The sequence below is a fragment of the Malania oleifera genome, chromosome 1, assembly GCF_029873635.1.
Source record: "Malania oleifera isolate guangnan ecotype guangnan chromosome 1, ASM2987363v1, whole genome shotgun sequence".
Classification (NCBI taxonomy): domain Eukaryota; kingdom Viridiplantae; phylum Streptophyta; class Magnoliopsida; order Santalales; family Ximeniaceae; genus Malania; species Malania oleifera.
In genome coordinates, this window is record NC_080417.1 from 7,709,032 (window position 1) to 7,781,120 (window position 72,089).

General features: G+C 36.7%; 2 protein-coding genes across 11 annotated transcripts; both read left to right on the top strand.

Moving 5' to 3' along the window:
• The first annotated feature begins 956 nt into the window (after nucleotides 1-956).
• LOC131144677 (transcription factor bHLH74-like) lies at nucleotides 957-35,287 on the top strand. 10 transcript variants are annotated; one of them, XM_058093490.1, is made up of 8 exons: nucleotides 957-2,912; nucleotides 2,994-3,209; nucleotides 3,300-3,365; nucleotides 3,450-3,518; nucleotides 34,200-34,271; nucleotides 34,371-34,514; nucleotides 34,589-34,683; nucleotides 34,773-35,287. In XM_058093490.1, the coding sequence occupies exons 1-7, from the start codon at nucleotides 2,427-2,429 to the stop codon at nucleotides 34,649-34,651; spliced, it is 1,116 nt and encodes a 371-aa protein (XP_057949473.1). In that variant the 5' UTR covers nucleotides 957-2,426; the 3' UTR covers nucleotides 34,652-34,683; nucleotides 34,773-35,287. The 10 variants fall into 10 exon arrangements, 9 of the variants coding, with proteins under 9 accessions (XP_057949473.1, XP_057949445.1, XP_057949463.1 ...); XM_058093462.1 differs by having other exon boundaries at nucleotides 963-2,912; nucleotides 34,335-34,514; XM_058093480.1 differs by having other exon boundaries at nucleotides 963-2,912; nucleotides 34,335-34,514; nucleotides 34,857-35,287.
• A 21,428-nt stretch (nucleotides 35,288-56,715) lies between these two features.
• Nucleotides 56,716-59,419, top strand: LOC131144713 (receptor-like protein 44). Its single transcript, XM_058093548.1, has 2 exons — nucleotides 56,716-57,977; nucleotides 58,662-59,419. Exon 1 carries the CDS (start codon nucleotides 57,045-57,047, stop codon nucleotides 57,873-57,875), a length of 831 nt encoding a protein of 276 aa, XP_057949531.1. The 5' UTR covers nucleotides 56,716-57,044; the 3' UTR covers nucleotides 57,876-57,977; nucleotides 58,662-59,419.
• The last annotated feature ends 12,670 nt before the right edge of the window (nucleotides 59,420-72,089 follow it).

Below are 72,089 nucleotides of genomic sequence, written 5' to 3' on the forward strand. Positions count from 1 at the left end.
TATCAATTGCTAAATACAACTCTTTTCTGTTCTTTTCTTTTATGCCCTTCTTTTCTTCCCTTTCTATTTTTAGAGAAAAGAAAAATGTTTTGGAGCTGCACCAACACAATGTGCTATAAGGCAATTGAGGTCCTAGCAACAAAATAGAGATCACAAAACATGATAAAATAGTTGGCAGAAAATAAGAAAAAATATTATATTTTTCTCTACTCGTTTCAATTCGTTCCCATAAAACTTTTTATCTAAGGGATCATTTAGTATTCATGTCAAATATTTCAGAAACAAAAAATAGAAGCGAAAATCAAAATCAAAAATAAAAATTAGCAACTTATTTAGTTAATATTTATGAAACTAAAATAAATTAAGAACTTAATTAAGAATATTTATTTTCGTTTTAATTCAAATAATACTATAAAAATATGATTAAAATAATAAATTTGTAAAATAAAGCACATGAAAAAACAATATAGTAAAAATAAAAATTATTATAATTGTTTTACTTAAATGTTATACTTTCACATTTTACTTTACAATAAAAAATTTTATTAGACATGACAATTGAAAAATTATAAAAATTTCCTTTATTATTATTTTTTGAAATTTATGTATATTTATTTTAATTATATTTAAATTCATATAATTTTAAAAGTATATAAAATAAATAATTCAATCCAAAAAAACTATTTTTAGATATTAAAAATTTCTGACAATTCGAGACAATTAAAAAATATAAAATATGATTTTCAATTTTTCACAAATAATAGAAAATGAACAATAAATATAGAAAATTATCAATATAAATAAATGCATTTTATAAAAAAATAAAAAATAAAAAACAACAATAATAACAAGTATGTTCTAAATAAATGCATGAATGAAAAAAAAACAGTATATCTTGATATTAAATTATAAAATTTTTAATTCTTAAATGGCTAAATGCTTGCTCTTATTTTATTGTAATCATTCAAATCCTAGTATGGAGCTGAGCGATGACCATCGGACTTGGTCTCAGGTTCAAGGAATTTCACATTTAAATTTGAAAGTATGGGGAAAGAGATCATGAGCCATCTACCTGTCTTGGGATGGAGACTAGCTCTTAAATGTTGTGGTTTGATTTTTTTTCTGCTGCTTGAATATTTTGTTCATGGGGGACTTGGATTTGTGGGCCCGTGATTGTTATGCCCCTCCTCGAGTTCTGCTAAATTTTTTTTTTTTTTTTTTCAATTCTGTTTCTTTCGAGGAACCAAAAACCTTACCGAAGTGCTCGTGAATAAATAGATTCCTATTTCCTAGAACTGGTAACTATAATTTGATTTTTTCAGGGAAGAAATCGGACTAAGCTTGAAAGTAGAAATAGTTTTTCGACTATGAAAGAGCATTTTTCCGCGGCGAAGCCCTTTGTTTGCTATGAAATAATGCACTTCACCTGCTAGCTGGCCGGCAAGGTAGTGTGGCGCCATTGCGTGCGTCTGTGCGATCCGTTACCCAAAACTTTATTTGCAGACTTTGAATCTTTTAGATATTGGGATTTGATGCCTTCTTTTTGTCTTTGTGGAAGCACCCATTTGAGGAATTTGGTTTGCTGAAATCCTGCGTACTGTGAATATGATGTTTTGCTGGGGTTTGTGATTGACCATTGTAGCAACCCAGGAGAGTTTCTGCAACCGCCTTCATTTTTTCTTTGGGGACTTTGTTGGGTCTCACCTGTCATTTGTGGGTTTATTGGGTTTATTAGGGTTTCTGTTGGCACGACCTTTGCCCTGGTATGATTGCTTAGACCTTCATGTTGCTTCATATCGAAGAAACCGGCCATGGATAATGAGTAAGTTATTGCATTCATTGTTCATGGTGGCACGGTTCTGGTTTGTCTCTTCAGAAAGCAACACAATAAAGGGTATCTACTTCCTTCTTCCAGGAATTTATTGATGTGTTAAACTTATGCCACTGCCCTTTATGCTCTGAGCGAATTTACTTTCCAGTCTCTGAACGAGTCATCTTCTTTTTATGCATTATAAATTGCACTAATGCTAGCTTGAATAGATAGTCGAGCTCAAGTTAGCGGAAGCTAACCGGCCGTAGGTCTAGATTATCTTGTAACCTCATTGGATTCCTCCTCTGCCTATGTATGCTGGGGTTTCTGCAAGTGGGAAGTTTCTTCTTTCGCTTTAATCTCCTCTTGGCTCTATAAAGCTGCCAAAGGTACTTGTTCCTTGTTGAGCCTAGCAAGAAATCAGATCACCAGCCAGTTTAGTCAAACCCTCTTTGCATAGTTACGAAACTTTTTTTTTTCCCTTATTATAATTAAATTGAAGAGTGATAACTATCAGTTTGCCCTATATTTGCTGCTGCTGGTGAGTGTGAAATAGAGGATTCTGTTTATTGGATAGGCCAAGGACTTTCTCATCTGCTTCCGTAGTTCATTGAAAATGGGCACCAATGGTGGTGGTCATTCAGGCTTTGAACATGGATGTGGGAGCCTCTTGGGTTGCCCATCTTCAGAGATTTTCCCGACTTTGGTGTCTGATAAGGTTCCTGAAATGACCATAAATTCTGAGTCCTTGTCAAAAACTTGGAATGGGCTAGGTTCATTATTCAGTGGCAGCCAGAATCCACTTGTTTCAATGGCGCAGAATGTGGAATTTAAAGGCTCTCCATTAGGTTCTCGAGATCAGATTGATGGTTGTTCTTATGCCCTCAACCTTGTTCATTATCCATCGGATCCCAGTATCGCATTGCCTAGCCTTGCCTGCCATAGCATTGAAAAATCAAGAGCTTCAGAAAATAGCTCTGATAATTATCTGCATAGTCAGAAAGAGTTCCCCATTTCAGGTGATGGTGGCATGGAATGTCCCCATTATGTAAAGAAAAGGAAAAGAGTGCCCACTAACCACTCTCAATTAGTTCAGTTAAAGGTTAGGTTTGATTACTTTTAAATGATTCTAAACATGTGTGTATCTTTTGATATTGAACCATGCACTGTACTTATGTTGTAGAATATAGATGCACAGCAGCAAGGAGATGCGTGTCCAGAGGCGCAGGATGAGGGGAAACGGAAAACTGAACAGAGACCGGTTGTCAATGTGCAGGGTAGACTTACGGGTAAAGAAGTTGAAAAATGTTCCTGGAATGGGGAAGCTCCAAAAGAAGATTTCATTCATGTAAGAGCAAAACGAGGCCAGGCAACCAATAGTCACAGCATTGCAGAAAGAGTATGCTTCAAGTACAGTGCTCTTTTTAACTGTTATATCACATCACGTTCTTTCTATGAGATTTGATCTACAAATATTATTGGCATTTAGGTGAGAAGAGAAAAGATTAGTGAACGAATGAAATTTCTTCAAGAACTTGTTCCAGGTTGCAATAAGGTAAACTGGTGGTAGTTTGACCCCTTTTAACTTTTATTATGCTTTCGAGTCCTAAACATGATGGCTTTATTTACCCTTTTAAAGATTACTGGGAAGGCCGTGATGCTTGATGAGATTATCAACTATGTGCAATCCTTGCAACGGCAGATTGAGGTATGCTTTTCTGAGGTCTAAAAAGAGGATATTGATTTTTTATTGTACCAGAAACTTTAGGAAATGATACTCATAAATCTGTATGTACAACAATAAGTTTGTATCATTAAGTTAAATTTACACAGCTAATAATGTGAGGGACATCTCGTAAGTGAATCATAGCCCCACATAGATTCACTGGTCACTGGGTTGCCCTTTTATAGTGGGAGACTAATAAAATTGGGCTGCTAGGAATACTCATAACATGCATTCCATTCAAATTTATGACATAAAATACATAACTCTTTGTTAGGTTGGTGTACAACATCTAAATTTCCCTTACTCGCAACATGAGGGTTTTATCTACAAAGCAAATCACCCATAAATCTCACAGCGTAAACACTGCTTTTAAACAAAGACAGCTGACTTTTTTTGTTTATACAGGAGATTGTGTTCGAAAAAGATGCAGTGCAAAATTTTTTGCATCTATATCTATGTGTTTATGGTTAGAGTCCTTGACTCTCAACCTGTGTAGAGTTGTTTTGGGATTTAACTTAAATACATGAATATACACATGTGCATTATGAATTTACACGAAAGTAATACAAATGCTTCTAATTCCATGTGTGTACATTGAAACACTTGTTTTAGGATTTGAGAATCATAGTAAATTTAGAATTATGAGTTAACCCAACAATATGTTATTGTGATTGAGTTTCCAACACCCAACATACAAAATCTGACACTTGCAAACAATTAATCATGCACTCCCATGATTTAATGTCATTCAGTGCCTTTTATCTTTACTTGCTTGTGGACATGTTGTATAACTAACTACCGTAGCTACAAAGAAAAAGAAAACTAGGAGAATTGTAGTAGAAACCATTAAAGAAAACTAGGAGAATTGTAGTAGAAACCATTTGGGTCAGCACAGAACCTCCAATTAAACTGATAGTGTTCATAATGCCCAAGGTACGTTTAATCACGCTACTTTGAACTTTGTTGTTCCCAGGATATTGATTGTATAAAAACTCCAATTTCAGGTTGATGATCATGATTATGTAAATATTACAAACGTCATAACATCTTTCCAGCAATAAACATTAGACATACAAGTATTCTACCACTAAATGTGTTTTTAGATTGTTTTCTTTTGCCCTTATGTCACCTAAATAACATTTAATTCACTTTCTTAGGCATGTTCCATCCAATCATCAAACATGCTAAAGTAGTGACCATCAACCATGATTTGTGTTCATAATTTAAGGAATGTAGGACATTGATATGTACTGGACTCACATACCGAGTAAGAGGGATCCTATGCCTCTCTTAAATCTTAATTTGTTGACTTACATAATTATATAATTATTTATATATGTAATTAGTTTGGTGTGCTTTGGTTATCAAAACCAACTAATATGCATGTAAATAATAAAAAATTTAGACACCTATAGAATTATGTAGGTACGTAATTGTTGTATTGATTACACGTTTGAAATTAAACTACACAATTACGTAATTCCATAGTTAAGACTATAATTTGGATATCATTCTTATGATCACTCTTGGGTGATCTATCCATGACCAGGATGAAGCTTGGGTGAAACTAAGTGGAGGTCCGAATCGACTGATGTTGAAGAATCAGCGGATGAGTTGTGGTTAGGGGTGAAATGCCACTCGAACCCAGAGCTAGCTGATTCTCCCCGAAATGCGTTGAGGCGAAGCAGTTGATTGGACATCTAGGGGTAAAGCACTGTTTCGGTGCGGGCCGCGATCTTACTAGCAATAGGGAGCGGATTCGGAAACTAATACGCCCTACCCTTGGGCTCTCCTACCCTGCCTCTGAGACTTCTATTACTTACGCTTTCAGCTTCTGATAAAGAAAGTGTTGGGACTGAGGGCCAGCTTGGATTGGGCATGCTTTCAAGCCTTTGATTGCTAGCATGCTTGCTAGAGTTCTTGCTTCCCTTGGTGTGACCCTTCCTATGTTTTAGGTGGTGTTAAAGAATCCAATTGTAGAAGGCATGGTGATGTAGGACGGGAAAGGGTGGCCTAGTCCTACGGTTCAACCCTCGCAAGCACATACACTCAATATACTTTAAATTAAGAATTTAATTATCCGAACATAAACATCATAAATCATGCTATAGCTCACTTCTTGTTGAATTTTTAAACGGTGTATGATGCTGTCCAGAGAATAAGTCCCATGAGTTCTTTCACAAAGGAATCAAGTTAAATGCAGAAAGATGCTATTTCAATAATTCAAGAATAAAAGTCCTATGATTAGCACAACAATATTCCTAGAATTGATTTAAAGCTAGCAAGTATCAATATTGCAATCTATGGATTCAAAGGGCTTATCAAATATGGAATTTCAGATTTCCAGCAAATGCTTCAATATAAGCAAGGGTTTACAATATATAGCAAAGATTCAAACACAAGTACTAAAATTACCAAGAGAATTGTTTGGATGACTTGACGTTGTTCAACACAAGTCTTAGACCATGCCAGAAAATTCCTTGGAACAAGCTTTAAATCACTGAGACAAACACAGCAATGTAATGGAGGGGAAGTGGAACTGCTGTAAGTATGTAATGATCCAAATGAATGCTGAATTTACCAATCAAAATGACGGTTGACTTGATGATATTCCACACAAAATAGAACTCTTCTGAAGTCCTGCAAACTTTGAAATGTAATATGTATGCTGCAATGGAATGGTGGATTGTTGGCCTTGGCCGTAACTTGGTGATGGCCGTGTGGGTGATGGAGGGAAGTCGTGAAGGTGGGATAGGGATGGAATCTCTGGATAGAATAGTGGTCTCTCACCACCTAATCTCCGAGGAGAACGACATAGCCTCTCACTACACAATCACAAGGATCGGACAAAGCTTAACAAGCTTCACAAAGGAAATACCCTTTAATTCAATATCAATACTTTTTCTCTCTCTCGACATAGTTCTTACAATGAAGGGGTATATATATAGCTAGCATGGGGAGACAAAGCATTAATAAGCTTAGCTAGCATGGGGGGACAAAGACATTAAACAACTAACAATTCCCACACAAGCATGGGAGACACAAATAATAAAGACACCAACTTACTAGACACATTAATTACTCTTACAAGATACTGACAAAATAAATGCTCCAACTTTCTTGACATAATAAATACTAACACAACTTACAACACACACAACTTGCTAAGACATGCACATGCAAGCAAGCAAGTTGTCTTGCAAGATTACAAATTAAATATAAAATAAAAGTCAAAGGGAGGCCTAATTTCGTGTGGGGCCCAATGGAGCCGTGTGGGGCCCACATGGGTTTTGAACTCGGACTTGCTTCGACATCTCTACTGGGGTCTTTCTCACATTGAAAAGTCTTCAAAACAAGTCTTCAAATAATCCATTTAAAATCTACAAACAATTATGAACCGAAGTGAACATCGAGAGGTCGTCCACTTGTCATCATGTTGGCAAAGGAAATGTAAACATCAGGGGGTCGTTCACGTGTTAGCATATCAACAAAAGAAATGTGGACATCGGGAGGCCGTTCACGTGTCACAACATCTGAAATTGGCATAGGTAGGGCATGCTGATCCCCATCACATGGGCTGTGATTGTATAATAGTTAACAGGCTAAGGAGAGTTTTATTATGAGATGCTTTGAATAGCCTTAGTTCGTACACAAGGGATGTCCTTATTATAGAATCGTCCTTTTCATGTGCACACCTTGTAAAAATAAAAGGCAAAAGAGGAAAAAGAGAATGACATAAGCTGCCTACTCTTGCAAAGAGCCTAAGTAGCTCAAGCCTAGCTTGTACTTAATTTTGTACTTGACAATATAGTTCGAATATATACATAATTACATAGTTATGTATGTGTATAATTGGTTTGGTTCAGTTATCCAAACCAATTAATATGCATGCATGTAATTGCATACTTGGTTCAATTTAGATATCAACATATTTATGTAGGTATAGAATTATAATTTTGACTATACGATTTACACCTATCATTTGAGATTAAACTGCATATTTAGGTAATTAATGCTATAATTGGATATTTCAACCAAGCAACAAAATAACCCTCAAGGATGGCAAGAATATACTCTTTTTGTGTTGTTAAGATTTGATTAAAAATGAATACCTAACTTGAAGATAGGTCTCTCCCTCAATTTATAATACAAATTTAAATACATTCTAATGACAATAATACCCCTACTAACTCTCACTAATTAACATACTAATACACTCAATAATAATAATACTAAAAGACATATATAACCTCTAACACTCCCCCTCAAGCTGAAGCATAAATGTCATAAGCTCCTAGCTTGTTGCAAATGAATCTAACACGAGCACCTACTAATGCTTTGGTAAACAAATCAGCAAGTTGCATGACCAACTTCACATAAGCGGTTGTCATGAGCTTCTACACAAGTTTCTCTGGAACAAAGTGGTAATCAACTTCAATGTACTTCATCTGCTCATGAAAGACGGGGTTGGAGACAATATGAAAAGCAACTTGATTATCAAATATCAACTTCATAGGCTGAGAATGCGAATACCCAATTCTTCCAACATGTTCTTCAACCAGACAAGTTCACAGTTAGTGTGAGTCATAGCTCTATATTTTGATTTAGTACTTGACCTTGCCATTACAGTTTGTTTCTTACTTTTCCAAGAAACCAAATTATCACCAACCAAGATACAGTACCTGGTGGTGGATCTCCGATCAGAAGGCAATCCAACCCAATCTGCATCTAATCACAATATAAAAGACTTTAAGATATCTCAATATGCGAATTACTGTGTCTCAATGACTTATCCTCGAAAAATATAGAAATTGACTCACGACACTTGTTGCAAAAGATACATTCGGCCGAGTAATTGTGAAAAAAATACAACTTTCCAACAAGTCTCCGGTATTGTCCTAGATTAGGTAGCAAATCACCCATATCTGGCATTAACTTGTTGTTAGGATTCATGGGTGTACCACCCGGTTTAGATCCCAACAAGCTAGTTTCATCTAACAAATCAAGAACGTACTTCCTTTGTGACACAACAGTTCCAATACGAGATCTTGATACTTCTATATTTAAGAAGTATTTCAACGGTCCCAAATCTTTGGTCTGAAATTTAATCTATTGAAAAAGTTGGGACTCTGAATACCTTTATCATCATCACCTGTAATAATAATATCTTCCATATAAACAACAAGAAGGGTCCTACTTGATAAGTATGACAATAAAACACGAAATGATCCACAACACACTGTCCAAGATCAAACTCAAGTACTACAGCACTAAAACACCAAACCATGCTCTGGGAGACTATTTTAAACCATATTGTAAGCAGAAGCTATTGAATCTTTTCTTCTTACTTTGTTCATATGTACATCCCAATATATAATACGATTACCTATTCTAAACAAGGAAATAATTTCCTTACTGAATAATATCAAATCCCCCATATTTACCCACTTTCCTAATTTGTATATTATTTACAATGATACTTGGGATTGGGATTTTAACACTCCCCCTCAAGTTGGATCATAAATATTAATCATCTCCAACTTGCTAATAAGATCATCAAAGCTTTGTCGTCCCAACCCTTTAGTGAGAATATCTGCAGTTTGTTCCTTGGTGGGTACAGAAGTCATACATATGATTCTTTCTTCAATTTTCTCTTTGATGAAGTGTCTGTCTACTTCCACATGTTTAGTCCTGTCATGTTGAACTGGATTGAGAGAGATGCTGATAGCTGCCTTATTGTCACTGTAGAGTTTGATAGGAAAGTTCACCGGGACCTGTAACTCCTCCGAGAGTTTTCGTAACCACAATCCTTCACATAACCCTTGAGCAACTGCCCTGAATTTAGCTTCAACACTACTACACCACATTCCGTTTTTTGCTTCTCGAAGTTACGAGGTTTCCCCAAACGAATGTACAATAACCTGTGGTGGACCTTCTATCTTCCACTGATCCCACCCAATCTGCATCTGTAAAGATCTCTACTTCCTTGCTTTCACATTTCTTAAAGAAGAGTCCTCTTCCCGGGGATCCCTTGAGATATCTAAGGATCTTGTATACAGCATCTAAGTGAACTTCTTTTGGTGAATGCATGTGTTGACTTACTACACTGACTGCAAATGCAATATCTGGTCTAGTATGTGATAGGTAGATTAGCTTGCCAACCAATCTCTGATACCTCTCCTTTTCTACTGGTTTTCCACAGTCTTCAACCCTCTTTACTGTCTCCATCGGGGTTTCGTTGGGTTTGCATCCCAGCATGATAGTTTCAACTAGGAGGTCAGTAACATACTTTCGCTGAGAAACACTAATTCCCTTTTTCGTTCTCACCACTTCCATGCCCAAAAAATACCGCATCTGTCCCAAGTCTTTAACTTCAAATTCAGCAGCCAGAACTTTCTTCAATCTCTCTATTTCTACAGTATCATCACCAGTAAGGATTATATCATCAACATACACTATTAGAATTGTTCTCTTACCTCCTTCAGACTGTTGGAAGAACAGTGTATGGCCTAATTGCCCTTGTCGATAACCTTGATTCTTTAGTACTTTTGCGAATCTGTCGAACCACGCTCTAGGAGATTGTTTGAGGTCATATAAGGATTTCTTGAGTTTACACACTCTGTTTTCTTCACCTGTTTCACTGAATACTGGTGGTATAGTCATGTATACTTCCTCTTCTAATTCTCCATTTAAGAAAGCATTTTTAATATCAAGTTGTTGTAGTGGCCAATCTAAATTGGCTGCTAAGGACAAGAGAACCCAAACTGTATTTAAGTTTGTCACTGGTGCAAATGTTTCAGTATAGTCAATGCCGTAAGTTTGTGTTAAATTTTTTGCAATAATTCTAGTTTTATATCTTTCAACTGTTCCATCAGATTTATGTTTCACTGTGAAGACCCATTTATAACCCACTGGCTCCTTCCCTTTTGGTAAATTTGTCAACTTCCAAGTTCCATTTTTTTCTAGGGCTCGCATTTCTTCCATGACTGCCTCGCTCCATTTCGGTATTTCTAGAGCTTCCTGAATGTTCTTTGGCATTTTCATCCTGTCAAGGTTAGAGACAAACGCACGATATCCTGTAGACAAACTTTTATAAGACATGTATTTAGACCAAGGGTATTAAGTATATGACCTGGTTTGTTTTCTGATTGCAATAGGTAAATTGATATCATCAGGTGCAAGATTATCATAGGAAGAATCAATTACCAGATCGGGATTGGGCATGGGCTCATGGTTATTCAGAGCCATCACCGGTTCCAACGCTCTTGGTGCCTCAGGTATGAGATACTCTCTATCCTTTGTTTTCGGCTTTCTTGAGTAAACGAGTATGTCTGCGTTGTTTTGCTCTCCTGTATCTCCCCCTGAGGGTAAGTGTTCTGTTGTGTTTGGCAAGTCAGGAAGTAATGCAATGGAAGACTCGATATATGGGTCAGGGAATGGAGTAACCGGAGGGAATGACGCAGATTCAGTAGTAAATAGGTCAAAGAACCGATCTTTACTCCATTTCTTCCCCTGAAGAGAGGGCTTTGGGAAATAAGGAGTGGTTTCAAAGAAAGTGATTTCAAGACTAACAAGCAGACGTTTTGAGACTGGATCATAGCATTTGTAGCCTTTCTGGGTAGGCGAATAACCAAGGAAGACACATTTAATGGCACGAGAATCCAATTTATCGTGACGGTGTGCATGAACATGAACAAAAGCAGTACAGCCAAAGATTTTCAGCGGGAGATTGGAGGGGAGTCGAGAGGTAGGAAAGTGTTCTTGGAATTTCTGAAGAGGAGTGACAAATGAAAGTGCTCGACTCGGTATTCGATTAATGAGATGTATGGCTGTTAAGATGGTATCGCCCCAAAAATAATGTTTCATGTTGGTAGTATACATTAATGCCTAGGCTATTTCAAGTATATGTCTATTTTTTCGTTCAGCAACCCCATTTTGTTGAGGGGTATCCACACAAGAACTTTGATGAATAATCCCATTTTCTTGAAGATAAGTTCCCAGGATAGTATTAAAATATTCCGTACCATTATCAGTACATAAAATCTGAATATGAGTCTAGAACTATGTATGAATCATGGAATGGAAACTGATGAAAATGGAGTGGACTTCAGTTTTGTCTTCCAGTAAGTAGACCCAACAAAGACGAGTATGGTCATCAATAAAGGTAACAAACCATTTTGTATTGGTGCGATTGAGGGAACGCGAGGGACCCCATACATAACTGTGAAACATAGTAAATGGGCGAGATGGTTTGTATATGGATGATGGAAAAGAAGTACGACAATGTTTGGCAAGCTCACACACTTCACATTAAAACTCAGAAGCCATTTTATTTGAACAAATAGAAGGAAACAAACATTTTAAATATTGAAAATTGGGATGACCCATCCTTGTATGTCATAACAGAAGTTCACTATTTCTAGAAGTAGATGCAGAATCACAAATTGCAGTATTACATAGTTCACTCAAACTTCCCTCCTCAAAGTAGTAGAGTCCCTCATACGCTTTAGCAGTGCCAATCGTCTTCCCCGATGATAAGTCCTGAAAAACACAATGAGAGGAAACAAATTTAGCAGAACAATTTGAGTTTTTTGTTAACTGACTGATGGATATCAGGTTGCAAGATAACTTGGGGACATGTAGGACAAATTGTAAAGTTATAGAATCAGATATGCGAATACTTCCTTTTCCAGCAATTGGTGAGAGAGAGCCATTTGCAATTTTTACCCTCAAATTCCCGGCATATGGTGAGTAGGATGAAAAACATTGATAAGACCCAGTCATATGATCGGATGCACCCGAATCAATTATCCATGGAGATTTGTAACAGGATGTAGTATTTAAAGCTGACAGATAATTACCTTGGTGAACCAGGGAACCAGAGGAAGACTAACCCGATGTTTGAATTGACAAAATCAACTTATATAGCTGATCCAACTGTTCAGGACTGAATGCACTACTGGGAGAGGTATTGGTGTTTTCTCCTTGTAATCTTTCAGTTGATCCGTCAGTGCTGGCTTGGTACCCACGATTTTTTTGGTATTGTCTCGGTTTCCAATCTGTCGGTTTTCCATGAATCTCCTAGTAGGTATTTTTTAAATGACCTGTTTTTCGACAATGTCCGCACCATAATTTACCTTTTTGTGGTCGTTGACTAGGTCCCCCTGGGCCTTTTGATACAAGAGCCGAAGCATCCGGCCCAGCGTGCCCATCTAATTTTTGGGCTGACACGGGTACGGGGAGGTCCAGCCCAGCAAGTTCATTTTAAGGCCTCAACATCACACGCCTCTTGTTCTCCTCCCTCCTAACCTCTGCGAAGACCTCTCGGGTTGAAGGAAGAGGTCACCGGCCAAGGATACGTCCCCTCACATCGTCAAGTTCTCTGTTCAGGCCGGCAAGGAACTCGAAGACCCTCTCGTTTTCGAGCCTCCTTCGGTATCGTGTGCTGTCGCCGGAGCACTCCCACTCCTCGTCGATGCTCAGATTGAGCTCCTGCCAGAGATGAGTCATCTCCATGAAATACTCGGTAACGCCTCTCTCACCTTGCCTCATCTGCCACAATCGGGTCTTGATTTCGAAGATTTGCGAGTAGCTTTCGACGTCGGAGTATGTCTCACGTACGGCTTCCCAGACTTCCTTCGCCGTTGTTAAGAATAAGTAGACTTTTCCGATAGATGGCTGCATCGAGTTGACAAGCCAAGTTGTGACCATGGAGTTTTCGGACCTCCATCTTTGCAAGGCTACAACATCGGTAGGGTCTGGTTTCCTCCACTCACCGGTAAGATAACCTAGCTTCCCTTTTCCCTCAATCACCAATTTCATGGATTGAGCCCACTCACGGAAATTTTTTCTGTTTAATTTTTCCAATGAGAGTGGAAAGGCTGTGTTATCCAGCCCATTCGAACTCCCAACAGATGTGGCCTTTGAGTCACCGTTGATATTTGCAGAGGAGGTAAAGCCTCTGCTGTTGGCCATTGTTTAGCTAAGGTTGAGAGACCCTATCTCTGATACCATGTAAGCAGAAGCTATTGAATCTTTTCTTCTTACTTTGTTCATCTGTACATCCCAATATATGATACGATTACCTATTCTAAACAAAGAAACAATTCCCTTACTGAATAATATCAAATCCCCCATATTTACCCACTTTCCTAATTTGTATATTATTTACAATGATACTTGGGATTGGGATTTTAACACATATAAAGCCTTCTTGAGCTGACACACTAAGCCCGACTCTCCCTGAGCAACAAACCTTGGTGGTTGCTCTGTATAAACCTCCTCCTCAAGGTCACCATGCAAGAAGGAATTTTTTACATCTTATTGATGCAAATGCTAGTGACAACTAGTAGCCAAGGAGATGAAGAGATGCGCTGATGTAAGTTTGACAATTGAAAAAAAAAATATTAGAATAATCCAGACCATAAACCTGAGTGTATCCCTTAGCAACAAGACGAGCCATAGAGCCACTAGGGTTGACTTTCATAGTGTAAATCCAACAACAACCAACCACAGACTTGTCAGGAGGAAGATGTACCAAGTCTCAAGTACCATTGTCATCTAAAGCATTCAACTTTTCAACCATAGCATCCCTCCATCCTAAATGGACTAAGGCTTCTGAAATAGATTTAGGAAGGGTAGTAGATGACAAAACAGTGACAAAACAATAATAAGAGGGTGATAAGGAGTCATAAAAAACATAGTTGGAAATGGGGTGTTGAGTACATGTGCATTTACCTTTCCGAACAGCAATAGGAAGATCGACATCATAGGAAGTATGATCACCAGACAAGGAAACCGAAGGCGTGATAGTAGAAGCTAGAGGAGATTCTCTTCCTTGAAGCTGCCGTCACGAATACACCTACAAATTAGGATGATCAAGACGATGAGAAGGACTCGAACTACATGGAGACTTAGATGGTTAGTTGGGCAAGGATATAAATGTAGAATCTGAAAGATTAGGCAAAGGAAAAGGCTCATTGAGCTCAGAAGTGCTCAAGGACTGCGTATAGTGAGGTGTAGAGTCAAAGGAGGTAACATTGGCAGAATCAAAGAAGCGTTGCAGCATAGGACTATAAAAATGATATCCCTTTTGAGTATACAATTAGCCTAGAAAGACACATTTTATAGCATGAGGATCCAACTTATCCACCCTAGGAGTTAGTTGATGAACAAAGGAAAAACACCCAAATATATGAGAAGGAAGAGAAAATAAAGGTGAATTAGGAAAGGGAATGGAGTAGGGAATTTTACCACTAAGAACAGAGGATGGCATTTCTGTTGATAAGATAGCAAGCAATACATATAGCATCACTCCAAAACACTTTAGGTACATGCATTTGATAAAGTAAAGTGCGAGTGATTTCAAGGTGTTTATTTTTCCGCTCTGAAACCCCCTTTCGTTGAGGAGTTTGGGCACAAGATAATTGATGAACAATATTGAACTGAGCCATATAAGTAGTGAATTGTGCACTGAAAAACTCTTTAGTATTATCACTTCGAAGTATTCAAACTGGCAAACCAAATTGAGTCTTTATTTCAGAACAAAATGGCACAAAATACATGAAATAAATTACAACGATCTTTTATTAAATATAACCAAGTCATTCTTGAATAATCATCCACAAAGGTTACAAAGTACCGAAAACCCAACTTGGACACGACCCTTCTAGGACCCCGTACATCTGACTGAACTAACATAAAAGGACTTGTAGCTCGTTTATTGACTCAAGAAGCGAAAGAAACACAATGGTGCTTTCCCAATTGACATGACTCACAATTGAGACTAGCTACAGAGCTCAAACTAAGAACAAGACATTTTAACTTTTCCAATGAACGATTACCCAAGCGACAATGAATTTGGAAAGGTGTGGTAGCAGTAGTGTAGGTGGTAGAAGGAGATAGCAACTTAAAGTGATAGAGTCCACCAGCTTGATGCCTTCCGCCAATTGTCTTCCTCATCTTCAAATCCTGAATAGCCACTGAATCAGGGAAGAATGTCACTGAACAATTCATGGATTTAGTAATTTTGCTAACGGACATAAGATTGAAAGGAAATTTGGGAATATAAAAAACTGAAGGAAGAGAAATAGAAGTAGAATTTATAGTCCCAATTCCCTTGACTGTAGTATTGGATCCATCAGTAAGAGCAACACAAGTTAAATTTGCAGGATATTGAGGAGTGGAGAAAAGGCTAGGTATACCTGTGATATGATCAATGGCAGCGGAGTTTATGACCCAAGGAGTAGGACAAGAAGTATTGGATGACATGCATACTATGTGCTTACCTTATTGGGCAAAAGATGCAATAGGAAGAGAAGCTTGTTGTGACGCTTGATAATGCTGGAACTTATAATACTCTTTCTCTAACATAGAGATTATATGTTGCCCCCCACTCGACCCCAAAGGTGAGGAGTCGGTGGTGGCTACATTGGCTGCCCCCAAAGGTGTGAAGTCAGTGGTGGCTACATTGGCAGCACATGAAGGTTTGCCTTAAATGTGTCAAAACAGTCCCCATACATACAACATCTAGTCATCTAGATACTTTTCTACCCTAGAAGTCTTTCAATGGCCCTAAATCTTAAGTCTAAAATTTAGTTTGTAGAAAATGCTTCAGGTTCTAGATACTTTGATCATTATTGCCAATTATCATATAATCCACACACGCAACAAGCAGGATGCTACAGAAGCAACATGACACTAAAATGTTGAGTGATCTACTTATCACTATTGGAGAACAAACTTAAGTAATACTATACTAAAATTGATCAAATCATGCTATGGGAGATTGCTTTAGACCATACAAGGACTTCTTAAGCCAACACACTAATCCTTACCCCCTCCCCTCCCCCCCATGGCAACAAACCTAGCTAGTTACTCCATATAGACCTTCTCATGATCAAGCATTCTTCACATCTAACTAATGTAGAGGCCAACAATAGGTCCCTCTCGGGTTCGTTTCCACCCTTGGATTCCTAAAATTTACCTCTCTTTGGAGTTGTGGGGTCGGCTTCAAGGGGCGTGGGATTAGTCACGTGGAAACCCGGTGCTTAATCCAAAAAAAAAAAAACAATAGGTGGTATATAAGGGGATGAAACAAACAAACCAAGGCAGTTTTAGCAACCTAGGAGAATGTGCTAGAATAATCCAAACTATGCACCTGATGATATCCTTTAGCAACAAGTTGGACCTTCAAACGAGCCATGAAGCCATCATGATTGACTTTCATAGTATTCACCCAACAACCAATTACAGACTTACTAAGAGGAAGAGATGCGAGTTCCTAAGTGTCACTATTCTCTAAGGCATTCATCTTTTCAGCCATTGGACTCTATCTAGAATGGGAGAAGACTTTAGAAACAAATTTTGGAAAAGAAACAAAAGATGGATTAGTAACAAAACAATAATATGAGGGTGCCAAAAAATCATAGCAAACAAGATTAAAGATTGAATGTTATATTCAGGTGTGTTTAGCTTTCTAGATAGTTATAGGAAGATCAACATCTTAGGAAATGGAATCATCAAGCAAGGAAATTGGAGGAGGCTCTCCTCTCTTAAGTCGTTGTCATGTGTCTAATTAAGATGAATGAGGGGACAAAAAGGATTCAAACTAGATGAAGATGTAGGTGGATGATTGATAGAGATAATAAGCTAGAGCTTGGAAGGCTAGGTTGAGGAAGAGACTCATCGAATTTAGGAGGGCTTAATAAATTAAAATAGTATGGTATAGACTCAAAAAAAGGTAACATTGATGGAAACGAAAAACTGATGCAAGGTAGGAGCACAGCGATATCCCTTTTTAGTGCATGAGTAGCCTAAAAAAATACATTTTATAGCATAAGGATTAAACTTTTCCACCCCTAGGGTTAACTGATAAACAATAGACACACACCCAAATAGACAAAGAGGTAAAAAGAATAAAGGAGCATTTTGAAAGAGCAGAGCAAGGAATTTTACCCTCACAAATAAAGAATGACCGTCTGTTGATACGAGACAGACAGTGAGCACAATATCATTCCAAAACACTTTAGGTTCATATGATATAGTAGGGTACGAGAAATTTCAAGAATATGTCCATTTTTTCTCTCTGCATCTCCATTTTGTTGTGAAGTGTGGCACAAGATAACTAATAAATCATGCCAAACTTAGTCATATGGTTAGTAAATTGGGTATGGAGGTATTGCTTAGCATTATCATATTATAAAGTTTCTAAACAAGCAATTATGTTGAATTTTATTTTTTGAATAAAAAGCACAAAAGATATGAAATAATTCAATTAAGCCTTATTAAATAAAAAAGTTAGGTCATCTTTGAACAATCATCTACAAAAGTTACAAAATATTGGAAACTCAACTTTGACACAACTTGACTAGGACCCCAAACATCATAATGGATTAACATGAAAGGCCTTATTGCCTGTTTCTTCACCTAGAGTCTCTGAGGATATTAGAGTCCACATGGGACAAGCTTCCTGGTTCTTTCACAAGAATTGTTGATGGACTTGATAGGACTACTAGATCTCAACCAACAGCTTATGCTTAGGTTCAACCAAGGCATGAGTACAATAATGTCATTGCCAAGAAATTTAAAGTTGATGTACCGTTGTATGATGGTAGTTTTGACCACACCGTATTCTTAGATTGGCTACAAGAGTTAGAGGACTACTTTAAGTGGTATGATATGAGTGATGCGTCCCACCTCCAATTTTCTAAGATGAAACTTACTAGCTCTACTAAGTGATATTTGCAAACAATTCAACGTGACTTAGAGCAAACATGTTGGCCACCATAGTTCAATGGAAGGAGATGAGGAGTAGATTGTGTGAAAAATATGTCCCTACCTATTATAGAAGCCAGTTGCTAGAACAATGGTATAATATTAGTGTGGATATCATATGACTCATTTTGAGGGCTTGATGTTGGTTATGGCATTCCTTGTGACTCTATGAACATTGTATCTAAATTTGTTATTGTGTAAAGGAATGAGTTGAAGAGAAAGGTTTCCTTAAAACTTTCTTGAATCCTTAGAGTAGCCTATTATAAGGTTTTAGAGTTGGAGAGATATCATAAGAATTCTGCATAAAGGAGTCTGTTGTAATATGTGGCTCATATGTTGAGTGGAACACATGTACTAAAGAACACATGGTTAAAAACAGAGAAGTTAGTCTGCAGGACTAAACCGTCGACGGTTTTGTCAGGTTCTGAAGAAACAGCTGACTGTTATGCAGTGTTACATTGACTGTTTGGTCTTGGCTTCGAATCGTCGGCAGTATGACTAAAATCGTCAACGGTTTTGCTCGGTTACTAAGCGCTGGTTTTCAAATTTTGAATTGGGAAGTTGTATAGGTTGGGTTTCGGGGGGAAAACCTCCGGGAGGGATATATATACATGTTGTAATCCATATGTCTTTTGACAGAAGATAGTGAAAAATCACTGTCGTTTGCTTCCATGGATGTAGGCATTGCCGAACCACGTAATTCTTTGTCATTGTTTTATTTTTTTTATTTTTTGGATACGTCGGGTGTCCTGGACTTACGCACCAGACTAATCCCATGCCTATGCCAGTTGTGCCCACAGTCAACATGTAGGAGGTAAATCTGGATGTGCGTTGCAAGCGGTAAGGTTTGAACCCTAGATCCACCGTTGCAAGCGGCCTTCTGGGATAAGTCCTTACAACCTAAGCTTATGACCGGGGGCTTGTCATTGTTTTATTGCTTTCATATAATTTGTGTGATTGTGTTTTTTTGTATATTTCACTGTTGGTTGTTGCGTTTTAAGATCGTTTGTATCCGTTGCGCATTAATTTGCACAACAAATTGGTATCAGAGCATTAGGTTATAATGACTTTTGAAATTTCTTCTACAAAGTTCAATGTTGTTAAGTTCGATAGAACGGGAAACTTCAGACTATGACAGAGAAGGGTTAAAGATCTGTTAGTGCAGCAGGGCATGGTGAAGGCATTATACGGAGGTCAACCGGAAGGCATGGATGAAACAAGTTGGAAGGAATTGGAAGCGAAGGTTGTGGCAACTATCAGGCTTTGTCTGGCTAATGACATGTTGTATCACGTCATGGATGAGGAATCTCTTGCGGCTGTTTGGCAGAACTTGAAAGTCGGTATATGTCCAAATCTTTAATGGACAAGTTGTATCTTAAGCAAAAGTTGTGTTGACTTAACATGGCGGAGGGTTCAGATTTGAACCAACATGTCAATGTATTCAATCAGATTATAAGTGATTTGATGCAGGTTGATATGAAGTTTGAGGAGGAAGACAAGGCGTTGATGCTATTGAATTCCCTACCTGTGTCTCATATGTATGAAAATCTGGTTACGACTCTAACATGGGGCAAAGAAACCTTGAATTTGGAAGAGGTAACAAGCGCTCTGCTGGGTTTTCATCAAAGAAAGAAGGTCAGCGATGAGATTTCACAAGGTGAAGGGCTTGTGGTGAAGGGCAACTAGGAACGTGGGAAATGCAAGTTTTGGAACAGATCGAGTAATAATAAGTTTCGGTCATAGTCCAAGAAAAAGGACATAAGGTGCTTTAAGTACAAGAAAAAGGGGCGTATAAAACCGTAGTATCCGGAAAGGAAGAAAGGGAATGCAAAAAATCAAGAGGGTTCTTCAAAATCGGCGAATGTAGTTGAAGGAGACTCAGAGAGCAGTGATGGTGCTATGCTTTCTGTTTCATCGGGGTCAGATCATCTCACGGATTCTTGGATCCTATTCGGCGTGCTCTTATCATATGACACCAAATAAAGAATGGTTCAGCACCAACAAGTCAGTTAATTCTGGTTTTGTTCTGATGAGAAATGATGTTTTATGCAAAATTGTTGGAATAGGAAACATAAGAATTAAAATGTTTGATGTTGTTGTGAGAACATTATATGATGTAAGGCACATACCGGATATACGGAAGAATTTAATTTCATTGGGCACTTTGGATTGGTGATGAAGGTGTGTTAAGGCGTTCTAACAGTAATGAAGGGGCAGAAGTTAGCAGGAAATATCTATGTACTGCTGGGTACTATAGTTGTAGGTGGAGCTGCAGTTGCATATTTCGAGTTAGATAATACTGTTTTGTGGCATATGCGGTTAGGGCATATGGGTGAGCATGGGATAAAGGAACTTCATAAGAGGAATCTTTTAAAGAGTGTCAAAACATGCAGGCTGAATTTCTGCAAGTATTGTGTTCTTGGGAAGCAAAACAAGGTGCAGTTCAAAATAGCCACTCACAATACGGAGGGTATTCTTGACTACATTCATTCGGCTGTTTGGGGGCCGGTGAGGGTAGCATCACGTGGTGGACATATGTACTTCATGAGTTTCATCGATGATTACTCACGAAAGGCCTAGGTGTAGTTCATGTGGCATAAGTTCAAGACGTCTGACAAGTTTAAATTGTGGAAAGCTGAGGTGGAAAATCTGATCGGGAGGAAAATTAAATGCCTCAGGTCAGACAATGGAACCGAGTACGTTGATTCGAGGTTCATGGAGTTTTGCGAGTAGCATGGCATAAGGAGACATCTTACAGTACGCCGGACACCACAACAAAATGGTGTGGCAGAAAGGATGAACCGAACTCTAGCTGGAAGGGCTCGGTGTCTTAGGTTGAATATGCAAGGCTTGCGAAGAACTTCTTGGCCGAGGCAGTGAGTTGCATGTTTCTTGGTTAACCGATCACCAAGGGCATCACTAGAGGAAAAAGTTGCAGAGGAGGTGTGGACAGGTAATGCGGTAGACTACTCCAATATGAAAGTATTTGGTTGTCCAGCTTATGTGCACATTTCTAGTGAGGAGAGATCAAAATTTGTTGCAAAGTCTAGATGTTGCATTTTTATAGGGTATTAGAAAGGTGTGAAAGGGTTCAAGTTGTGGGATCCAATGACAAACAAGGTGGTGATAAGTAGAGACTTGGTTTTTAATGAGAAAGCCATGGTGAAGCGTACTTAGGAGGAAGATTAAGAGAAACAGGTGCCAGAAAACTGGAGCAAAAATGAGCATGTGGTGCAGGTGGAGTTAAAGACTCAAGGCAGTGATGACAGTGTTCAGAATGCATGGAGTTCTAGCTCGGGAAACCAGTAGGATCATAGTATTGATATACCCATACCTAGATGCACTATTAGGCTACCGCCCAGGTATGGATTTGATGATTTGGTGTCTTATGCTCTCATTACCAGTTGCAAGGATCTAACTACTTTTCAAGAGGCGATGCACAGTCAATAGAAAAGTAGATGGATGGGTACTATGATGGAGGAGATGGAGTCATTGCATAAGAACTAGATGTGGGAATTGGTAGAACTTCCAGAATGGAAGAGGGCGATAGGATGCAAGTGGGTGTATAGGAAGAAGGAAGCGGTATCAGAAAAGGAAGGAGAAAAGCTCAAGGCTCAGTTAGTAGCAAGGGGTTACTCACAGAAGAAAGGAGTTGATTATGATGAAATCTTCTCCGCTATGGTCAGACACACTTCCATCAGGGTAGTGTTGGGATTGGTGGCGCATTACGATATGCATTTGGAGCAAATGGACGTAAAGACAGCGTTTTCCATGGTGATTTGGAGAAGCTGATTTATATGGCACAACCAGAAGGGTTTAGCCAACCTAGACAGGAGCCTTTGGTTTGTAAACTGAGGAAGTCACTTTACAAGTTGAAGCAATCTCCAAGGCAGTGGTACGAACGTTTAGACTCCTACATGATCCGAATAGGCTATAAGAGGTCTGAGTATGATTGTTGCATGCATGTAAAGAGTCTTGATGATGGGTTTCTCATTTTTCTGTTGCTTTATGTTGATGACTTGCTGATTGCTGCGAAAGATGTGACTGAGGTAAATTAGCTGAAGACTCTGTTAAATAAAGAGATTGACATGAAAGATTTGGGTGCAGCCAAGAAAATTCTTAGGATGGAGATTCGCAGGGAAAGAGCTGTAGGAAGATTGTTGTTATCTCATGATAGCTATGTGAAGAAGGTGCTGAACAAGTTTAGCATGGTTAATGCAAAATAGGTAAGTACACCATTAGCGAATCATTTGAAATTGTCTACCGCTTAGTGTCCAAAGATGGATGATGATATCTGTGACATGTCAAAGGTCCACTATGCTAATCCAGTGGGTTGTTTAATGTATGTTACGGTATGTACAAGACCATACCTGGCACAAGTTGTTAGTGTGGTAAGTTTCTTTCAAATCCAAGTAGATAGCATTGGGATGCAATTAAGTGGATTTTCAGATACTTACAAGGTACTTCTCGTTATGGCATCGTGTTTGGCAGGCAACAGAGTGATCCGTCAGTTGTGGGATATGTGGATGCAGATTATGCAGGGGATCTGGATGATAGGAGGTCTACAACTGGGTATGTGTTCACCTTTGTGGGAGGGCCTATTTGTTGGAGGTCCATGGTACAATCGTTGGTTGCATTATCAATAACTGAGTCGAAGTATATGACAGTTCCCGAAGTTGCCAAGGAAGCATTGTGGCTTACAGGTTTAGTCAAGGAGTTGGGTATACAGTAAGGTGGAGTTCAACTGCGTTGTGACAATAAGAGTGTCATCTATTTGGCCAAGAACCAAGTGTATCATGCGAGAACCAAGCGTATAGATGTGATGTTTCCTAGGATCCGGGAGTTGGTTTCTTCAGGTGAACTTGTACTTGAGAAAGTTCACACTTTTGAGAATGCACCGGATGTATTAATGAAGCCTGTTACCATGGATAAGTTCAAGCATTGTTTGGACTTGTTTAAGGCTTCAGTTGCTAGACAGGAGGCGGTCCCAACCTATTGTCCCAGGTGGAGCAATGGGTTATGTTTTCGGTTTTCTCCTAAGGGGAGTATATTCGCCAAGGTGGAGATTGTTGTAATATGTGGCTCATATGTTGAGTGGAACATATGTGCGAAAGGAAACATGGTTGAAAACAGAGAAGCTGGTATTTAGGACTACGGTTTTGTTAGGTTCTGAAGAAACAGTCGACTGTGATGCAATGTTACATTGATTGTTTAGTCTCTGCTTCAAACCGTCGACGGTATGATTGAAACCGTCGACGGTTTTGCTCAATTACTCAACGCTGGTTTTCAAATTTTGAATTGGGAAGTTGTATACGTTGGGTTTTGGGGGGAAAACCTCTAGGAGGGTTATATATACATGTTGTATGTTCTAATCCATATGTCTTTTGACATAGGATAGTGAAAAATCACTGTTATTTTCTTCCGTGGATGTAGGCATTTCCGAACCATGTAATTCTTCGTGTCATTGTTTTATTGCTTTTATATAATCTGCGTGATTGTGTTTTTTTGTATATTTCATTGTTGATTGTTGCGTTGTAAAATCATTTGTTTCCGATGCGCATTAATTTGCACAACAGAGGCACTCCCTAGGTAGGAATTACTATTCAACCTAGATTAGTCACTTTTAATAGGGTTGTGGGCCCATAGACACCGCTTGCTTCTGTAGGCCCAAAGAACTCATACTATCCTAATCCCTCATCTCCACTAGCTAGTCAAAGTTTCAACTGACAACCCTCCACTTCTAGGGGTAGCCAACTCTAGTCACACACAAATACTTAATGTGTCCATTAAGTGTCATCGTTGCCATGCCAAGGGATACGTGGCAACCCAATGTCCCAAGCATACCCTGACCATAAAACTAGAGGATGAGGAACCCCAAGAAAATAGCTACATCTATGGACTTGTAGACCCACCTAAACTTGGGCAAGAGGATGAGGACAAGGACCCTAGTGCTTGTCTTAATGTTACGAGGTGTATAGGGCGGCCATATGAGGTGTATAGTGTGGCTGCCCTAGACTTGAGTATGGAAGCACATTGTATGTTCTATTTTTATCTTAAGCATGGAGTTTTCCAAGCTTGTCATCGATGGGGGTAGTGCTATGAATGTAGTGTCAAGCTAATCCTTTTAAGAAATTGAATCTCAAGCCCCACCTCACCCTCGTCTGAATTTGCTTGGGTAGATAAGACTTCCTTCCCAATTTTTGAGTGTTTTAGGTACCTCTTTGGATAGGTGCATACTTTGCTAAAATATTATGCGATGTTTTAACCATGATGGGAGCAAGTATATTACTTGGCCATCCCCAGTTCTACAATGTTAATGCCTATAACTTTGGATGAGAGAACTTATGTTTAAACATGGCAATGGGACAATAACCTTGCGACCTACTAAACCCATTGACAAAATTGTTGACTCTAGGAATACCTCCACATTGTCTAGCACAAAAGGGTGCCACATCTACCCACAAGGAACTTGGATAGGAGGGATAATAATCAAAATTGGTGTTGGCATTAGCACCAAAAAGCGGGGTTAATTTTGACTCTAGCAAGCCACAACCACGTGAAATTACCAAACTGCTGAGTGGATTTCAATATGTCACATCGGAGGAAGCGCAAAGTTGCCTCCTCTATGAGACAATTAACATGCGATTGACTCTATTATCAATCCGACTTACCAAATCTCCCAAATTATAAGTTGAACTATAGGGAGTGTGTCAAAACAAATCAAAGGATTGTTTAAAGAAGGACCACATTATGCCTAATGTCATGGTCGAGTTTTGCGACTGTGACTCATGATTTTGGCGTATGAGTTTAACTTGGAGGGAACTTTGGTTAACATGGATTTGACTATGGAGCTATCATAAGAATGGATTCAATATGTCTCTATGACATTGTGGTTGATCCAGATAGTACTTATGGTGGCATTCTCGATCTTAAGATGTATGATCATTAGACCCCTAGTGGTTACTCCTATGTGAATGAGAATGTTTCGAAGATATTACTTTTGAGGGAACAAGTGAGCAGCCTACACCCCTTAGTATGCTATTGAGTACTAAGTACGCACCCTATGGAGAGCTCAGGGGGTAGGCTCTTAAGATCCTCAAGGGGTGTCTTGGGCTTCCATATGGGATTGAGAGCTTCATGAACAATTCATTTGAGAATTAGGTTGCATGCCACTCTTAGCTTGGGGGCTTTGATGTTCGCCCTTCTTGATCATCAACTATATTGTTGCTCATTGTCATCTTAGAACCAATTGAACTATTAAGGGGTGTTAATCCTTCATCTATCTTGCTCAAGTAGTGTATGGTGTCACTTCCCTTAGCTCCAACTAGTGGATGGTAAGTGATACGTACTCTAACAAGAGGATTGTGCTGTGGGGATGAGAGTTATGGAGGAATGTGAGTTTAACTCCCTTACCGTTTGAGTCATGGGTCCTCAACTACAACCTTGGTTGGGTCAAGGGCTTTGAACCATGGGTCTTGACTACTGAGTTAGACATTTAAGTGTTTTCGTGGTTGAGGATGAGTATGGCTGGGCAAGACTTGGTGTAGTCTTGTCACTGCACACGTGTGACTCCATCACTTTGGGTAGATCAAGGTGAGGGTGATTCCTTTTGGTCTTGGAGATCTACATGTCTGTGACAGTTGGTATCAAAGTGGGTCTCTCATTTGAGAAATAAAATAATATGGATCCTATGGGCATGGTCTTAAATCTCAATAAAATTGTCGAAATTTCCGTCGAAAATTTCGATTTCCATCACCCTTGAAATCGAAATGGCAATCAATTTTCATCAAAATCTCAACGAAGCATCCAAAATTTATCAAAATCTCAAAATTTTAGCGAAACTTGTCGAAATTTTAACTATACGATGAAATTTCGTCAAAATTCAAATGAGAAATTTAGGAGTGACGTGAAATTTCTATCTTAATTTATTTTATTTATTTTATCGAAACAAAATATTATTACAAGTGCTTTTGAAATTATATGAAAAACTAAACTTACAGTAACATTTTATTTAACCATTCATGTCTAAATTATCATTATTTGTATAATAAATAATATTTAAATGATTTATGAATTCCATTTATAGTAACTGAATTTTTTTTAATGTACATTATCTTGCAAATATGTTTGATATTCATGCTATTTTACAACTTTTCCACCTCATACAAAGCATAGATGTATTTAATTTGTAATATATTAGTCCTAAGACTTATATTATTATGTTTGTTAACCATTTTTAAAGTTTCACAAAGAATTCCATGCTTTACTACTAATTTCCATTATTTTTTCAAATCAAAATCAAAATTGACATCGAAATGGAAATTTCCATCGAAATTTTCGTACTTTTGGAGCTTCAAAATTTGAGTCGAAATCAAAATTTAAGACCTTGACTGTGGGCATCTTCCCAATTGTCAAGTTTGTGACATTGAGTGGGGGAAGGATCAAGTTACCTTTGAGTAGGTGTTGGTCTCGTGCGCCCATCTTGTCATGTGAATTGTTGTGGTTGACCTTTAGTTAACTATCTTGTGAATATCAGGATGCTTGATTGTGCCTTGTAGCCTTGATAAGGGATTAGATTTGATTGTGGAAACTAAGATGTGAATACCTTGTGCCCTTGAGGCAAGTATTGAGACCACACTTTGGGAATTGTCCTATTGTAGTTGGCATTGGAGCTCGGATGTTTCTTCATTGAGACTTTGTGGTGTCTTCGTTCTATAGGCAAAGGTGATAATACTCTTGGATTTGATGGAAGAGGATGATTATAGGAGTTTGGCCAAGGATGTCTTTCACTAAACTTGGGTTGTTCTAACTCATAAAGAGAGGTCACATCCTTGTATCTATGGGAAAGAATGAGTTGTGAGAGCCCTGGACAAAGAGTCCTCAAGCCATACAGGTGTAGCTCTATGTTGGTCACAATGGTGACATATACCAATGGGTTATGGACTCGAATGGAACCAGGAGTGTTGCTCAGTTGATTTTTTTGATGTGATTTGTTAGAGGGCATGTGAGCCGTATTGCCAGCAAGCACATAAGCCATGATGACTAGAGGGTCTTTGTCGTTGTTGTTGTGCAAGTTCGCTCCAACCAATTGAGCTAGAGGTTAAGTCTGTCAAATGAAAGCTTTAGTTTGAGTGTGAGAATGCTTGTGGGTAGTGATATAAAAAACTTAGCCACGATGAACCATGGTTAAGACTAGTTTGTCAAAGGACAAGGAAATGTGGGTCTTGAGATTCGGGCTGGGATGAGCTTTGGATTTCTAAGGACATGGAAGATTTGTAACAATACTGAAGATTGTCACTTGAAGTATGATATGAGCTTGAGCCTTGAGGATTCGAGGAAGTTCTTGAGTGTTTATCTTGTGGTTAGATGTTAGATAGGATAGTTAACTTCAAAATTATGGGATTCATGAGCATATTGGGCATGCCATGAGGAACTTGGGTTTTGAACCTTGGATGTTGATATTGTTCGAGTTTTGTGATTCTAGGGTGTGGATCATCCTTGGAGTTGCGTCTCATAAGAGTCGTGGTTTGGTATTCACCTTTGGAATGGAATGCCAGAAACAAGCTTGGATGTCTTGTTAGATAGGGTAACTCTTGATTTTGAGATTGATTATATTTGAAGAGACTGTAGAGTGTGGACTCATCTTTGGAGGTGTCTTGAAAGACTCCTAGGCGGGGGCTCACTTTGGAAATGGAATGTTGGTATTGTACTTTGATAATTACTTGGTTGGTTAACTAGGAAGTCGTGGGATAATCAAACTTGGAGAGCCTTCAAGATGGAGACTATCCTTGAAATGTAACCTTGGGGTTGTATTTGGGTGTCGGAACCTCCTTTACAATTATTGAGAAACAGAGAAGTCATTGGTATGATCTATGGGATAGATAGTGTTTTAGAATGTCACCCTCTTGCTGCGTGAAGAAAGTTGTATCAACCTTCAGAAGATGGTACCAGATTCGTGTGTTGGAACTGGGTTATTAGGGAATCATGATCAGAATGAGTTTTTGTGTTGGTTGCTCCTTGGGCTCGAATTGTGATGAGTTTTAGTTGGTTCCTAAAGTGAGATCGACTCTTGGAAGGATTTTGCCTTGGTGTTTCAGCTCATAAAAGAAGTTCAGTTTAGTAAAAGTTTGAGTTTGATAGAGAAGAATGAAATATGGATCTGTATATAGGATTAGTGAGTTTGATTTCTGGGAAGTGTTTGCAATTCTTCAAAACTGGTGGTATGTTGGATGGCTATTGGCTTATGGTTGAGTTGTGGTCTTACATGTGAGAAATCCTGAATGAAATCAAAGATCAAAATGTGGTCATCGAAGGAAAGATGAATTCGATTTTGATCTGTGTTGGGATGAAGCCCTTTTTTTGAGAGATGTATTTCACAATCATTTTCATATCAGATTTTGTTCAACCCTACTGTGGGATCAAAAAATGAGTCAAAGTGTTTTTGAAGAGATGGGTCTTCAAAGTGGGTTTGTTCTAAAGCCTCTTACTTTGTTTCTAGAAATCATATCATACATGTTAGCCAATAAGGACATTGATAATATGGAGTGGGGGAAAGATGTTTCGGTCTTGTGATCTTGACTTATGGTTTTGGTGGATGATTTTGACTTGGAGCGAACTTTGGTTAACATGGATTTGACCATGGAGGTTTCATTGGGATGGATTCGGTATGTCTCTATGACGTTGTGGTTGATCCGAATAGTACTAATGGTGCATTCTAAAATATATAATCATTAGATTCTTGGTGGTCAACGTGAATGAGAATGCTTCGGCGACATTACTTTTGGGGAACACTAAGTGTGCAGCCTAACTCCCCCCTTATCTTATTTGGGTACTAAGTGAGCTCCCTGAGGAGAGCTCAAGGGCAGACTCGTGACATCCTCAAGGGGTGTCAAGGGGTGTCTTGGGCTTTTGTGTGGAACTAGGAGTCCCATGGATGATCCATTTGAGAATGAGGTCACACAATACTCTCAGCTCAGAGTCTTTGATGTTCACCTTTCTTGATTGTCGACTATACTCTTTGTCGGTGTCATCTCATAATCAATTGGACTATCGAGGGGTGTTAATTCTTTTTTTGTCTTGCTCAAGTTGTGTATAGTGTCACTTCCTTTAGCTTCAACTAGTGGGTAGTAAGTGAGAGGTACTCAGCACGAGGATTCTGCTATGGGAATGAGAGTGAATGTGAGTTTTAACTCCCTGACTGCTTGAGTCATGCTTCCTTAGCCGACAACCTTAGTTGGGGTTAAGTGCTTTCATGCCTTAGATTTGACTACTGGGTTAGACATTTGAGTTTTTCCATGGATGAGGATGAGTACAGATGGGCATGACTTGGTGTAGTCTTGTCGCCGCACGGGCATGACTCCATTACTTTAGGCAGATCAAGTCAAGGGTGATTCCTTTTGGCCTTGGATATCTGCACGTCCATGACAACCTAGTCTTAGTCCTTGTGTCGTCTGAACTCTTTTGGCTCCAAAAAAAAAAAAAAAAGGATTGCACATGGAGAATGTGCGTCGATAATCAAGCCGTCAACAAAATCACATGCTAGGCTGGATGATATATTAAATCAGTTAGTGGATTATAGGGTCTACTTGAAATTGTATCTATGTAGCAGCTATCACCTAATTAGAATACAAGCTCGGATGAGTGAAGTGGCTTGTCATTCCTTTTGAGTTGTCTAATGCAACTAGTACGTTTATGTGAGAATTGTGACACAATTACTTTGTCCCTTTGTCGGTAAGTTCTTGCCTATTTTGATGACATCTTGATCCAGAGTCAAATCTAGATCAGAACACTTGGACCATCCTTGTGCAGTTCTCATTACTCTCTGGTCTTGCCAAGGTGTATGTTGACCTTAAAGAAATATTCCTTCATTCAAACTCGGGTTGTTGTCGTATGTAATGTTGTGTCAGCACTAGGTATTGGCGCTGATCCTTAGAAGGTGAAAACTATCTTGGATGAGCTAGAGCCCAAATCAATTTCTTATGTGCATAGCTTTTATGGGCTAGCCACCTTGCGCAGGCAGTTCATTTGGAACTTGAGCACCATCATGGCTCCCATCGCTAATTATTTGAAAGAAAGGGGAGTTTATTGGTCTACGACCGCTCCTCAAACTTTCAAGGAGATGAATCTTAGATGTCTAAGGTGCCTATTTTATCGCATCAAAACTTCTGTAAGTCTTCTAGGTTTCTTGAAAATTGTGATGCATTTGGAATAGGTTTTGGCAGATTGTCAAGTCAAGAAGGTAACCCTTTTCTTATCCCAAAAAAGAAAAGGAAAGAAAGAAAGAAAGAAAGAAAGAAAGAAAGGGGGTCAGGCCTACTTTAGTGAGAAATTAAATGATGCAAAATTGAAATATGCTACATATGAGAAAGAGTTCTTTGCTTTGATACAAGCATTTAGGTAGTAGAGGTATTATTTGCTACCCCAAGAGTTTGTCATACATTATAATAACCTAGCCCTCAAGTATCTACACTCACAAAAGAATCATAGTGCCTGACACAGTAAATGGGTTGAATTTTCTCCAAGAATACTATTTTGTTCTTAGGCATGATGCTAGTAGGGATAATAAGCCCACTAACGCTCTTACTTGAGTTGTAGCTCTTTTGCACCCAATAATGTTCACACATTGGGCTTCAAGCATATACAGAATGAGTACACTTCTTGTCTTGATTTTGTTGTAAAGTGATAATTTCCATGCTTATATTGATCTTGTCATTAGGGATGGTTGTTTCCTTGCACTTCCCTATGTGACTTTGGTTTGGGAGTTGCATGCATGCTGTCTTGTTGGCTATTTTGGTAGGTATAAAACCACTGTTCTGCTTGAAGATAAGTTCTATCGTCCCATGAAGAAAGATGTTGCTAGGGTCTTATCCCAGTGTCACACTTTCCACTTAGCCAAGGCTAGAAAGTATTACACTGGCCTATATACTCCTCTTCCACTTCCTTACACACCTTGGAAGGATCTTAGTATGGACTCTAGGGTTGCCTAAAAATGTTGGGGTCATGATTCCATTCTTGTGGTGGTCAATTGGTATCAAAAGTGGCCCATCTCATTCCATGTAGTAAAACAGTGAGGTGTCACACATAGGCAAGCTCTTTCGTCATGAAATTATTTGGCTCCATGGTCAATAGTTTATCTCACAAATGTGAAATTTGTTAGATATTTATGGAAGAACTTGTGGAAATCGTTTGGCACCCAGCTAAAGTTTTCAACTACTTTTCATCCTCAAATTGATGGCCAAACTTTAGGTGGTTAATCATAGTTTGGATGACTTTGGTGCATATTAGGGGATAAGACTGGAACCCACGTTTTGTTGTTACCTACTGCAGAATTTGTGTACGATAATTCTGTGAATTTATCTACTGGAATGAGTCCTTTTGAAATTGTCCACGGTTATTTCTCTTGCCACCCGATTGACCTTCTCTTACTGTTCCCTGATGCCTGCCCATCTGTGTTAGCCAAGTCTTTTCCCAACATGTATGTGACTTTGAGGCTCATATTAACAAAATATTGCTATAAAAACTGCACAATATAAGCTAGCTGGTGATGCTCGGTGTAGGCTTGTCGAATTAAGTGAGAGTGACTGATGCTGCATATTTGTCCTAAACATTATCTGAAGCAGTCTTTTAAGTAGTTATATGTTCATTCTGCTCCTTTTCACATTTTTTATCATTAGGGCCCTAATGTTTTGGTACTTGAACTGCCATCCAATTTGAGCATTAGTCCTATTTTCAATGCTGAGGACTTAACCCCATACCAAGGCAGCTTTGAGCCTTGTTGTGGATGCAGATCTTCTGGAGTGGTTTCTCCATCAGTTTCAAATCTAGTGTTTCAATCTCTTTTGTTCTCTTCTGATTGTGTTGAGAGCATCCTATAAAAATGAACATGTTGCATCTATTCAAGTAGAGTAGAGACAATACCTTGTGAGGTGGACAAATTACCCTGCTTCCGACTCTCCATGGGTTACCAAGGGTGAGCTGCATCGTCTACATCTTTATCTATTGAAGCAATACATTCGCCTTTCCTTGGCAGTGGGAAGTTTTCTTGACATGACGGAATTAATGGGATCACACATAGCAATAATTTCATGTCTACTGTAGGCATTGACATAATATAGGATCTTCATGAATATCTAGGGTTTTATGATTCAATATTTGACAATTATGTGATGGTGTATTTGTTAGTGGTTTGATTTTGCTTCATGAAGTAATATTTGGTAGTAAATTCCTTCAATCTTTACTCATTTAGTATTAGGAGGAAGTCTATATAAAGGCTTGATGTGTAACCATGAAGGGCTGATTGGAATATTGAGCATTTCTGCTTTAGTTGGGTTTTTTGTTCTCTTTTACTTTCCTGTTTATTTTCATATATTTCTCTTATTTTCTGCAGTTCCTCTCTTGCATTAATCGGTCTTGCATCATTTTGTCTTGAACTTAACACAACGTAGCTTGCACTACAACCTTTCTTTACCTAAGCATCATAATTTGCCTTATCTGTACTCTTGTTAGTGTCGCCATCTTCAGCTGTGATCATTGAGTTGGTCAAACTCAATAGTCTCTTTACTCATTTAGAACATTATGTATTTGTGATGTCCATTCAACTTTTCACCAGTGCACAACTCAGCAATCATAGTTTTTACAGACATTACTTTATTTAAATTTATTTATTTGCGACATTAAGATACACATGAAATATGCCCAAAATAAGCACATGCAATTGAGACTAGGGCTCAGTCATCATCATTCTGCTACATTGTCTATTCATTGCACAAACATTGCCATATGATAAAAAGGAACTCAGCATGTTAAATGAAGAGAACTCAAGCAAATGCTTCACCAAAATATGAATTTTATAGATTGTGTTCTAGCTCTCACCCTTGTTGGGCTTTGTGGAGCCTAGTTGTGTTCGATCTGGATGATGACCCGACTTTTCTTTAATGAGAGATTTCTATCCTAAGGCGTAGTCCATGGAACAAAGGATTGGGCCATAAGGTCCTTTTTGTAGCCCCTTCAAAACCCTGTGCACAGCATATAAAACGATTATTTTTGGGTGATTAGGTTAAGCCGTCACACTTCGTGAGAGAGCGAGAGAGAGTATTGTACCGCCGCACTCTCTGTATTTTCTTCCTGATAATAGTGAAATCTCTGCAACTCCGAAGACGTAGGCAAAAATTGCCGAACCACGTAAATACTGTATTGATGTGTGGTCACAAAGTGAATCACCCAATTCCCAAAGCAAATACTCCCTTCAAAGAAAGAGAGGCATCTGTCATGTGTTCCAAAGAGATGTAAAAGAAAATGTTTTGCGTCAATATTTATTGGTTCATGCTAAGAGACTGATTCTTCCAACATAACATATATGTACATTATGAATATATACTTGTTTTGGGATTAACCCAAACACATGAACGTATATATGCCTGTATATTATGAGTGTACGCATAAGTTAATCCAAAAATGTATGCTACTTGTGTGCATACATTGTACACTTGTTTTGGGGTTTAGAAATCCATTATAAATTTGGAACTCTTAATCCAAATATATGACTGTAGGTACAGGGGCAATGTCTAATATGGACGTCAAATAATTTTATGAGGACTTGTAAAAGCTGATCAATTACAATGTAACCTTGAATTGAGGTCTTCTTTCCACCCCCCCCCCCCCCCCCCTCCCTCCTCCTCGTGGAAAGACAAGAAATAATTAAGTAATAAAGATTTTTAAATTAAAAAGAGGAAGCCCTCCAAGTCCTGTTGCTTTTGTTTTCCCCCTTAACACTATTAACCTTGGATAGAGAAGTTTAAGTTGATTTGTTAGTTTGATACATTAATTTCCCCTAATGTTGTTGTACATTAGGAATATAATGTGAAAGATGCACTTGCTTTGTTCTTGCAGTTTCTGTCTATGAAACTCGCCATGGTCTACCCTGAAATGTGCATTGATATAGAACGAGTTCTATCAAAAGATGTAAGCTAACCAGTTTAATGATAGAAAAGAATTTACATTTGACCCTGCTTCCATTTATATTAGTCCTTTTGGACTATATGTTACATCCTTCATATGCAGATTCATCATTCACGAGGCTGCAGTGCAGCTATCCCAGGGCTTGATTCAGGAATGACCTCCACTTGTTCCATCCCACAAGTAACTTTTCAGGGAGCTCTGCCAGTTAACCAGAGTTCAGATCCTCAGTCAACTGCCATGCCTATGGTAAGCTTAAAGCCTCCTTATTTTCCTACTTCCAACCTTTCATCAGAGCTTTGATGTGATAAATTTACTTTCAGATGCCGAGCATATGGGAAGATGAGGTCCATGGTATCTGCCAAATGAGCTTTATCCCTAACTGACCATGACGTGCATTCAAAAGCTCAAATGTGGAGTTGAGAACCCTTCTCTAAATTTTTTGTTTTTTTTCCCTTTCTTAGACTTGTTTTTCTAATAACATTGATACTTCGGAACATTTCACAGGTTGCATGAAGCAAGAGCTGTAATCTTGGATAGATCAAGGGAATATCCTATCTAACGGATGAAGCTTTTCTTAATTGACTGCAGATTAAACAAAAATATTCATTAATCACCGAAAAGAGAGAAAGATGAGGAAAAGGATTCTTACAGTCGCAATGCTGCAGAGCTCTCGTGAGCCTTTGTACTTCAAAGTTTGGGAGGTTAATTGTTGAATGCGAATATGTTAGTCCAGCAGAGCATGGGCAGCGACTGACTGGGAAAGATTACCATGATGTTTTAGAGCAGCTAGCTTTTTTTGAAGCTTTGTTGTCCCATTTTTTATTTTTTATTTTTATTTTTTCTAGGCACCAAGATCAAATTACGGTGATGGGGTTCTCTTTTTTTCATTCTTTATTGCAGAAAGTTGGAACGTGGAATCTGGTTATGTAAGCCTTATGATTATATTTGTTCTTAAACAAGTAGATGGTTTCTGATAATTAAATTAAATTTATAGTGGAAGGATAATCTGATCTTGAATATTTGTTGTCTTGTTGAATGCTGAACATCAAATAAAATAGTGCATGTTTGACCAACAAGAGATAATCTCGAATCTGTCTTTGATATTCTCTTTATGTGATTTACTTCTTTTCAGGTCACAACCCACGCAAATGGCACCTAATTGGTTCGTTGCGTGATTCTCAGTTGGTCAATTAGACAGTCCACTAGTGGACAATTGAGAAATAACACTTGAATTCCTCTGCTGCAACTCCATGAGACTTTTTTATTGGGTGTGTATTGTTACTGTATGCTTCGTAATAGAATGAAATTGAATTTATCATATTCTTCCATCAATTTCTTTTCATTCTCTTTCCATTTCATTCTACAAATCGAACAAGATATTATTATAACTTTTCTTACTCTAGCCGTTTGTCTGTAAGTCAAATGGATGACTCATTTGTTGCTTATGCATATGGATATAGTGATCCTTCTTTATATTTTGCTCCCATTCAAATTTTCAATATTTTTTTTGTTAATGTTTCATTTCATTTCACAAAGCAAACATAGCATTATTATAACTATTCTTACTCTCTTGTCTGTCTTCAAGTCAAATGAATGACTCTGTTTACGCATATCAATATAATGATTCTTATTTATCGTCTGCTCCCAATGGTCTATTTGCCCAGATTAAGTCCCATCATTCTTAGGAGGAAAACTACTTTTATGCAACTCTTATCCCTTTTCAAAATCACCATAAAATTCAAATATAAGGTTTTGAAATTCATGCTCTCAAACGAAGTGTAAACTTGCTTTCCCAAGTGTCCTCGATCCAATCTTATGTGACCCAACCCTCTTAACCTCTTAGACACCCATCTCGATTTTAATAACTCTTGTATCAGGTTTTATCGACTTATTCAAATAATGAGGAATAATTATAATTACAGTATTAAAATTAGAATAACAATATGCAAGTGTCAACTTATTCCAACCTATATAATCAGGGTTCTTTCTTTTTCTTTTGAAGTGGTTGACTAAATTAAAAATCAGATGGCGAATGTGGCTGACAATTGTTTGACAAACCCCATTATTTGAGGTGTCGAGCAGCTTGACAAGCATTATTTTTGGACATTCCTTTCACCAAACCAACACATACCATAACAAAAAAGCAAAGAGACACTTGATGGTTAGCTTTAGGGGATGGAGTGGGCTAGCATGTCTTCATCACAAACAAATAAGGTCTATATATATATATATATATATATATATGCAATACGCATAAAGGGTCATCAACCTTTTTGGACATTCCATTTTCTCTGCTTTCTATTTATTGTGGGAGAAAAGGTGTGATGTGTGTCTGTGCTTCACTCGTAAATCGCCATCCAAACAAACCCTAAGGAAAGTGGATTGCCGACCATAATCCCACCACTGCACAAAGCCCCAAAGCCAGTGCTGAAAATCAGCTTGTCTCTCCACGGTCCACGCTGCTGGTTTGCATGGGCAGACTGTTGCCTTTTGGGTTCATCACTCCCATCATATTTTCTTGCTCTAATTCTTTCTTCATTGCATACTCTAATTAGGTCTTTTATTTATTTATGCACTTCATAAACAAGTGAAGTGTTGTTTTTCAAAATTACACAAGCCTTAATCCTTTATTTGTGTTGGATTTGATCCGCTTGACATCGAACTTGAACAAGTCTTAATCATTTGCTTATGACTGATTTGAATATTAAATTTGAATCCATGTGTATGCTTAAATTTTAGCTTATATTTTAAGTCATTTGAATATCGAATTTGAACAAGTCTTAATCATTTTTTCGACTTGGTTTTGAGTGTTAAATTTGAGTTCGTGTGTATATTTGAATTTTAACTTATATTTATATATTAACTCGCGTTCGGGAACATAGATTTCGGATTTTGAATTTGAATTTAGATGGATTTGTGCAAGTATGCAAATTCAAATTCAGGCTTCTCTAAACATAAGATTAGTATATATTTTTCAAATGTTAAATTTATTGTTCATCAATAATAATTTAATTTTAATTGATTTGAATTTTTAAAATGGTATTTTATTTTATTTTTAAATTATTTTAAAAAAAAAATACAAAAATGATCTACAGTACTTACTTTTATGTGTCACATCTACGATACAGGCCAAATTTGGACCAAATACCCTATCATCTGAAGAGAAGATATTAAATTGTCTAATGGACCCGTCACTTTGCGGCTTGGGCCTCGCTAATTTAAGCCCAAAGGCCCACCAAATTGCGCCACTCGAACCTCATGGGCCCGCCTTGGTCCAATGGACCAAGAGCCTTTCGCTTTCAGTGGGCCTTTTCGGCCCTTGCTGGGCTTCCCAACAGTGTGTTGGTTCGTAGGAGCGCATGTTGGGTCCCCCCTTGCTCCGCCCCAGGCAGCAGAGGAATCCGGGTCGAATCCTGCTGCGTCATGGGACCATTTTTCGTATAAATGGGCCCCAACCCAGTTGAGAGCCACGTGGCTGTTGCCCATTCTATATAAGGCCCATGGACACTTCACACTTCACAGTCACATTTTTTTTACAAGAGAAAAAATTTAAATCATAAACTTTTATTGGACATCTTTGAGGAATTAAAAAGTTTTAAATGATATTTAAGTTATTCAAATTACAAAATAAGATTCCGAAGCATGTCACTTGCATGTTCGGTTTCCTTACAATTACATTTTTAAATTACTCGTAACTACTAGTCATTTTATAATATCATTTTAGAGTATATGAAGTTTTTACGGCCTATTTGAAATTTGGAAAATATTAGAGAAATGAATAGAAATAAAAAGGATTTCACTTTTTTTTTTTCGATTGTCAAGGAAACTGAGAAATAAAATACAAATTATATTGAACAAAAATTTTAATTTTACAGATCTTTAACATTTTATTTTTATTTTTTTTTAATTTTTAGTCATATTAGAACATTTTTTTACCTCAAATTAAAGAGAAAATATAGTAGAAAATGAATTTCCTACTTATTTTCCTTTCTTTTTCCAAGAAAAATTTTGTTTCATTTTCTATTATATTTTCCATTTATATAAAATACATTTAAAAATAAATTTTCTTAATATGATTAAAAATTATGAAAAATGAAATTTTAATATTTTTCTTTCCTTTTTCTAATATTTTTCGAGTTCCAAATAGGACCTTAAACTTTCTATAATCCGCCGGTTACATTATAACTGTTAGCTTCTTAATGGTCCTCCAAGTTACTTATATATAATTTTTTAGACTACCTACACCCTCTAGACTCTATCTTCTACCATATAATTATTATTTTATTGAAATTCAAGAATTGTATCATGAACATTAGAATTACAAGCCACTCAATCGAGAGCAACTAGGAAACTATATGTAAAATTGTAACCATACGAAGAAAAAAAAAATGATGAAAATGTAGACTTGTTAAATTTAAAAGAAAAAGTTTGCGTCAATAAAAGTAATGCTAGCTAATATATTTATATAGTTATTGGCTTACTAATAGCCAAACCTAAAACTCAAATTTTTAATGAAGATACTATTCTTCTAAATAACATAGTTTGGCGAGGCCTTTTAGTATTAGAATCTCGATTTTAAGAACTTTCTCTTAGAGGTTACCCTTTAAAAGAACATCTTTTGAGGAGATGCTCCAAGGGTCATATTATTGACAACCATTATCTTGAACATTGAAAATCTTTGTTTGTATGTTTGATGTTGGATAGGAAGGCCACAACTAATTTGCATTTTTATGAATGGGAGCAAGAGAAAAATAAATTGGTGTAGTGATTTCAAAATTGGTTAATTTATTATTTATTAAAACTTAAAATAAAAGAAATACAATTAATACAGTGCAATTTTTTTCTACATTATGAACAAAAAACTTCGAAGAACACAACTATGGAGTTCTTAATTTCTTATGTCCCCCATTTTTGTCTTATCCTTTAGGACACAACTCACGTTTTATTTTATTTGAAATCACATTAATTAGGTATGAATTTTACACTAGTAAATAACTTGTCCTCCTTATCAACCATGTCCTATTTTAATTGAGAGAGTTTAAACTTGTTGATAGAAGATACAACAAAGAGTAACTATATAAGAAACTCAAAACTAAAGCTTAAACTCAAAATTTGTATAGATGGTAATGTAGGGTCAATTAAGGATGACAATGAATTGGTTCAATCCATTCCCTTTTATATAATTTTTCCATTTTATCCGGGGAGAAATCAATCCCCAAGTATGCCCTAATCTCGTCCTGCACCTAGCGGTATATAAGCATTTTTATCAGAAAAATAAAAACTAAAAATTGAAATTAATTGTGCAAATGAAAAACACTTTATATAAAAAATTATTTGTTATAGAAATCGAGTATAGGATGCACAGCGGAATATGCAAATTGCAGCAAATGATGAAGCACCAAAACACAATTTATGCACAACCAATATATAGGAAAGAAAATAAAGAAAACAACATGAGAATATACGTGGTTCAACAAGGCCTACATCCACGGGAGCAATCGGCACAAAAATTTCACTATGAAAATGAAAGTATACAATACACTTGATACAATGATCTCTCTACTATTAAAACATGCCTAGAAAGACATATTTATCAACCCCTCAGAGGCTTCCCTCCAATACCTAACCGTCTCAACGTTCCAATTCAAAATTTGAATTCTTTCTCGCAATCCCGAGAGCACTCATCGACGATTAGGGCACTCCTCGACGAGAGAGAGAGAGAGAGAGAGAGAGAGAGAGAGAGAGAGGTCCACTCGTCGACTAGTGAGGCCCATTCGTCGACAAGTCTTTGAATTTATGATTTTCCTGCTCTTGGTATCTAAAAACTTTTGCATTTTTCTGACTCTCGGTATCTACTCGTCGATAAGTGAGGCACACTAGTTGACGAGTCCCTACTGCACAACACCAATGAATTTATCCATATGTTTTTCTTCCTTTGTTTCTGAGCCCCACCAAGTATAAGAGTCACACACAAATACAACAATCTCCACCTTGGCGATTATACACCCCTTAGGAGAACCTGAAAAAACATATCTAATTGCTTCACCTTGATCTTAGAATGTCCAGTTGGGTTTGTCTCCCTTCTAGCACTTGGATACATTGAGTAAGTTCAAGAAATGCTTGAACTTCTCACTAGTGACTGGTTTTGTCAAAATATTCGTTGCGTTTTCAGATGTATGAACCTTCTCTAATATAAGTTCACTCAAAGTAATCAATTCTCGAACCGTGTGGAACCTCACATCAATATGCTTGGTTCTAACATGGTGTATTGATTCTTTGCTAAGTAAATAGCACTCTAACTGTCACAACGCAGCATAACCCTGTCTTGTTGTAAGCCCAGCTCTTTGACCAAACTAGTAAGCCATAAGGCTTCCTTTGCAGTTTTGGCAACTACCCTATATTTAATTTCAGTCGTGGACAATGCCACCAGAGATTGAACCATGGATCTCCAACATATAGGTCCTCCTACAATGGTAAAAAGATAACCCGTTGTAGACCTTAGGTCATCGATATCCCCTGCATAATCAGCATCTACAAACCCCACAACTGAAGGACTACCCTATTGCCTGTCAAACATGATGCCATAGTCTGATGTACCCCGTTAGTATCTAAAGATCCACTTGATGGCTTCCCAATGTTGTCTACCTAGATTAGAAAGAAACTTACTCACCACACTCATAGCATGTGCCAAGTCTGGCTTTGTACACACCATAACATACATTAAACTCCCCACAACGTTAGCATAGGGGGTCTTTGACATGTCCTGGATATCATCATCCGTACTTGGGCAATCTGTAGTAGATAATTTAAAATGACTCACTAGAGGTGTACACACCAGTTTTGCATCAGCAATACTAAACCTCTCCAACACCTTATGCACATAATCGCCCTAAGATAACCATAACCTCTTTGCAGTTCTGTCCCAATGAATCTCCATCCCAAGTATTTTCTTGGATGCATCAAGATCTTTCATGTCAAACTCTTTATGCAACAGTTTCTTTAACTGATTTACCTCAATTAAATATTTTGCAGCTATCAACATGTCATCGACATACAACAACAAGAAAATAAGTGAACCATCATCAAGTTTGTTCACATACACGCAGCAATCATACTCACATCTTTTGTAGTTATTCTTGATCATACAAGAATCAAATCTTTTATACCATTGCCTTGGAGACTGTTTCAATCCGTAAAGAGATTTCTTCAACTTGCAAACTAACTTTTCTTTCCCTAGTTCATTGAATGCCTCTGGTTGTACCATATAAATTTGTTCCTCCAAGTCACCATGAAGAAACTCCATCTTCACATCCATTTTTTCCAAATGTAGATCATAATAAGCTACCAACCCCAACACCATCTTGATAAAAGTGTGTCGGACCACGAGTGAAAAGATTTCATCATAGTCTATTCCCTTCTTCTGTGAGTACCCTCTTGCCACTTACCATACCTTGAATTTTTCTCCTTCTTTTTCTAAAATTGCTTCCTTCTTCCTATATACCCATTTGCAACCCATCGGTCTCTTCCAATCTGGAAGCTCCACCAAATCCCAAGTTTGATTTTTATGTAGTGTTTCCATCTCCTTAATCATTGCACTCATCCATCTACCTTTATCATGGCCGAGCATGGCATCTTGAAATGTAGTTGGATCGTTGCAATTAGTAAAAAAAGCATAAGACACTAACTCTTCAAATCCATACCTTGGTTGTAACGACCCGAAAGATAATGGTAATTAAATAATAAAGAGAGAGGGAAATGGAATCAGTAATAGAAGGAGGCCGCGTTCGTCGACGACATCGCACTTTGGGGAAAATACCCCAATAAATTTATCAGGGCCTCGTCGGCGAATACAAAGGATTCGTTGACAAGGGTACAGCAGGACCTCGTCGACAAGGGCGAGCTTTGTCAACGAGGGCGAGCTTCGTCGACGAGAAAATATCGAGAGAAGAATTTGGGCTACTCTAAATTTTGTCGATGAAGGGTAAGGTTCGTCGATGAAATTACTTAAGGACTCATCGATGAGATGACTTGGCTCATCGACGAAGCTCGCAGTATAAATAGCCCTAAAATCATTTTAATCACAAAAAATCAACCGCAAACCCTCTCCTCTCTCTCTCCTACGGCCTCTCCCTCTTCTTCCTTCGATTTCGGCCCTGTCAGTCGCCGGATCGATGTTTTGAGGCCACCACGACGTTCCTGACGGAGTTCTCTTCAAGTCTACCAAAGCGGATCGTTGGTGAAATGAAGTTGGAAATCCAGGGTAAGGTCTTTTATTCAGTTTTTGGCCTTCTGGCAGTTGTAGGAAATGATGTAAGCCAAGAAATATTAATGTTTTGTTCTGGGATGTATGATTTCAAGGTGTTGAGTGGAGAACCCTACGGGTGTTGGACTCGTTAATAGTAGGGGATTTATAGCAGGAAACATGTAAGGGAAATATGCTATGCTAAGTTATTTGAGAATTTTTTCAATATAAAATTATAAATGTTTCACCAGAGTATTGTGTTACAACAGAGATTTATACAGTTTTTCAAATAGGATTAATATGTTTTAAAATTATTGTGTGGCTTGAGAATATAGATATAGTATAGAAACATATTTTACAGTATTTTTCAGAGATGTGTTTTATAGAATATACAGAGAATATATTTTACAGCAATCACAAAAATACCATGATTATATAGTTTTACAGTACCATGACATACAAATTTATAGTTAATTACAGAAACACAGTTGAGATAGATACAGTTTTCCATAGCGTCATGGTTTATACAGTTATTACAGAATCATAGTAAAACAGATAGTTGTGTATAGAGATGTATTATATAGTATCAGACCCAGTTGGACCATACAGTTACAAAGCACGGTACCGTAGCTACATACAGTATATAGATTGCAACCACCTATTCAGATAATACGTGGTATAAAGGTTGATTGCATAGAGCCCACGAGTGGACAGGCTCCCCATTAGATATGGGTTGAGGAGAACTGATCAAACTATGGAGTATAGTGATTTATTCCTAGTTTTCCAGTCAAGGTAAATCCCGCCTACGGGCCGCACAACCCTGTCATGAGGGGTTAAATCATGACACACAGCTATCCACAGGGAAGTTTACAGTTATTATTATGTTTATACTGTTTTATAGAAATAGAAAATATATACATATATTAGAAGTATTTTGAATAGAAACATAAAGTATAGAAATGTTAAGTAACACGTAAAAGATGAAGATTATATTATTGGTATTGTGCTTTACAGATTCAGTGATATATGACTATATAGTAATAGATTTTCACAGTATTGTAACTCATTGTCACACACTAGCAATAGCATATTTCGTCTTACTGAGCTTTAGCTCATCCCAGTGTTGAATTATTTTTTAGGTGAGCCAGTTGAGCGAGTGGACCAGACTCGCAGGTAGAGGGGTCACAGTACTGCCCCGTCAGAGAGAGTGAGTATATTTTTGGGAGTATTTTTGTATAGTCCTCACCTGTTGAGGATGTTGGCCTGGTTGGGCGTCTAGAGGGGGGATGAATAGACTTTCTTTAGGGATGTGCTAACTTTCTACAAACATAGAAAAGTTACCAAGAGCAAGTGCATAAAATTGCAATGTAAAGATGCAGGAAATCACAATAAAAGTATAAAGGATATATGAGAGAGCAAAAGCTTAACACAAAGATATTTACGTGGTTCGGCACCCCACCTACGTCCATGCCTTGAGACCAACTCAAGGATTCCCAAAATCCATTGTAATTCTCCTTCGACGGACAAGCCAATACATGGTAGCTCACAAAGAGCTTCAACAAGGTGCTTACTTAGAGACACCCAACAGTAGCTCACAAAGAGCCTTTCTTTACAAGAAGTAGATGAGAAATAAATGTAAACTTGAATACTCCTTTTGAGCTAATTTCAACAATAAAATCCTTACTCAATGTCCTCTTGTCAATAGAGTAAAAGCAAGACTAAGAGCAGCAAGAAGAGGGCAAGTGAGTGTATAAGCAAACCCTAGAAATGAGAACACCAATGAATGATCTTTTTACAATATCAACTTTCTTGGTAAGGAATAAATGCAATTACTCCTATTTAAACACCAAATGGGTGAGAGGAATGTTGGAGAGCCGTTGGGCATTTATTAATGCAAGACAGGGGTCAAACTAGCCGTTCTACAGCATTTAATGTTTGCTGCTGCCTGACGTTCGTCGACGAAATTGGAGATTCATCGACGAAGCCCTATGTTCGTCGATGAGTTGCTAGTTCTGAATTCAGGTACCTCTTGGTATATTTTCATCGACGAGATCCCTGTGTTTGTCGACGAGTTCTTCACGCCATTTGTCGACGACGCCCTGAGTTCGTTGACGAGTTATGGCTCTGAATTTAGATGCCTCTCGGTATCTCTTCGTCGATGAGAACCCTATGTTCATCGACGAAGTTTGTGTTACACTCGTCGACAAAGCCATGTGTTCGTCGACGAGTTCCTTCTTCTTAAGACTTGTTCTTTAAGTTTAAAGAACGTCCTTGTCCATTTGGGGGTTTCTTTTCACATTTTTAAATAACTTTACTTGTATTTTGTTTTGTGTGTGTGATATGCCCATTTCTTGCTCTTAGTTTTGAGTTTTACTCTATATACAAGATATTTACAAGATGGTCTCTCTCTCATTCTCACACTCATCCTTTAGATGACTTTGTATATTGTGTATCGTCCATGAATGCGTTGAGAGGCTTGTGCTTTTGGTCATTGCATGAGTTGCTTTGACTGTTTGTTGGTTCAGATGCCGTTCTGTATAGCTAAAACATAACTTAGAGAGAAACATTAGTAGACTTAGGAACTGCTAATGGGTTGTTGTCATCAAAACACAATAGGAATGAAAGACCCTTAACTACTTGGTCTAACAGAGGATATTTGGGGAACAGTCATATATGTATATTTTGGGAAACTTGTTAGTACTCTGGTATTGTACATAATTATATATGGATATGTTTATTTGATTTTCGCTTCTCACTGCTTAGGTTGATGATTGAGTTCAATTCAGTGTGGTATCAAGGCAATTTAAATATCATAGTATATATATATAAATCCCAAGTTAAATGGCAAGTCGTTACATTGGTGGTGGTCTGATAGTGCGTCTATATCTTCGTATAGGAACATTGTCGACTTTTTGGTTTCCCGAGCTAGAACTTCTTGTAACCAAAGGACCATGATCATTGTCAATGCCCTAAGCTTCCAACTCCACATGCACAACATATTCGTCTCTGCCCCAGCTTTCTGGCTCCTAATCTTGTTCATCACAATCTTGAGTACGCTTCACCAAAACCTTCTCATTAAAGACTACATCTCTACTAATTACCACCTTGTTTGCCTTTGGATCCCACAACTTGTACCCCTTCACACCCTTTTGATATCCAAAAAAGATGCAACATCTAGATTTTGGGTCAAGCTTCGATCTCTCCTCACTAGACACGTGAACATAGACCGGACACCCGAATACCTTCAATTCAGAGTAGCCTACTGCATTTTCCGTCCATACCTCTTCTGTCACTTTCCCCTCTAATGATGCCCTGGGTGATCAGTTTATCAGAAAACAAATCATATTAACTACCTTAGCCTAGAAGTTCTTTGGTAGCCTTGCATTAAGCCTAATACACCGAACTCTTTCAACTAGAGTTCAATTCATCCTTTGAGCCACACCATTTTACTAAGGTGTCTGGTGAACGGTAAAGTGTCTCTTAATGCCCTGCTTCTCACAAAACTCCATGAACCTCGAATTAGCGTACTCAATCCCATTATCTGACCTTGGAAATTTGATTCTCCTCCCCGTTTGGTTTTCCACTTCAGCTTTCCACAACTTGAACCTGGCAAACGTATCAGACTTGTGCTGCATGAAGTACACCCAAACTTTCTGTGAGTAGTTGTTAACAAAACTCACATAATACACATGTCCACCTCTTGACATTACTCTATCCAGACCCCAAACATCGGAATGTACATAATCAAGAATGTTTTTCGTCTTGTGTTTTAACTTTGCCCTGTTTTGTTTTCCAATAGCATAAATCTTGCAAAAATCTAGCTTACATGTTTTCATACCTTTCAAGAGTCTCTTCTTGTGAAGTTCTTTTATACCATGTTCTCCTATATGCCTGAGACGCATATGTCACAAGACAGTTTCATCATATTTAGTATCTACGGCTACAACTCCACCTATAATAGTAATTCCCTACAATGTATAAATATTCTCATCTAACTTTTGCTCTTTCATCACCGTCAGATCACCTTTCCATACTTTCATAACTCCACCTTCGGACTTGTAATTGAAACCATTACAATCCAAGGTGTCAAGTGAAAACAAACTCTTCCGTAACTTCGGTATATGTCATACATTACTCAAAGTTCTGATAGCACTATCAAACATTTTTATTTTAACATTTCCTATGCCAATGATTTTACAAGAAACATCATTACCTATAAGAACTAAACCTGAATTTAACAACCTGTAAGTGCTGAACTACTTCTTGTTTGGAGTCAAATGATAAAAACATGTCGAGTCAAGTATCTATGAGTCCGTAAGGTGATTCGACCTCGACGAAACCAAAAGAACATCACCATCACTGCAAATTGAATTTCCTTCTTGAACCACATTCGCCGATTTTGAAGTCCCTTCATGCTTTTCAACATTTCCTTTCTTCTAATCTGGACACTCCGGTTTAACATGCCCCTTTTTACCACATTTATAACACCGGATATCGTTTTTATTCTTGGATTGAGAATGAGATTTTTGACTTAATCCACTTTTGAACTTTCCTTTGCCACACTCATTGTTACCTTTCCCCACAAGTCCTTCTCCTTCATCACATATTTTCAACCTTTGATGAAAATTTAGTAAGACACTTGTCACCTCTTCTAAATTAAAAGTTTATTTTCCCTATGTAAGGGTGGTAAGTAAATTTTCATAAGTATGAGTTGCTGGCAAAGAATTTAGTAACATCAAAGCCTTACCATCTTCATCAAACTTAACATCAACCTGCATCAAATCACTTATGATTTGATTAAAGGCATTAATATGTTGATTTAAGTTCGAACCATCAACAATCTTAAGCCAATAAAGACGCTGCTTAAGAAATAGTTTATTAGAAAGTGATTTGGACATGTACCGAATTTCTAACTTTAGCCACACAATCACTGGAGAATCCTCCTCCATCACATGATAGAGAACTTCATCGGCCAAGCACAAGCGTATTGTAGAAACGACCTTTGCCTCCAATTCGCCTCATCCATTTCATCCGGTTGAACACCATGTAGAGCTTTCACCGTCCCTTGTTGCACAAGTATATCCTTAACTCTTCTCTGCCACAAAATGAAATTTTCGGTTCCATCGAATTTGACAACATCAAATCTTGCAGAAGAAGATCCCAACGCCATGACAACAATACTCTAATACCAATTTGTTGTGAAAATCGAGTATAGGATGCACAGCAGAATATGTAAATTGCAGCAAACGATGAAGCACCAAAACACAAGTTATGCACAACCAATATATATGAAAGCAAATAAAGAAAACAACACGATAATATACATGGTTCAGCAAAGCCTACATCCACGGGAGCAATCAGCACAAGAATTTCACTATGAAATGAAAGTACACAATACACTTGATACAATGATCTCTCTACTATCAAAACATGCCCAGAAAGACATATTTATCAACCCCTCAAAGGCTTCCCTCCTAATACCCAACCATCTCAACATTCCAATTCAAAATGTGAATTCTTTCTCGCAGTACCGAGAGCACACGTCGACAAGTCTTTGAATTTCTGATTTTCCTACTCTCGATATTTCAAAACTTCTGCATTTTTTTTGGCTCTCAGATGCTACTCGTCGATGAGTGAGGCACACTAGACGACGAGTCCCTACTGCACAGCACCAATGAATTCATCCATATGATTTTCTTCCTTTGTTTATGAGTCCCACCAAGTGTAATAGTCACACACAAATGCAACATTATTAATATAAATGAACAAGTTACGCTTTTATTTGTAAAAATAGAGTAGTGCAAAACCGTAAAGGCATATTTTCAAACACAATGATGACTAATTGAACAGCTTATAAAAACATTTCAAAATAATTCGCTGTTGTTATGACCATAATAGAGAAAGAAAAAAGTAACAAATAATTTAAAGTAAATAAATAAGGTTTTGACACCGAGTTTAAACAAAATTGATTGTAGATGAATTTGAACGCTTTGAAGTTAAACAAGTCGACAGGGAAATTGATGCAGATAAGTTTGAATCGATAAATTAAATTAAAATAGAAAATGGAAAAGAGACTTTGTGAAAAGATAATGGTTTTCTTCCCACAATTACCGTAAGCATGGGCTAACTAATGGCAGTAAATTGTGGAAAACTTTTTTGGGAAGAGGCTGGGTCAACCAAAAGAGTTATAGGGTTTGACTATGACCAAAGCATGAAAAGGAAAGCAATCAAAGATAATTAGGGCAAACCCAATTCCCAGCAACATTGATGTTCTTCTTTGAATATTTATTTATATAATTATATATACAGTGCGACTCTTTCCCTACCAACCTTTTTTCAATTTGAATTTTAACCTAAAGCAGCACGCCTGCAGTGCAGTGGTGCGCATGCCATTGCCAATTCCCAATCAAGGGAAAAAAGGTAGAAGAAAACTGTGACTGTAGAACTAATTGGTCTCTCTTTTGAGGATACAAATTTTCAAAGCAAAAGTGAATAGCAATTTGCCCATTAGGGTTTCTTTGGAACAAGAATTTTGTTCGAAAAATAGAAAGAAAACTTATTTTTTATGCACTATATTTTATTTCTGTGTCAAATACTATTAAAAGAAAAATTTTATTATAATATGATTAAAAATTAAAACAAATCAAATGTTAATAATATGTAAAATCAAATTTTTGTTTATTGGTTTAGTTTACTTTTAATTTTTTTTTTCTCACTTTTCTTAATAACCAAACATAAAAAACTAGATTCCTTCAAATTTTCCATACCTTTCTCTAATATTTTCTAAGCTTCATACTAAGCCTTAAAGTCGTTTGGTTTACGATATCTTTTAGGAAAAATAATGTCTGTCTCAAGAAATATTTTTATTTGATGTGTGTTGTAAAATAAATAATTATAAAATAAGAGCAAATTGAAAATTGCATGTGCTTCCACTAAGATAAAGATTAGACATAAGAAGAGTATTAATTGAAGAAAGCATATACAATTGGGCCATGAGCCAATTGCTGTCTGCTGATCATCCCTCTTCTAAATGGAATTGGGTGGTTAGGAGCTCTATTCCTATTATTGTTTAAGGAAAAATGGGTTATAGGTTTTTGTGAAGAGCAATGGGGACATTGCACCCACAAATTTTCTTAATGAAAGTCCTAAAGTTGGAATGTTTAATAAGTTAAAAAGATACATAAATAAAAAAAGAAAAAAAATTGGAGGTTTGCTAAATAAAAAAAGACCTATAAAATTGATCACGCCCTCTTCTGACTTAAGATAATTTTAAAGATTCAAACAATTCGTCTGACTTAAAATTCAAAAATAACAAAAAACAATTTTACTCATAACTATTATCCATACGTTTAACAAAATAATTAAATAAATTTTAAAGTAAAAAATACTAACTTTCTCTGAAATTTGGAAAAAACACGATAGTCTCTCATATAAAATTTCAAAATTTTAAAAATTCTTTCTTAATATTTTAGATATTCTATAAATCTCCTATTAAGTTTGTCAAAAAGATACAAATATTATTTTATATTGATAGAAAGAAAACTTTTTCTTAGAGGATATAGGCGTCTTAAAAAATCAAATGTTAGAAGAAATCTACAAAATTTTTGAAATCACAGGAAAAATCTACGAAAGTTTGAAACTTGTAAAGGGAACTCATTCCTATTGTCTTATTTTTATAATACAAAAATGTTGTATGTTTCAAATCTGTGATGACGCGGGTCAACACGGCAAGACATATTGTATGTTTCAATATGTCTTGCCACATAGATTCATATCATTATAGGCTCGAGACGCCCATCATTTTCCTTTATTGTAAGTGTTGAAAGAAGGATTTGTCATGCTTAAGAGACACACCCACATAAAAAAAATAAAAATGAAAAAATTGTTTGGGGATATAGACTAAGGATGAACAATAGACAAAGGAATCGGCTGAATAATATATACATATAAAAATATTGTCCATTCTTTAGGAAAAGCAATGGTTTGTAACTTACACGGAATGTGTTGGTCTTGCTTAGAATATCATAATATCACATCACATCATGTATCATATCTCAGTGTGCATCTATATATTTGACTATTTTTCAGTTAATTTAACGACCATGCCCTCAGTCCTTTTAAGGCGGTTGGACAAATCTACTACTGCCCTTTTGCATAACAATTATATTGTACTTTTTTTAAGAAAAAAAAAATACTAATTATAACCCAATTATAAATTGAAAAAATTATAATATTGTGTTTGGGAGTATAATTTTTGAGTTTGTATTTTAATTTGTATCAACTTGGCCAAATTTTAACATAATTTGTAAGATAATTGTTTTTCTTATATTAAAATTAATTTTATTTTTATATATTATGTTTTGGGATATCAAGTATGTATAATTAATTAAAATATTATATATATGTATATATATATATAATGTTACAAAATATATATTAAATATATTACTGCGTATAATATCTCAATGAATAATAAGTTCACGATCCTTTGGCCCTCTAATATGGTGCAGAAGTCTCGTTGGCATCTACTTCAAAATAAAACAGTATTTTTGATTGAAGTGCACTTACCAATCAAGAGACAGGAACGACACGACTTGATTAACCCAAACATATATTATAAAAATAAATACAAGAAAGAAATTATCATCAAATCAGTAAGAAAATAACTTTTTCAAAGAGAATAATTTTGTTTGGAAGAATAAGAAAATCATGGTAAATCCCTATACCAAAACATATCTCACCTTAAGAGATATGTATGTATGTATGTATGTATACAAACAATGATTATAAAATAATCAACAACGGTCATAAAAACGATTAACAACAATAATCATAAAACGATTGATAACAATGGTTACAAAATGTTGACTTTTTGAATCCGATCCCTATTTTGATGCTGACAAAACATTTGGAATTAATGTGTGTCTAGTATTTAAACAGGTCATTAATTCAAAACACACACATAAGAGAGGTTTGATGGAGGCCAAAAAGACCATAAGCACATACCCTGGTGTACTCCATGCAAATTCGAGAACAAAAGAAGAAGACATTTGTTTTTTGTTGTAATAGTATTTTGTTTTATATTTTGATTTGTAATAATGCATGACATGTATGATATGAATGGAAAGTTCAAAAGATCATAATTTGATCATAGGAAACCACAGGACCTTAGGGATCAAGTTGATCGATGCCGAATTTTTTGGGTTAGCTCAAGTGACCTTAGATAGACCCTAGATCCTTACACGTCACTTGGAAAAATCCCCTCTACTTTATAAGTCACATCAATGTTAATAGAGGTAAACTTTAAACTCAAAACAAGACCTAATCTTAAGTATGAAAGGACTTCGGGCGATTGAACTTGGCGTGTTAAAACTGTCTCAATCGACCGAATGGCAAAAAGTCAACATGTTGACTGAGGCCCGGGTGACAACTGAAAATGAACTAAATTTCCTCGGTTGACCGAACATAAAGGCTGACACTTTCCACTGTCCCCGAGCGCCCGAACTTTAAGTTCAAATATACTCCAAGTGACCGAAATGAAAAGTTCGTCAGACCGAACTATGAATTGGGCGACTGAACCTCGAGCGTTTGGAAAATTGCCTTGGTTCAGCCACCTGAACTACTCACCAGGCACCCAAAGTCATAAAATCAACTTTTCTGATTGTGTCTGTTCGGGCGACCGAAACTCTCGGGTTGTCACATTTTTACCGCGTGTAATTAAGGGTATTAGGGTTAAATTCTTAATTAACCTTGTCTAAAATTCCTAATGTGTCCCTAACGGTCATATTTTGGCATGTGTTTATAAATAGCCCCTTATTACTCAATTTTAAAACTAATGCTTAGAATTTAATTTCTCCCAAAAACTCATTGTGCTAAAATTTTTAACTCTCCTATACTCCTTTTGAAAATCAATTTAAGAGAGCTTTTAATTTCTCTTTCACTCCCTTACTTACAAATCATTTGTTCTCGAAAGATTGTTAAAAGAAGTTTTATTTTGGGCATATCTTTCCTAGCATTCACTCTCATACTCACTTCATCTTTGAAAATCATTGTGAGAGTAATTCTTTAAAGTATTTCCCGTATTATTTTCCTTGAATATTTGTTTGGGAAAACTCCTTCAAAGCTTACACTGAGTTTATTTCATAAATACTTTTGTAAGCACATTCCCAAATATCTCGTACACTTATCTTTGCAAAATATTTTAGGAGATATTATTTGAGTTTTATATTTTGGAAAACATCTATTAAATATCTTGTATTTAGATCAAAGATCATCATTATTATTTTCTCTCACTTTTTTACATAAAAATATATTTGAGAGAAAAGCACACATACTCACTTGAGCTTATATTCATATCATACTTGAGTACATTGATTGATTGTGCATAGTGGTACATATCTGCTTGTATTAGAAGCAATTTGGTTGTACAAAATATTTCATTTGAATATTTGTTATATTTCCCGACGTATGATCGGAAGAGGGAGACTAGTCCTATAAATAGTTCTGAACTAGTTGAGACCCGGTTAAGAGAACTGGGTGCACCATCCTATAAGGTGTTGTATTAGGTACCGCTCCACTTATAAGTGAGCAATCATAGTGGAATTCTCTTACTTGTGAGCTTGAGGTAGGGACGTAGGCAGTATTGGCCGAACCCTGATAACATATCGTGTGTCTACTTTTAATTTTCAACACTTTATATTCCTGCACATGTATGTTATATTCGATATATTGTAAATGTTGCGCATGATTTAATTTCCACATATTAATTTTATCTGTGCAATTGATATATGCTTAGAAAGACCTTAGGTTGTGTATTACTACTGCTGGTTTAGTTGAACCTGAGAGATAATTTTTTAAATACCCAATTTACCCCTCTCTTGGTAATACACCAATTCTAACACAAAAGGTCACATAGACAATCATAACCATTTTTAGAATTGTTACTAAAGTTAAATAAATTATTTAAATGACCATAAGAAGAGAGAAGTATTAACGACTTTTGAAATACTGTTTTTACAAAATATCAACATGGACATCCCATAGCCATCATCCAAACTTGTACCTATACCAAGACTTGTTTGTGTGTTTGTGTAAAGCCGCCCTTTTTTTTTTTTATTACGTCAGGTGTTCTCAACCGGCCTCTACCAGATTAAAGCCGCCCATTTATTCTTGTTTGATCAAATGGTTATTTCTATTTGGAGTTTCTCATAAAGAAAATTGTGCTCAAGCTTATAACATTTTTTTCCCAACAAGACAATAAAAAAAAAAATTATCAAAAAGGATACTAGTCGAAACAATAAAAAAAATGGATTATATTTATTTGAAAACAGTATCATTCTATCAATAATCATTCATTATGATAAAAATATCATCAGCTTTTGAGTCGTTTCATCATTATTTAGTTTACAATCTTATAAATTAATAAAAGATGACTTATATAACCAACTTTATCTAATGAGACTTGAAACTTGATTTGTTGTTATTTATCCATTTGTGACAAGCATTTTTTTAAGATTTTTATATACTAATATGCTTTAGCCTGTTAAGAAAAGAATTTCCATCGCCAACGAAGTATATTCTTCAAATAAGTTTTGGCATAGGAAAAAAAAATTTGCATACCTTGAATATATGCTTGAGAGTTTAGTCATTCAAAAATTATTTTATTTATTGGCTCAATGAGATTATATGTAACAAACATTTGACTAGGTATGAGAAATAATTGCTTGATTAGGTATGAGAAATAATTGCTTGTTATTTATTGAATGTATCTTACAAAATTTCTAATTTTAGTTTTGACAAACTCAATGGGATTCGGCATAGGAAAAAAATGCGATTTAAAGATGTTCAAATTCTTTCTTTTTTCTTTTTTCTTTAAAACAATGGTATTCAAGGCTCTTTGAACACTCTAATCCATGAAAATAATGAGTCCGTCTCTTTATCACTATTCACTTAAAAACTAAAGTATTATCTTAAATGGAAAGTCATAGGCTCCATGATTCAAACCCTAGTCATTTAATTAGAAGAGCTTTGAGTTGCCACCTAAACCATCCTTGGAGACTAAATCTTTCTTTGTTTATTAAAATCAATGAAACCATATAACAACGCAAGTAATAAAGATGTTGGTGAAACCATGAGAGTAACATGCCCCCGAACTAGAAATAGATAAAAGTCTATTATTATTATTGTTATTATTATTTCATAATGAAAGTTATAGATGCTTTGGAGCATGAATTTTGAATTAAAGTGGTTTTTTTTAAGGGAAAAAATTAATCATATTTTGTTGTATTTCATTGTTTAAGTTTCACATAAATTCAAATTAAATGTTCAAATTATAAATCTTAAAAGTGATATATGGCTAAAAGTATACACAATTTTTTTAGGAAGAACTCTATTATTATTAAAGTATATTTAATTTGGGAAGTATTAGCTTTTCCAAAAGATTGGGTCTTATGAGACGTCTTAGAGGCGGTATCTCGTGAGGCATCTCGGTAAAGACACGAGTGGGATGCATGGCCTATTGTAGGTGTAGACCCACTCAGTCTTATATTTTGTTAAGATGTCTCTCGAGATAAAACCACCAAGCCACCAAGAGAGCTAGTATTTTGAATTTAATATTTGAGAAGTTAGGAAAATTTCTAGGTAGGTAGGGGTGACAAAATGAGTTAAAAGCCAACGAATGACCTATTATCAATCTCGTTTAAATCAAGTTTGAGTTTAGGAGGGGTGACCCATTTATAAGCGGATCAAGTTAAATCAAAACCAACCGAATTAATAAATGAATTAGCTGGTTTAAGACAGATACTATTTGATGACCCGTTTAAATTTTTATTTAAAAAATTGAGTTCTATATATATAAATTTGTTATAAAAGATGCAAAAAAATAAATAGGACAATAAATAAATAGAGACGAGATAGAAATTTACGTGGTTTGCCTATGCCTACTCCATGGACGGATGAGATCAAAACTTTACTATCACGAGAGGAATTATAATATGATATGGAACATGACTTATACAAAATATCGGAACCGGCATTGTATAAAATATCTATATATTTTCTTTATCTCTCATCTTCTTTCTATATACTCTACTTACTTCAAGCATGCAAGTGAATATCCAAACATGCAATGTTTATACAAGCATGCAAAGATATATGTCCCAAATGAGAGGGGTAGGATACCCTTTTATAGGGCAATATGGATAACATGACAATTATTGGGGTGGAAAAATCGAAGAGGTGGAAGATGGGGCAGCATCCATATTTCGCATAATTTATTTTTCATAACAAAATTATGTGTTTTTAAGAATGTATGATAAAGATGAGATACAAGTTATAAAATCATATTTTTAAAAATATTTAAGAACAAAAAATAACAAATAGGCTATAGGGTTGTTTTTTAAATTTTAAATCATATTTTTTTTAAAAGTAGAAACAAATAAGTGTTCTCATGAGCGATATTCCAGTAATGAATATTTGAGACATTAAGTCAAGTATAGACTTTTAATTGATAAAAAAAATTACAAATATTATTAACTCACATCTGTTGAGATATTAATAAAAAAATAAATATTAATTTTAAAAATTCTAACTCATTTATTAGTTAATCCGATTTAGATTTTTGATTTATTTATTCATTTATAAATAAGTAACCTAAACTCAAATCCATTTTAAGTCCCACTCTGATATGATCCGAATCATCAAACCATTTTGCCACCCCGAGGATTTTGGTTAATTTTTAAATGAAGGGTAAAATGGGAAAGCAGGAATACGGAAGACGGGTACTGGAGGGTGGGGCCCGGGGTCCAGCGTAAGCACATCAGAGTATGAGTGGCGGAGGCCTCTGGCTGGACAATTTGTTTTGATCTGATAAATGACGATCAGGTGGATCATCATGGAGATCAGACGGTTGCGGTGATCTCATGTGGCTATATTAATGACTTGATTTCATTATTCCGCGTCACGGAAATACTGCACCAACAAATCCTATTTTATTTTATTTTACATTTAAAAAAAAATACAGGGAAATGGGTTCCCTTCAACGTGCCAATCCAGATCGACAACGCTGCCCGCCGGTTCCCCAGATTAAAACCCCACCCGAGGACCACAATACCCCTCCCAGACCCCACGAAATTACCACAATGCCCTCCCAAGGACACATACCCTTCTGTCCCGTCACCATCCCCCACCCAAACTGGTACAGTCGCCGCCCCCACCACCTCGCCCGCCCCTCTCTCCCTCACTCGTGCCCCTATTACCTTTCGTTTTCACCAAACCCAAGTCACTCCCACCTCCCTCTCCCTACCCCAACAAGGTCCAACCCCAAACCTTTATGAAATAAAGAATTAGAAAACATGCTCTCCAGTCTTTGAACCCCACTCTCTATGTCCCCCAGTTCTTCGTCTCAAATTTTGCCTTCATAGAACCAGAAGAAGAAGAAGAAGAAGAAGAAGAAGAAGAAGATATTAGACATATAATCTGCAGGGGTTGGCAGTACTGATCTTTCTATTTAATTATATATATATAAATAATATCAGATGGGTGTTCGGGTTTGGTGGTTCCGGGTGTTTGTGTGCTTGCTAATTAGTACTTTTTTCGGCATCCCTCCGCCGTCGTCGTCGGATCCGGACGACGAAGCTTGCCTGACCCACCTGAGCCAGTCGCTGGAGGACCCGACGAACAGCCTCCAGAACTGGACGAAAGCCACCTTCGCCAACCCCTGCAGCGGATTCACCTCCTACCTCCAGGGCGCCACTTGCAACAATGGCCGAATCTACAAGCTCTCCCTCACCAATCTCAATCTCAGGGGCTCCATTTCGCCGTTCCTCTCCAACTGCACCAATCTTCAGGCCCTCGACCTCTCCTCCAACGCCCTCGCCGGAGCCATCCCCCCGGAAATCCAGTTCCTGGTCAACCTTGCCGTCCTCAACCTGTCCTCCAACCGCCTCGCCGGCCAAATCCCGCCCCAGCTTTCGGCCTGCGCCTACCTCAACGTCATCGACTTCCACGACAACCTCCTCTCCGGCCAAATCCCCCAGGAGCTCGGCCTTCTCGCGCGCCTCTCCGCCTTCGATGTCTCCAACAATCGCCTCTCCGGGCCGATTCCGCCGTCCCTCGGAAACCGGAGCGGCAATTTCCCGAGATTCAATGCAACGTCGTTCCAGGGGAACAAGGATCTTTACGGGTACCCTTTGCCGCCGTTGAAGAGCAAGGGACTTTCGGTCCTGGCCATTGTCGGGATCGGACTGGGAAGTGGGTTTGCAAGTTTGGTGCTCAGCTTTACCGCCGTTTGCATATGGTTGAGAGTTACAGAGCAGAAAATGGTCGCCGAAGAAGGGAAGATTAGCCAGCTCATGCCCGATTACTGATTCATTGATTATTACTATTATTATTTATAGATATAGATTGAACTGAAAATGGGAAGGGAAGGTTAATTGAGCACTGGTCGATCGAATTAATTGCTTCATCAGGTATGTTTGATGCATGATTGGATATAAGGTGTCTTAAAAGAGGCGTGGGTTGCTCTTGTTTTCTTCTCTTATTGTTCTGATTCGGTGGGTTTTTCTCATCAGCTGTTGTCTTTTGCTGATCTCCCCGGAGGGCCTTTTATTGCCCTTTTCCACTTTCATTAACCCTTTTGGATTTTTCCCCCTTCTTTGTGCTTCTTGTTCACAAATTTAACAATGTATAAACCAATTCAAATTACATAAAGCTAGCTGTAAGCTTCTGGTGAAATGCTGCAACTCTTTTACTCTTCATTATTTACCTCTCTCTCTCTCTCTGTAAGTGCACCGTGGAATTTTGTCTGCAGTGGGCTGAAATCAGCAGTACAAGCCACTGTTGAAAATTATTTGTTTTTGCGCATCCTAATTAAAAACCTCTAAGTAGTTTAGTTTGTTCAAACCGTAATCCAATTCATCAATTCCCTTCATGTGGGTGGATTCACATTTGCCAACGTGGTCCGGTAGTGGACCGGGCAAAGCCGCATCCGCCAGCGGCGCCACCACCGATCATCCACGGCCGGCCACTAGCTAGCTAGCTAGTAGGCTAGTAGTAACTACCACCGCATCCACATGGGTGCGACCAGAATTGAATTTGTCGAGTTGCGAGGAAGGTTTGTTGGGCTGATGAGGTGATGGTTGCACTGTGGGCAGGCAAATGTTCCGGGAAGATCGCTGGCTGCTGTCATCTGCCTCGGCACACCAGTGGGCGTTTGTACGTCTGTACCTTTCTCCGGCAACGGACAAGCTAGCTTAATTTCCTTCATACATAATTATTTTTCCCCCCCATTTAATTTCTCGGTTGTAGTGCATGGACTAGCTGGACTCCGGTGCCCAGCTAACTATACTCAAAACTCGATCAGCCATTTTTAAAAAGAAGAAAAAGCAAACCAAAATGAACTTTGGTTTCAAAGGATGTTTACAGTTGACACTTTCCAGAGCTCTGCATTAATGATGTGATGCAGGGAACCCAGCAAGGACTACTTGAAATCTTCCCCCTGGATTGATGATGATTAATGAAGATGCATGAGGCGACGACACACATCATGGCTGAAGTGATTGCCCATCAAGGTGTCCTGTGGCTGGTGGCCTGCTTTCATCCCTTTCCTCTTTTTTTCTCTTTTGGGATTTATGGGTTTTATGGGTAATCTGGAATTGGAATTGGAATTGCTTCTGTTGTCCTAAGCTCGCATCCCTTCCGGGTCAATTTGGGGTTTAGGTGTTTACTCTTAATTTTTCATTAATGAATCTTAGTATGTGAATAGAAGTTGTAATTGCTTTAGATTACATGTATTGGAGGTTGAAAAGGTCCATAGTCAACTTGGGTTTGGTACGGTATTATGAAAATATGCATTGTATTTTTGTATTGTTTTATAAGAGAAGGTTTAATTTAAGACTACAGATTGGTAGTGAATAGTTGAAATCTTAGTCAAGAAACTTAAATTTGAAGTTGTTTTAAATTTAAATAAGATGTAATATAAAATTATATTAAATTTTATTTAAATTCATTTAAATTTAAATTCAAAATTCAAAACTCATACTTTCAAACACTATTTTAATATTGCGATTTGGGGAGTATGAATTTCAAGTTATAAATTTTTTATATTTTATTCAAATTCATATAAATTTAAATTTAAGATTTTTATTTATATAAGATAATTTTATTTTTAAAGTTTAGATTTCGAATTTGGTGTAAGAGAAGTTGAATTTGACCACGATTATTTTTCATGTGAATAAGTTGAGATTGCTTTAAAATACATGTGTTGGGTTGCAAAGTCCAGAGTCAGTGTTTCTTCTTTTTAAGATTCTTGAATTTATTAAATTAAATGATTTTTAGGATTTTTATAAATTTGTTATCATTAAAAAAAATGAAGCATGGTTTTTGGAAGTTAAATGAAATGCAAGTGCCAGGAGGAACATCCTCCTCCATGATTCCATTGAGAAATTCTTGGGTGTGGCACCTATAGATTAATTGAGTACCTTACCATAGTTCACACCTACCGATGTAAGTGTATAAAATTCACCAAATCAAAGATGGTGATGTGATTTATAAGAATTTAAATATAATTATATATATTTTTTTTTAATTTGATAAAATAGTATTGTCTAACAAGTGTGAGTTTGTTTAAACCACATCTCTGCATTGTTTTTCTTGGATATCATTAGGGTAAACATTTTAAATTTTTAATGCTATTAATAAAATATATTTTATTTTAATAATATCATATACTGAGAGAAATTATACTGAAAAATGTGGTCATTTCTCATTTTTTTCCTTTTTTTTTCAGAGAAAATTCTTAATTCAAATGGATGCTGAGGGTTTTATTTTTATTGCAGAAATAGTTCTCTTTTTTTAGTTTTTTAATATATATAATTTTAGTTTATTTTTTGCATTAAGAGGGTAGAAATAAAGAGTTTTATTTAGTTGTACAAATATTTTTCATTCTTTTATTTCTATAGTTCAAGATAATTATAAAGAAGACAATTATTTTTTTTAGTTTTCGAAAAATATACGTAAGTATCTGGGAGCATTATTTAAGAATTTGAATTTAGATTTGTATAAATTTTTTTTAAAAAAATGAATAAAATTTTATACTATATTTTGTCTAAATTCCAAAAATAAAAAAAACTAAACCCAATGTTCATATTCCATGCTCTCAAATGCTTAGATATGAGATAAAAATGTAAGAAATAATAAAAGGATGTTTTCAATTTTCTATATGAATTTTTTGTAAATTAAAAAATAATTTAATTTTTTAATTATTTAACTAAATAAAAATAGAAAAAAAAAATTATTCCATGAACGAATAGTGTCGTATTTTTTTTTTTTTTTTCTCATTTATTTTATGCAAAGGTTGTCAAATTGAAAATTTTGCTAACTTTTTATAATTACTCAAAAAACTAAGCTTGGAAAATGAAACTTGTTTTCCATAAACAAACAATGCAATTGAGTTGGACTCAATTCATAAAATTATTTTTTTTTTGGCTTTGCCTCCTTTATATTGCACTAATGCATAGTGTAACTTTCTTTAACCACCAATCATGTGTTTTGTTCTATAAAAAGTATCTCATATAGTTGGAGTATACATCAAACTTATAAGCTTAAGATCTCTCTAATACATAGCTAATATAAAATTATAACACACCATGCTAGTGTTTCACAAGTTTAAATGTTTGACATGAAATAACAAAATATAATGTAGACACCCATTTTGTCCAGAGTTTTATATAGCAAAATTATAATTATTTTTAAATTTAATTTTAATGCTTTTTTTTTTATCTTTTTCTAAGTATGATTTTTCATTCAAATTCAAATTTTGCATATAATCTTATTCATTAAATACAATAAAATGAGATAATACAGGGGAAAATTGAATACATGAAATAAAAAAGAAATCGGATGCATAGTAAATATAAAAAATAGGAAAAAGCAAGCTTCTTCATGCTTGTACCTGCACGCATAAAGGAGATTTCAATTAGATATGTGGATAATTTCAAAATCAAAATTAAAAGATAAAAAATCAATCAAATCAATATAATTTGATTGATTAATCAAGATTAATGGAATTGTTGCCCTTTGAGCCTATAAATAATGAGTTTCAAAAGGCAAAGAGACACAACTGGGGAGAAGAAATTATTCACTAAAAAAAGAGTTTAGGGAAGGACATTTGGAGAGGAGTTGATGTTTGAAAAAATTATTTTTGAGAGAATTGAATATAAAAAGGTGAGGAAAAAATGAATGATCAAAGACCGAAGACTAAAAGGATTTGAGTTGTAAAAATTGGAGAAAACTTGGTAGTGAAGACTCAAAGGCTGGGTGGTAGAGACTTTAAAGAGAATTCGAGTGAAGGAAGGCACGTGGCTGCTATATATAGTAAATTTTTTAAAAAAATAAAATATAAAACATAAAATATAAAATATTAGCACCACGTATCACCACCGCTAGCTGACACATGGTAGACCACTTCCTCAACTGGGTCAATTTAGTATGACTGCGTCAACTTGAGTTGACCTAGTTCAAACCGGTTGAACCGCACTAACCCATCTCGAACCGTCGATTTGTTCTTTTATTTTAAAATTAAATTTTTATTTTTAAAAATTGGAAAAAGTAATGAGAATAAAAAAAATAGGGAAATTATTTAAAAAATTTTAAAAAAATTAAATTTTTTTGAGTTATTTTGACTCAAATAACAAAAAAAATGAAAATACCAAAAATAAATCAAATGGAAAAAAAAAAATCTTTAAAAATCCCAAAGAATTGAAGAAAAATGTTGAAAATTTTTCAAAAATTTCTTAAAAATTTTTGGAAACCTGGGAATATTTGAAGGACTCTTTATATATATATATATATATATATATATATATATATAAATATTCTATTTTAGTGTCTATGCGTCCCAATTTAAATAAAGGGTAAAGAGGTGTTTCATACCTCACCTATAGTAATTCCGAGGGAGGGTTTATATAAAAAAATCTCTTCTTTTATAAGTCTTATTAAATATTCTTAAGTCGCACCTTATTTTATATTTTCTTTTGAAATTTTAAATATTTTAAATTTATTTATTAAGGAATTAATTAAAGACAATTAAATTCAGTTTAGGGATAAATCATAGTTAATTAGGTACTGTTTGTAGAACGGGTATGTAAAAGGTGCTAGTACTTTCCCCTTGCACTGAACTTTTAATCTCAACTCTGGTAAATGTAAACCGAGACTACTGGTTCCTTGGCATAAGATTAGTCTAAAGAGCAATCAATGAGTAGTTAGGTGAACTAAACCGCACTTAGGTAAATAATAGGTTAGTAGCGACTCCATCAAACCTTTATTATTATTATTACTTCTCGCCATTTTGGGATCTTCTTTGGGACGTTGCTACAATTTATAATGTCTTTTTGCTCATTAAGAGATAAAATCGCAACTAGGGCTCCAAACGAGTTTAGCCAAGCTGAGTTGTGGTTAGCTCGAGCTTAGCTTATTTATTTAAAAGTGAACTCAAGCTTGACTCGAATTTAAAATTTCATGTTCAAGTTTGAGCAAGTTTGAATTAGTTAAAGCTTATTTCACATTAATAAATTATCCAAACTCGAACTCAAATTCAACTCGACTGAAGCTCATTTCAAACTAATAACAAGCCAAGTCTGTAACGCCCCAAACCCGCCAGGTGGGGCCCGAGGTGTTATGAGACCAATTCCACGTCTCTGATGCCATTCACGCAGCAGAACTAATTAAACAACGTCAAATGAAATATTAGATTACTATATACATATATTCAACCCATAAAGAAATATAACCAAATTCTTCATATTACATATCCAGAAAAGAAATTAAACATAGAACTATACATACATCCGTTCTTCTAACCACTCACAAAACTAAACCCCGCTCCGGAGCTAAGCCCTATCACCTGAAGGACCTGAAAAGAATAATAAATCGCTAGGGTGAGACACCTCTCAGTGAGGAAGAAAAAACTATAACAACGTGTGGCAGAGAGTTTAGTACATAAAAAAATAATCATCTATTATTCAATATCATTAGCACTAAAGAATCCGCATCATCAATTACATTTGATAACATACACACAACATAATAATTTTAGTGATAATTTCCAAGAATAAGGAATTCTCTCTACTCTAACACTAAAGTTAGGGCACTCACCTTACTTAGTAAGCCTTTGGGTTATGTATTCAGGTAAAGTTTCAGAGAATAAAGAACAATTCCCGCTCATAGAAGTAGCTTCCCTCTACTCTGGTACCACAAAAAATTATTAGGGCACTCACCTTTCTTAGCAAGCCCTCGGGCGAAGAATTATACTTTACCATAAATACTCGTGTAATTAAATTTACACGCGTTCCAATGCTAATCATTTCACAAAGATCCACATATACACTCATATCACAACTCATCCACACAGGATATACACATACTTCATTCACACCCACACAGGGTCCATATCCACACAGGTAACACAATCTACACATGACTCATATCTGCATAGGAATAACAACCACACAGGACTCACAACCACACACGTTACAAATCCACATACACAATCTCATTCATAGTAAATCGGTAAAATAAACTCCGCATTCCACTACCAATGTTTTACCCTTTTAATATAAATGCTCATATAATGACCTCCTCATACCACCGTCAACGTTATATGACGATTTATATCAGGTACGATATAACGACCTTCTCATACCATTGACAACGCTATATCGCAATTTACATGAACCATAGTACAATTCACACTCATGGCATAACTAATCATCTAGGCACATCAACGCATTCACCACAGTATTCATAATCAAACAATATTCACAGTAGAACCGTATTCACAACCAAGTAGAATTTACAACTCAAACAGTAATCACAAGCAAACAATAAATCATAATCGAGTGATGCTCGCAACCATTTAATTATGAAAGTTATTTTCATGCCACACGGTTTTTCCCCAAATATGAAATATAATCAAAAAACTTATTTTCCAAATGCCTAACTGTTTAGATAAATCATACCTAGATATATTATTTTTTGTCTACTCGAATATAACTGGTTTAAAATTAATAAAAAGCTGCTATAACGTTTTCCCCTTACCTGCTCCTCGAGATTCTACCTAAACCGAACTGAATGCGAGAACTTATATTCCAAAAATCCTAACTTAATTAGTTTAACCCTAGGATATTTATCATTTATCATCTCTTAGGCCCACACACTCCCAATACTTAATTTAATATTAAAAATACCTTACTTGCCCTAGTTTTGGAGTGGTGCCCAAGTACTCCAAACTGAAAATCTGTTCCACCTATGTTGCAGAGAATCTTCACAGGAACCTCATGGTGGTTCTTGATCGTCAATCTAGGCTGAATTGGGTCTGAAATCGAAGAGAGAAGGTGAGGGAGCCGTAGGTAAAGAGAGAGTGGCATGAAGAGAGAGAACTTATCACTTAAAATGAAAGCTTTCCTATTTATAAACAGAGCTCTGTCAATGAGACACATGGATTCGTCGACGAGCCCAAGAAGAATGTTCGCTGACAAAACCATGAGTTCATCGGCGAATTTCAGAAATACCCAAAACTTCTCTCGGTGAATCTTCGTCGACGAGACACATATACTTGTCGATGAAACCCAGAAGATCATTCATTGACGAGAAGATCAACTTCATCGATGGGTCCCTGCTTGATACCCTTTTTTAAAATTTATTTTCCCTTTCTTTTATTTCCCCCTTTTCCTTTTATTTTTTTTTTAAATTTTTCTAAGTTCCGGGTTATTACATTCTCCCCTCCTTAAAATAATTTCGTCCTCGAAATTCATTAATTTATCATTTTCACAACTTAAAAGCTTATTAACCACATTCACACAGTTTAATCAATTCTAACATGTAAACAATCGCATCACCCAGTGTTAAATAAAACTTATTACTTATCTTATCATAAACACGTTACATGCGCCTCTAGTGGTTTCCCCCTCAGTCGTGCCAAGCATATACACACACGCCAGTTTGTCGCCACCACGAGGTATCGGATTGCTCCTTCGATTCTAATATGGAGTGGGTGCATTGTTCACTAGTTCTCAACACTCCCAAGCTATATAGTCGTATCTGCTGCACTTGTAGCACATGACACCCCTACCCCGGCATTATCCCCAATGCCTTTGATTGCATCTAGGATAGTGGGGGCATGACGAATCGGCCTGTTGTCCTCAATCATTCCTTTCAGACCTCTGACCCGCAGTATCTCTATCTCCCCTCCAGGACCCCTGTCTGAAATTTGCATAGGGGTTGGGAGACATGGGTCTCTTCCTCCATTCTGACATCTCTACACCTCTTTGCAGACTTGACTCTGCAACGGTGGCTTTATCTACCAGTTCTGTGAAGTCTTGTATCTGCAAACATGTCATATGTTCATGAATCCTCTAATTTAGGCCCATTTCAAACCATCTTGCCTTTGGATATTCATCTGGAAGCATGAAAGGTGCAAATCGGGAAAGTTCTAGGAACATAGCAGCATATTGTTGAACTGTGAGGCACCCCTAAGTCAAGTTCAAAATTTCCTCCGCCTTTGCATTCTTGGTGGTGGCAAAAAAATATCAGTTATAGAAGACCTACTTAAAACGACTTCAAGTTATCGCTATCGGTACCTGCTCGCTGCTCTTCTTATAGCTTCACTGCTTGCCACCACCGTTCATCTTCTCGGGTCTGTTTGAAGGTGGCGAAAGAACTTCCTACTCCTCAATGCAATTCAGCATGAACAATATCTTCTTCATGTCTTGCATCCAAGTCTCGGACCTAATTGAGTCAGTGCCACCCATAAAAGATGAGGGTTTCAGGTGGGTGGATTGGTCAATCGTACAGCCTTGGTTCACTGGTGGGCAACTCGATCCCCCGAAATCTCGTCTCATCTCCTCCCTGACCTAACGAGCTATACCTTGCAACAGTCGAGATGTTTCAATCTCATCTCCACTGGAAGCTCCCAACTCGTTTCCCCCTTCATCATCCACACCTTTACCTCTAGGATCCATCATGAATATATAGCAGAAGCAAGTTTAAAATTTCTACATCTTAACATATCCAACATAATCATAAAATAGGAAACTAAATTAATATTCAAATTCTCAATTAAACATCCAACACCCAATCTTCCACAATCATCTTTAATCTTCAAATCCTACTTCCAAGTTTCAGTCACTCTTCTTGGAAGCATCACCATTGATGGATTTACCGTGGTTTTTTGAAACTGTCGACTGATTCAGAAATCACAGAAGTTCGTTAAGGGATTTCTGCCTCTTGATTATGAAACAAAACTCAAATTCCTATCAATACCTTAATCTACCTGTTCCTATCCTCATCCCAAATCAAACCTATACTCTAGTATTAATTCTTCTAAAGTCTGCAGAATCTATAACCTAAAGCTCTGATATCACTTGTAACGCCCTAAACCCGCCAAGTGGGGCCCAGGATGTTATGAGACCAATTCCACGTCTCTAATACCATTTACGCAACAAAACTAATTAAACAAACTCAAATGAAATACCAGATTACTATATACATATATTCAACCCATAAAGAAATATAACCAAATTCTCAATATTACATATCCAGAAAAGAAATTAAACATAGAACTGTACATACATCCGTTCTTCTAACCACTCACAAAACTAAACTCCGCGCCGGAGCTTTCTAAACTCTATCACCTGAAGGACCTGAAAAGAATAATAAATCGTCAGGGTGAGACACCTCTTAGTAAGGAAGAAAAAGCTATAACAATGTGTGGCAAAGAGTTTAGTACATACAAAAATAATCATCTATTATTCAATATCATTAGCACCAAAGAATCTGCATCATCAATTACATCTAATAACACACACACAAAACATAAATATTTTAGTGATAATCTTCAAGAATAAGGAAGTTTACTCGCCCATACAAGTAGTTTCCCTCTACTTTAACACTAATGTTAGGGCACTCACCTTACTCCGTAAGCCCTCAAGTTATGCATCCAAGTAAAGTCTCTGAGAATAGGGAAGAATACCCGCCCATACAAGTAGTTTCTCTCTACTCTGATACCACAGAAAATTACTAGGGCTCTCGCCTATACAAGTAGCTTCCCTCTACTTTAACACTAATGTTAGGGCACTCACCTTACTCAGTAAGCCCTCAAGTTATGCATCCAGGTAAAGTCTCTGAGAATAGGGAAGAATACCCGCCCATACAAGTAGCTTCTCTCTACTCTGATACCACAGAAAATTACTAGGGCTCTCGCCTTTCTCAGCAAGATCTCGGGCGGAGAATTCTACTTTACCACAAATACTTATGTAATTAAATTTACACGTGTTCCAATGCTAATCATTTCACAAAGATCCACGTATACACTCATATCACAACCCATCCACACATGATATACACATACTTCATTCACACCCACACAAGGTCCATCTCTAGACTGGTAACACAGTCCACACAAGACTCATATCTGCACAGGAATAACATCCACATAGGACTCACAACCACATAGGTTGCTGCACAAACTTTCCAACCACACAGGTTACAAATCCACATACACAATCTTATTCATAATAAATCGGTAAAACAAACTCCTTATTCCATTGCCAATGTTTTATCCCTTTAATATAAATGCCAATATAACGACCTCCGCATACCACTACCAACGTTATATGGCGATTTATATTAGGTACGATATAACGACCTCCTCATACCACTACTAACACTATATCATAATTTACATGAATCATAGTACAATTCACATTCATGGCATAACCAATCATCCAGACACATCAATGCATTCACCACAGTATTCACAATCAAACAATATTCACAGTTGAACCGTATTCACAACCAATCAGAATTTACAACCCAAATAGTAATCACAAGAAAACAATAAATCATAATCAAGCAATACTCGCAACCATTTAATTATTAAAGTATTTTCATGCCACACGGTTTTTCCCCACATATGAAATATAATAAAAAAATTTATTTTCCAAATGCCTAACTGTTTAGATAAATCATACCTAGATATATATATATATATATATATATATATTTGTATACTCGAATATAACCGGTTTAAAATTAATAAAAAGCTGCTATAACGTTTTCCCCTTACCTGTTCCTTGAGATTCTGCCGAAACCGAACTAAAAACGAGACCCTGTATTCCAAAAATCCTAACTTAATTAGTTTAATCCTAAGATATTTATCATTTATTATCTCCTAGGCTCACACGCTCCCAATACTTATTTTAATATTAAAAATACCCTACTTACTCTGATTTTGGAGTGGTGCTCAAGTACTCCAAACTGAAAATTTGCTCCGCCCATGTTACAAAGAATCTTCCCAGGAACCTCATGGTGGTTCTTGATCGTCAATTCGGGCTAAATTGGGTCTGAAATTGAAGAGAGAAGGTAAGGGAGTCGTAGGTAGAGAGAGTGTTAGCTTTGGTGCAATCCCAAGAGGGGGGGTGAATTGGGTATTTAAAAATTATCACCTAGGTTAAACCAGATAAGCAGTATTACTTAACCTAGGGTCTATCTATGAAAATGTAAATCTAATCATTTACAAAATAACATACATGTGCTGTAAGTAAATTGCGGAAATATAAAGAACACGCACGATATGTTATCGGGGTTCGGCCAACTGTGCCTACGTCCCCGCCTCTAGCTCGCAAGCAGGAGGATTCCACTAATAGCTCACTTAAGGGTGGAGCGACACCGTATACAACCAGGTCAAATTAACACAGGGCTGACCTCAACCTTAACCAGGTCAATTAGCGGGGCTGACCTCAACCTACACGCCTTAACAGGACGACGCACCTAGCTTTCCTAACCGGGTCTAAGCCAATCCGGGACTATTCTAGGGCTAGTCTCCCTCTTCAGGCCCGTGCTTGGAAATACAAAAAATGTGTATAAAATTTGTACACAGAAATATGCTTCTAGAAAAGCAGATGTGTGCACCAATACAGCTCAATCAATAAAGCAAGCACGAATGATACGTAGATATGCTCAGTGCTCTAATGTGTGCTAAACACTCAATCAAGTATGATAATCAATCAAGATCTAGAGTGTGTATCTAAGAAAGATTTGAAACACAGTATTCGAATATCACAAAATCAGATCAGGGTTTCAAATATGCTAAGCAAGATAGATCAAACAAACTCAATATGATATTTCAATTTCTAAAGCACAATGGAGTTGTTTGAAAGATTAGCTTTTCACAAAAGGATTTTTGCACACAAAATCTAGGTTTAGGTATCTTGCAACAACAATGCAAGAACCACAACCCTCAAAGTCTTCCCACACAAGATTTATCAAATGAAATCCGTGGAAGAACTTTAGGTTATACTCTCAAATAAAATCAATCAACCTTTATACCAAAAGGGAGTATTAGCTAGAAAGATTACGCACAATAGCCTCATAGAAATACTCACAATGCTTAGAGAAATAAAGATTGAAGAGTATGTGAGTGTTTGCAAGAAGTTTTTGGCTAATATAGGGTTTTAAGAGTTGAGAGAGTTTTGCCCTAATCAAGTTTGCTAATCCTTGCTAATAATGATAAATGAATGGGTATATATAGGCAAGGAGGTATTTTTGACCGTTGGGGACCTATTGGGCATTATTAAGAAAGTTTTAAATCATTTTAAAATAATTAACCCTATTTAAAATATATTTATCCACGGTAAAAATCAGGGCAACCCAAGAGGTCCGGTCGACCAGGACTCAAATGGCTCGGTCGACCAGGAGACTTTTGAACTGAAAGGCTCGGTCGACCGGAGAGGGCGATTTCCCAATTTTCTGAGTTTCGGTCGACCAGGGCATTTTGAACTGCCTGGTTCGGTCGACCATACCACTGGAAATTCTCCTAAGTACCTTCCGGTCGACCAGGTAGTTGTAGTTCAAAAGCTCTCGGTCGACCGGATGGTCAACTGTTGACCCAGGAGGGTTTCGGTCGACCAGGGCCTTTTGAACTACAAGTTTCGATCTACCGGGTAGTTAAAATGTTGAAAAAAAGGAGTTTCGGTCGACCGTAGTGAAGGCTTGGTCGACCGGGGCTAAAATCAACGAGTTTCGATCGACCGTAGTGAAGGCTCGGTCGACCGGCCTCTACTTTTCTGCACAGACACTGTTTAGTGTTTTGGCTATAACTTTTCCTATACAACTCCAAATTGGATTTTATTGATACCAATGGAAAGATAAGAGAAAATACCACAACTTTCATGTTGAACACATTTTAATAAAATGACTTTTGGGTTGAGAAAAATGTCCATCAATGAGACGGAAGAAACATGAAGGGAGTTTTTCTCTTACGGACATGTTTCAGTGTTTTGGCCATAACTTTTTCTATGTAACTCCAAGACGTTCTTGGTATCAAACTCAAGCTATGGTAAAATGCCACAATTTTCATTTTGAACATGATTTGATATGACATCTAATTGAGTAAGAAAATTGTTTATTTCTAACATTCGGTCGACTAGTCGGTTGACCGACCCCTTTGAAAATTTTAGTTTTTGCCTTCTTTTAACTTTAAATTATTTAAAAACCTTTGTATAAGTTAGGAATTTTATGACAAAAGTTTTTCACGTTATTTGGAGGTCCTATGGTCAATCTAAGGTCAATTTGAGCATATCTACCTATCATGCATGATGCAAATTATTACAAGCCATATGAGTGTATAGTCCGTAATAAAATTACATCCCATAATGAAGAAACTGAAAAATAAATATAAATGCAGCACAAGGTTCTTCATTCATCGGCACGAACACCGCACGCCACTATAATAAGTCTTTTAGTCCTGAAGCGCACACAAGGTGAACCTGCATGTAATTCTCAGTACAACCATTAGTACCAAGAGCATTTGTCATAATCAAAACTGGGTGTGACCAATCAGGTCAACAGAGAGAGTGGCACGAGGAGAGAGAATTTCTCACTTAAAATGAAAGTTTTCCTATTTATAGGCAGAGCTTCGTCGACGAGACATGTGAATTCGTCAATGAGCCCAAGAAGAACGTTCATCGATGAAACCGTGAGTTCGTCGACGAATTTCGGAAACACCCAAAACCTCTCTTGGTAAATCTTCATCGACGAGACACATATACTCGTTGACGAAACCCAGAAGATCGTTCATCGACTAGAAGAACAACTTCGTCGACGAGTCCTTACTTGATACCCTTTTTTAAAATTTCTTTCCTTTTATTTATTTTCTTTTATTTTTCTGAGTTCGGGTTATTACAAAGTCACTAAGCCAATTAATTTAATCAATAATCAATGAATATAATTAGAAAAAAAAAATATGAAAGTGTGGTATGCTCGGATACCACTCGTCAACTTGGGAGTATATAGAGTCAAGAGGGGGGTGAATGGACTCTTTCGCGTGTTTTCGAAGTTCTCTACAAAATAATAATTTTGGCAAGATGCATACAATTATATCACAATATAAAAAATGTAAATCAAGCGTAAGACATAAATAAAAGAGTGTAAGGAAGAGAAAGCTCAACACCAATATTTTTACATGGTTCGGCACCAAGCCTACGTCCATGTCTTGAGACCAACTCAAGGATTCCACAATCCACTAA

Bases quoted from the DNA above. Each gene is read 5' to 3' on its own strand.
- LOC131144677 (XM_058093462.1), top strand. From the start codon at position 2,427: ATGGGCACCAATGGTGGTGGTCATTCAGGCTTTGAACATGGATGTGGG. The intron at 2,913-2,993 runs GTTAGGTTTGAT...CTTATGTTGTAG, and splicing joins CTCAATTAGTTCAGTTAAAG to AATATAGATGCACAGCAGCA. The intron at 3,519-34,199 runs GTATGCTTTTCT...TTGTTCTTGCAG, and splicing joins CCTTGCAACGGCAGATTGAG to TTTCTGTCTATGAAACTCGC.
- LOC131144713 (XM_058093548.1), top strand. From the start codon at position 57,045: ATGGGTGTTCGGGTTTGGTGGTTCCGGGTGTTTGTGTGCTTGCTAATT.